Below are 72,089 nucleotides of genomic sequence, written 5' to 3' on the forward strand. Positions count from 1 at the left end.
GCCAAAATGCTGCAATTCACAACCCGGACTCACCACACGAGGCCCAAGCATAAAACCACACCGTCTAAGGCTCATAAGACACTGAATGCTCTCTCAAATATCCCCAAAAGCACCATATTCAAAATACTTACCCTGAAGAGACTTCCTACGACCCTAAATCCATTACCTTCACCTTCCTGATGCTGATATGTAGAATCCATAATATAGAAATGCCACAAGTCCTGACACCCTGCAATGTAAACCTCAGTTTCTAGCCAAATACACATCCTGAAGATCCCCCAATTGTTACATATACATTTTGAGTCCATTAGAACCATTCTCGGGAGTCATCCACTCTGCTCAGGTCTCAATTTGAATGATCAAACGGTCCAAGCGACTTGTGCTCCATTAGCACTCCAATACCCTAGGAAGTAACTCATCCTTCTAAGCAGCCGAGTGATATCCCACTCCATACCCATTACATTCCTTATAACAATAACTAATTTATCCAATGTCTTTCATATGCACATACAGCATAACAAAATCCTTATCCAAAATTCCCTTACTCGAGCCATCCTCGATCTCAACCTTGGCAAGTCATAATCGATCCACAAGTATACCTCAAACTGAAACCCATACAACACATAACCGTGCAATCAACTGATCAGTAACAAACTCCCCCACTTGGCTCAAAGCCGTAGGTCAAAACACACAATAACTCACGATACCCATGTTCTATTACTGCCATACTGCCATAGTGAGTTAAACTAAATCTTTGATAAGCTCGTGTAACATAAACCATCTAGTATTTCAAATCATCTGCAAATCTCGCATTCACCCTTGTAACAGTCAAGCCCACAATCATACGCGATCCAACCCCAAATTGCAACACACATATTTCACTGGTAAAAGAGGACTTACCACAAACAACATAGGGATCACACGCCCTCAGGACACCCCGCAGGAAATAACCCTGCCTGCTTAGCCTCAAACCAGTACCTCTCTATTCCTTTACTATAGCCATAGCTATTACGCAATCACTTTACCCTTCGGCATTTAAACCCAACCAACGCCTACCCTCGAGGCATCACAATACGCAGTACAAGAACCGGAAGTTGGTAGCAGAACTGACATTGAAGCTATGTGTCAAAGAAATCTTAAGCTTCTAAAAGCTCTCTCCACACTCGTCTGGCCACCTGGATACCCTCAGTGGACACCGTGTTCCCCAAGAAAGCTATTGAACTGAGCCAAAATTCGCACTTGGAGAACTTTGCATAAAGCTTCTCCTCTATCGATCTCTGCAATACAACTCTCAAATGCTGAGCATGCTCCTCTTGGCTACGAGAGTACACCAGGATGTCATCAATGAACACAATAACAAAGGAATCCAAATATGGCTGAAATACACTGTTAATCAAATACATGAACGCTACTGGGGCATTGATCAGCCCAAAAGACATCACTAGGAACTCATAACACAACAAGAAGGTCCACTTCACTTCTCAACTAAGCTACATGAGAGGTCCTTCAATACACTCACAACTCGAGGCCATATGCCAACTTAAGACAGAAGTCAAATACTCAATAGTTCGTGCTACATCTCCAGCCAATTCTTTCTGTCACAGTCAAACAATCTGAACACATCTCACCGATACAGCACACTCACCACATAGTCATACAGTCACAAAATCCCACCAATAAGGACACAAACGGACATATAAGTCCCAAATGCTCATGCTCACACAATCGAAATCTCAGCATTCCAGCCATAGACCAAACCCGACCTCAAGTCCTCCAGACTGACCCATTATATATCAACATGCTAAAATCACATCTCGCACCTCACCCATGGAAATCACAAGCCATCGATGCACAGCCGATACCGAGCGCTCAAGGGCGTATTCAAATACATGAAAGGGATTCAAAGAGTTACGCTTTTGGATGAATAAATGGATTCACACAATAAGAATTCAAGAATGTGAGATTTTTCCTAAAGGTTCTGTAGCCTCCCGATGATAAGTACAGACGTCTCCGTACCGATCCGCGAGGCTCTACTAAACCGGCTCATGACCTGTGAGACCTATGTAACCTAGGCTCTGATACCAACTTGTCACAACCCTAAACCACCCCGGTCATGATGGCACCTATCACAGTACTAGGCAAGCTGATTCAACACTAATAACATAAAGGTCTTTTGTAAATTCATTTCCAAATCAATTATGATCACGGATCTTTCATTTTAGTATAACAAATATGCGGACAAACAATTACGCAAATACACCCACACTGTCCGATCCTGGTTTCACTAGCCATGAGCCACTAAGATACTGTCCGGTACTGTCAACTCAATACAAGAAAAGACTGAAATAAATAATACTAAGGATAGGAAGGAGAAAGGCAGGGTTGTGCAGCTACCTTGCTATCACCAGAAATACTCAGAAACTGCTGAAAGCTCTCACTCTGATGCCCTGACACCTGGATCTGCACACAAGGTGCAAGGAGTAACGTGAGTACACCAACTTAGTAAGTAACCAAAGTAAATAAGGCTGAGTGTAGTGACGAGCTAATTTAAATCATATACATAGTACTAACATAGAATCTACAATACATATAACAAAGTCAACTCCGTAATTCAAATTTCCAAACATCTCGTAAAAACTCCAGTTTTCAATGAAATTTAATTAAGACATTTGTTCAACATTTTTTTTCATTAGAGGCTCAGTATAAAAGAAGAGTGAAAAACAGTAATTTCATAAACAAGCCCCTCGGGCAAAGCATCACTCATATATATAACCCCTTGGGCAAGCCTCTCAGTCACTCGTGACTCAACTCTCGTCAATCAGCACTCACACTCAGTAATTCCGCTCAATACACATCTCATAATAATAACTGCTGCGGCGCGCAGCCCGATCCGTATATATATGTATATATATATATAGTCGACTGTGCTCACTGGGGGTGTGCAGACTCCGGAGGGGCTCCTACAGCCCAAGCGCTATATCGCTGCGGCGTGCATCCCGATCCAACATCTCGCTGCGGCGTGCAGCCCGATCCATATATATATTAATATCGCTGCGGCGTGCAGCCCGATCCATATATATATTAATATCGCTGCGGCGTGCAGCCCGATCCATAAATTAATATGTAGATATCGCTACGGCGTTCAGCCCGATCCATAAATATATATATAATCCTCACCATCAGGTCCTCGACCTCTCTTAGCCATCGACCTCACAACCACTCGGGCATTTCAGTGAAAAATCAAGGAACTCAGCCCAAACAACTTTCATATTTTTAAAAATAGAGTAATGAAACTAAATCAAACAATAAACAGGTAAAAATTATGGCTAAGGATATGTTTTCGAATCAAAAAAGTGTGAGGATAGTAGTAATACCCCTGAGGGTTCAAACAGTACGGCACAAGGCCCAAAATGTGGCATTCAGTCCAAGTTAACAGAATCATTTCTAAAACACATAGATATCATATAAAGTTTATCAAAATAAGCAACTGTACAGTTGCCACGGGACGGACCAAGTCACAATCCCTACGGGTGCACGCCCACACGCCCGTCACCTAGCATGTGCGTCACCTCATTTATCCAAACAGCACGAAATTCCGAGGTTTCATACCCTCAGGACTAGATTTACAATCGTTACTTACCTCAAACCGGACGAAGATCTACTCCGCAATGCCCTTGCCTCTCGACTCGGCCTCAAATCATCCCGAATCTATATAAAATCAGAATCATAACATCAATACAAGCCAAAGGGACAAAGCCCATGCAAAAATTATCAAATTAAACTCTTAATCCCGAAATTGGTCAAACCCGACCCCCGGGCCCACGATTCGAAATCTGATAAAAATTACATCACTAGAAACCTTATCCTCCCACAAGTCTACACATACCAAGAACATCAAAATTAGACCTCAAATGGTCCCTCAAATTCCTAATTTAAACTCTCCAAGTACAAGCCCTAATTCTCCAATTTTAACCCTTAAATTCCACTAATTTCATGCCTAATCATTTAGAAATCACCATAGAATCGAGTATTGAGTTCAAAAACCTTACCTCCAAGTGTTACCCCTCGAATCCCTCTTTAATTCCTCTCAAAAAGCTCCATGTCCGAACACAAATGGTGGAAAACTGACCAAATTTCGCGAAGGCAAGAATTTATATGTTCTGCCCAGGGGTTCCGCATCTGCGGTCCAATTAAGCACCTGCGCTACCGCATCCACGGTCAATCAAGCGCACATGCGGATTTCACTTATCCGCCAAATTACGCATCTGCGACTATCACCTCGCACCTGCGGCCCCGCAGGTGCGATAGAACCTCCGCACCTGCGATCAAGCTTCAACTGGCCAAAAACCGCATCTGCGACCTCCCTTACGCATCTGCCACCACGCACCTGCGGTCCCCAATCAACAGGTGCGGCTATGAAAGAAAACAGCAACTAAAGTTGCTCAATTACAATTCCAATCTTTCCAATAACCTTCCGAGTTCATCCCGAGGCCCTCCGGGACCTCAACCAAAAATATTAACAAGTCCCATATCATCATTCAAACTCTTACCAACCCTCAGAACACTCAAAACAACGTCGAAATGCCAAATCGCCCTCGAATTCAAGCATAATGATTTCCAAACTTCCGAATTCCGCAACAGATCAAAAAACCTATCAAACCTCATCCGAATGACCTGAAATTTTGCACACACGTCACAAATGACACAACGGACCTACTTTAATTTTCGGAATTTTATTCCGACCCCGATATCAAAATTTCTACTGCCGACCGGGAAATGCCAAATTTTCAATTTCGCCAATTCAAGCCTAATTTAATCACGGACCTCCAAATCACATTCCGAACGCGCTCCCAATCCAAAATCAACTAATGGAGCTAACCAAATCATAAAAATCCAAATCCGAGATCAAATACTAAAAAGTCAAAACTTGGTCAAACCTTTCAAATTTAAAGCTTCAAGCTGAACATCATTCTTCCATATTTTTTCCGATTATCTTGAAAACCAAAGTCGACGATTTACATAAGTCATAATACATCATACGGAGCTAGTCATGCCTGAGAACTGGCGAGCAAAGTGCAAATGCTCAAAACGACCGGTCGTGTCGTTACAATTTGGTAAGCTTTCTATCGAAGGCTATGTACAATATTTAGAATTGCATGCAATAAAAATATTTAGATAATATTTATGACATTACTGATAATAGGTGAATTTGACTATAATCACGCACCAAATAATCACCTTCTTGTGAACTTTTAATGTGGAAAAATGACAACAAAATGCTCTTATTAGTGCTTTTCATGATTTGCAGGTGATATAGGTGTAAGGAAAGCTAAGGAGCGGTTTTGGAGTCAACTATTGATGAAAAAAGGCCAATTGTTGAATTTCCCAAGTATCCCATTCAAAACAGGCCAAAATTTTCGGGTACAAGTTCCACCGCGGTTCTACCGCGACCGCGGTGAAACCGCGGTGGAAGACAGTTTCTGAAAGTTGAAGATTCCGCGAGGGCGTTTGGCCGCGGTTCTACCGCGACCGCGGTAGAACCGCGGTGGGCACAGTAAACTTCAGGGACTTAAGTGTAAAACACGGGATTTTTAGACCTAAACCCTATTTAAAACACTAGACTTCGCCCAAGAGAGGCATGTATTGATTTTTTAGGTTTCTTAGCAAGGAATACAATTGGGAGCAAGTACTCTAAACATCTTTCTTCCTTTCTTTTGATTTTTATGATGAATTCAAGTGTAGTTTATTCTCCCATATCTATGAGTAGCTAAATTCCTTGTCTAAGGCTTTGATGGAACCTATTGGGTGATGAACTTCTTGTTTATGTGAATACAAATTGCTAGTTTAATCTTTATTTGTTCAACTTCGTGTTCGTTGTAGTTAATTGACAGGATCCTCAATTAGCTGTACCTATTTAGTGTGCATAACTTGGAAAAGAGTACATATTTAGGGTATTGTTGAACAACACCACTCCTAGATTATTAGAGGAATCTATAATTGCGGGTTTAAAGGCGGGATTAGGAATAACGAAGTCTTGGGTGCAATCTAAATTGAATTGTGATTAAATAAAGCAAGTTAGTGTATCTCGGGAGAGTGCAATAGTAGATTACTGTGATTACTCGGGAGAGATTTGCGGTAAGATTAGCGTTCATGATTGATAGAGATGTGTGGGTAAATTTGTATGAGCATAAACAGAAGGGATTCCATCAATAGGGGAAATCATTGCCTTAGCTTTTCCTCATAATTGTTTACAACCTTATTAATTTAGTTACAGCCGTTTAGTTACTTGCAAGCTAGTGGTTAGAGAACACTCAACTGAGAATTTGAATGTTTGAGAAGCTGGTGCTGAATACTTGGTGGGTTTGAAGATAGCGGTTGATAGGTTAACTCTCTGTGGATTCGACCCTGGGCGTATACTCGGGTTATATTTGCAACGTCCGCAGAGTTCTTTTCTAGAAGGCATAGTTGGGCGTGATCAATTACCGTTAAAAAAAGGAGTTGTTGCTTTGTCTACCATACACTAAAAAAGCTTTTAAAAGCCAGCGCATGACTTACGTAATTTATTTGGTTCAATAAAACTATGAAAAGATTATGAGGAGAAAGTTGGAGAATAAGAGAAAAGTATCGAAAGAGGAAAAGAATGAAAAGGAAATATTTTTCATTTAATTACTGTATAGCATCGTAAGATTCCTTATATGCTTTTGAACCCACCAAGTCACTAAATAACAACGACCTTTATCATTTTTTTGGGAACTTGAATGATTTCTTTATTAGTTTATAATTCAAATATATTTGTTAATAATATTTATTAATTTTCTACAAAATATTTGTTACTCGCTAGCATACATGCGCAATATGCATACTAAAAGATCTCTATCTCTCTGTGTATATATATATATATATAATACGCAAATGGTTTCATTTATATAGACACAAGAACTTCATTTTTGTAGCTATATATATAAACTAGTAAATTTGTCCGCGCTTCGCGCGGTCGTAAAAAGAAATTTTTTTTCTCTATAATATCTGAGTATTTAAAAAAACTTAGTCCTTAAGTCCAAATATGGAATATATTTCAAGTTTAAATTCTTTTTATAACTTGTTTCTCTAATTTTAATCACTTGAGAATATTTTGCTTTTTCCAAATGTTCCTTTTCTTTCTTCCTCTGTAACTTCCCAGTAATGAAAGTAACTAAAGAGACTTAAAAGCACAAAAATAGTATGCAAGTAAAGAGACTCAAAGCACTAATGAATACAGGGAATTGATTGGCGATATAATTTAATTTATTCATTTTCCAATGCAAAAGAATTTGAATGAATCGTCTTGTCATGTATGCAGGATTGCATTATATATCATGTGCTGAAGAAATGTTCAGATGCAAAAACTTAATCACCTTTTCTCTCAACACCCAACTAATATATGTATTCCAGCAATTACCATAAATTGGAGGATCAACACAGGCATGAGAAGTTAATGTGCCAGAAGAATAAGTCTTTGATAGCTTGCTTCCCAGTTATAGTGGATACAAGACAATTTCATAAAGATAACTGTTGAAGATGAATACACTCGGCGAACATGTAGTATCTCTCTTCGTTCAATTATCTGATCATGAACGAAAAAGAAATGGAATTCTTATAACGTAAAATATACCTTAACTCTTAATTCTGATCAACTTAAGACTTTGTCACACTCCACATGAGACCCATAAGTCTCGCAAAGCAGGCTAAAAGTTGTATGATTAATTCATTCCATACGAAAAAAATTTAGATCAAATATAATTCTCGCAAAGTAGGCCAAAAGTTAAGCTACTGTCGTTCCTGAATATCCCAATAGATGTGTTCAATCTCGCAGGAGAACAACAAAAACTTTTGGATTTTTGGCTCACCATAACTGATACATTACTAAGTATTATTTTGTACTTGAAAATAAAAAATATTAAACGGTTAAATAATGAGTAGAAAGATGAACAAGGTTAACAATTATTCAATTCACATTGAAAAAAAGAAGAAAATTTTACTGAAGCAAAAAGAATTTCACCAACATATCTCATATTCCGAGTTCTCCAACTGCCACTCTGCCAGTCACTGTGTGAATACATCAATGACAAAAGAGCAAACTCAGTTTGCTATAACCCTTACCCAGGAAACAGCAAAACAAGAGAGAGAGAGAGAGAGAGAGAGAGAGAGAGAGAGAGAGAGAGAGAAGATTCCTTTTTGAATCCTATTGCCAAGTGAATTTCATATCTGCATATATATCATTAACTTTACAATTTTTTTACTTCAACTTCTAATACTTCCTTTAATCAATTTTCCAGACAAGAAGAAGCGGCACAATTAATCATTCTGGATAACTTATCTAGCCTTTTTAAAAACAGAATTTTTCTCCAAACAACACTTTCAAATTTTATAATATTTTTTTAAGGCAACATGAATTCTCAAGTGGGAGAATACGCATACATGATTGTTGTATCCATAAATAGACGTCAAAACAGTATCATGGGCATCCGAAACCTGAGGGGGCATCTGCCACGAAATTTATGTCCGGTGGTGGTCAAATCTCTTCATTTCTTCAAAAGTAAAACTGCGCAACAAAGAATAATAGCAATATACTTATATAAATTTAACCAATCATATCATTGTTAATAATTGTAGGAAATGAAGAAGAAGGATATTGCAAGACACAATAAGCTGGAGGCATATCCATAGTGCGGTCTGTTTAGAATATAATTGTTGCACTTTGCATGGGTAGATATTAGAGGAGGACAAAAGACAGTGAAAGATCGGGGGGCCATTAATTATCTTTTGGAAACAGAAGCGTAAATGGAATTGATTACAAATGCGACTTTTCAGAAGCAAATGGTTAGTGTTTTACGTTACCAATGCGACTCTTCAGAAGCAAAACTATAGTCTTTTCCCGAATCGGTTTGTTTGTTATATGTGGTAGAATGAATAAGAAATTGTAGAAAAAGGGAGAAAATAGATAAATACCAATGCTGGTCATAGGAAGCGCCACATCACCTTTCTCATTCCCAACTTTACATATATATATATATATATAGATAGATAGATCTAGTAATTAAGCATAATGCTTATATGCTTATAATATTACGGCACATATTATATTTGTGACACATGTCTTAATTTTTTTATTATTATTGAATTATAGTTAATTAATACATTGTTTTACTTGAGCATATCATTTAATCATAATAAATTAGTATAGTCTAGTCTTTGTATATTAAATGAATTATTTTTTCAATATATTGATCATGATTGAGGATTTTTTTTGTGGCCGTTTCCCCCCTTATTGAGTTGTTTATATAGAATCAATGTTCTTTATTTTCAGAACTCATATTTTACTTTTATAACTCAAATATAATTTTAAACAAAATATTTATATCTATATCTATATCTATTTTTTATACTATACTAAAAGCACAAAGACTCTTAGCGAAATATCGTTCGCCTTTTTTACCCTTTAAAATCTAATTTTACACTAGACAAAATAGTCATTTAAGTATTTCTCTAATATTTAGAAATAGATATTGAATTATTTTTTTAATATTTAGGACTTCAAAACAACTAAATTTTGCATATTAAATCCTTCCTTGTATAAACTATATAATAAAAATAATTTTAAAAAGAAAAAACTCACATTAATTTGGTAAAGCCTCTTTTTCTGTTGGATCCCACAATAAGGGACTTTGTATATGAACTGCTAAATTTACCAATTTGAGATATAATTGTAACATAAATATTTTATCAAAATTTAATATTTATTTAAATTAAGGATCAACTAAATGAGTTAAAAAAAAAAAAGTTCAGCCAAATAACAATACTTTTTAGACTCTTTATATGTATTTATTTGAAGAATTGTTAACGTAAGTATAAATAAGACAAAGGAGCTTAAAAATATAAATTTTAGTTAAAGTATACTTTGAAGTGCAATGTGATATTTTGTAATATATTTGGAAATTATAACTAAATCGTTATAGTCGGTCACATTACTTTGATTTTCATATTCATAATTAGATTTATAACCAATCATAAAATTAAGATCGATTAATTTATCCAATGTAATAATCTTAGTAAAAATAAAAAAGAAAAATAAAGAAAGACATTTTCTGAAAAGTTATATTTGATTCTCCAGGTATACATTACTATTTTATTACCCTTTACTCAAATACTCTTTCTATAAGATTTATGTACCAAAAAAAATAAAAAATACACATTCTAAGAAATACTATAATTAGATATAATCTATTTCAATATCCAAAATTATTATACTTTTTAGCTCAATAAATTCTAAAAATACTTTTGAAATGACACTTAACAATTGCACGTCAGGTATATATATGATTCAATAATATTATTTTTATAATTTTTAAAATTTAATACTTATTAAAGTGGATTGCACGCGCAAAGCGCGTACCCTGAGACTAGTTATTTAAATATGTAGCTCATTGATAATACATATGTACTCTTATTTTAAATTCTATCACATATAAAATAATACGTCGTATAATTTAATCAAGTATTAAGCATAACATAATCAATACGGCTCCAACGTAAGTACAGGATACCATGTGAGAAATCGAAAAGAAAGTTAAGCTTCATATAACTAATTAAACACTGTGTAATTATACATAGAATTCTTTTCATACTTTAGTACATTGAATTTATATGAAATAACATAATTAATGAGGATTTATATAGCCGGCCCTAATTTGTTTCTAACCCGAAGATCAACTATTATTGCTACTTGTTATACGATCAACCAAACATTATACGTATTGGTTTTCTTGAGGGATCATATGTTAGAATTCTTATGCTAATACAACCAACCAAACAGCCCCTAACTGCAAATTTAATTTTGCCCTATTAAATCAGCTTATTACATCCTCAAATTTCAACTTGTTATTTGACTAGTCACAGACTTAAACGTCAAAATTAAAATTAACTCTAGCATCACAAGAGGGAAGTTGAATAAAAAATTTCTCTAAGCTTGTCCTGTTAATGATGCATTTCAAAGTTGTGAGAGAAATCGTTGAGAAAAGTATTTACTGATATAATACTTTGCTTATTTGCAAACCCAAGAGAAATTCAGTTGACAATCATCTTTCAAGTTAGCAGATTCAAGTGTTGAACACAAATAATAATTTAACAATAGTAGTATAACTAATTAGATGTTCCATAAAAATAAAAACAAAAACTAAGGGTCCATTTCTAGATGAAACCAAACTAAAGTATACTTGAATATGCATTTCTTCTTTCACGTAAATTAGAAACCAAAGGTACAGAGAAAGAACAAAGCTGGAAAAGAATGATATCAAATGTGAAGGATACTCCTAAATTGAAAATAAAATTCAGAAACACAACTCTCCAAATAATAAGAACAAAAAAGTAAAGATGATAGAGAAAGTCCTTTGTTCTTATTTGAAATATGAACAAATAAGAAAACAGAAGCTAAAAAATTTAAGCAAACATATTGCAGTCTAAATGTTTACTCTTTACTAATATACCTCTCTGCATCGTCAGGCACAAAGCAGCTGATAATTTAGCTGTTACTTCTGGCTGCTGCTGCTTTTCTTCTTGAGTAGGCTTCCAAATTTATGAAACAAAGGTTTCTTCTTCTTCTTCTTCTGACATTGCTGCTTAGTAGGAGATGTGCCACCATTCTCATGGTTTTCCTTTGAAGATAACCTGTTTATCTGGTCACAGCTCTCTCCACCATTATTAGCCTTTAATTCTGATTCTTGAGACAAGTCTTTGTCCCCAATCTTGTAGCTTTCCGACATTTTACACTCACTTTCTGCTACATTATCATTTTTCTTTTCTTTGCTCACAAGCCCATTTGAATTCTGTACTACTATAGAGGCCTTAAGAGATTCATCATGTGAGGTGGTGTTGATATCTTCAGGTTTTTCTTCAACATGTTGCTCAGATTGGTAAGGTGGAAGTTCCATCTTAGCCTTCTCTACTCTTCCCCCTCCATTTTGTTCAGAGAATGTCACTACTCTTGGGAGCATGTCGTAGTCTTTTTCGCTATCAGAAAGCTCTCCACTTGCTTCAGGTTGCATTTTTGCTAATGATCCTTCAAGCAACACGGACAAATCCTCAACTTTCTTCAAAGATGCAGCTTCTCTACTTCGAAGCTCCTCATTTTCGCGAACAATATTCTGCATTTCATCTTCTTTGTCCATTAAACATTCCTTCAACCTCATGCTCTCATCCTGTGCTTCGCCAAGAACCTCCTTTAAATAGGTTACCTCAGATTCAGCTTCCTTTAGGGAATTCTTCAAATGAGCTTCTTCATCTTTTTTGGCAGAAGCTTCTTCCTCAGCATCTTTTAGCAGATTTACTAGTCGGCTTATTTCTTTTTCCATTGAAGAATTTTCTTCTTCGGTTTTCTTCATGCAACTCATCAAATGAAGCTCCTTTTCCTCCCACTCAGCCTTCAATTTCAGGTGCTCATCCTTAGATTGTTCAATCGAAATGGTGAGAAAATCAAATTTCTCTTTTGCTTCGTCAAGCATGCCTTCATACTTCTCCTCTGTTGCTTTCAGTACCAACCTCAAATCTTCAAGTTGTGTTTCACAATGTTGATGTTCAGCTTGGCTAGACAACAGCCTTTCTTTGGCTTCTCTTGCCTCTGAAGAAACCTCATGCAAAGCTGACACCATACTTACCATTGCCTTCTTACTTTTTTCATCCTCCTCCTTGGAGCTTTCCAAATCGTTTATAAGTCTGCTTTTTTCTTCTAATAGGATTTGAACACTGGCTGCTGCTTTTTTCTCATTCTCCATAGCCTGAATCTTCTCCTCCTTCACTATTTCAAGATCAGATATAAGAGAATCAACCTTCTTCCTCATCTCAGAAGCCTCTTCCTTGGCCATTTGAGCACGATGTTCTGATTCCTCAAGATCGCCTTTCTGCCTTGCCATTGACATCTCCGCTATGCCCAAATTCTCCTTGAGACACGCAATTTCAGATTCCGCATCATTCAATGAATCTTTGCTTGCTTCCAGTTGTTTCATGACCGACTCCAGAGTTACTGATGCAGATCTCTCCAAATGACGCGCTTCTTCAGCCTGAACCTCTAAATCTTCAACTTTCTTCTTCCACTCCTCTATCAGATTGTGTGTGTAAGATTCAGCCATCTTAGCAGCCTCTAAATCGACATTAAGTTGCTTCAGCATAGCTTCTTTTTCCACCACTTTAGCTTCATAAGTTTTTGCTTTCTCTAGTTCTTCTTTCAGCATCTCCACCTCATGTTTGAGATTTTCCACCAGCTTATTCTTCTCGCGAATCTCTGTTTCATTCCAGGAGTTCCCGGAATCAAGTAAAGATCTCATTCTCACTAACTCGGTGGATAGGATTTCCACCTTCTCTGCATGCATATCAGCAATATTTGTGGCATCCTCAGCACTGCTAAGCGCCTGATTTTTGACATCACAAGCCATGGCCAATTCACGCTTTGCCCGTTGAAGTTCCTGTGTGGCAGAGAGGAGAGCAGCCACATCCACAGCATGTTGGTTCCTAATAGCTTCGATCTCCTTCTGCCATTCCTCTTCTTTCTTTTGAGCAGCTTCAATCCCAACCTGTTCCATCTCAACAGCACGAAATGTCTCAACTTCAGAGTTCTCTTCAGCTTGCTTTCGAGCTACCAAAGCTTCTCTCAGCTTCTCATTAGATTCCTCAGCGAATTTCTGAGCTTCCTTCATTTCTTCAAGAACTTGGACTTTTTCCTTTTCAACCAAAGCCAACTTCTCCTTGGCCTTCTTAAGATCTTCTTGAGCAACATTTAATTCAGCTTGCAGTTCTGATGGTTTCAGTATCCGTTTAGGCTTTTTCTGATAATAATCAAAGTCAAACAGTAATCCAAATCAGAATGCATAAGTTCCAGAAGATAAAAGTTTCATCGAGACACAAAAACCATTTCAAATTTCGTAGATAACATTCTTTATTACGACGAAGACTAGCTTTGCTGCAGGAATCACTGTTGGAAAACTATCTAATCACAATAACAAGTCCATATTGTAATCCAACAGAATATCAGAATCTGTGCCTTAGTAGAAATATGTCACAACATGGCCAAGGCAACGCACCTCAAGTCACATCTCCTCAGTTTCATTATAAAAGAAAAGGGCTGGACAAACAAGTAATGAAATGCAGTTAATAGAAGTACATACATAGTATATAGTGGAGTTTGTGAAACTCACATCAGGTAGTGCACTGAGCTTAGAGGACTGCCGTTCCACAGCAAGCTTAGAAATAGCAGATCTAGCAGAGTTATCCACAGACCGACATGAATTTTGCAAGGAAGAGAGTGAATGAGCATCAGATTTAGCTAATCCCCTGCTCACTCTACTGATCCGAGGAGTTGATGGTGTTGAATTACTAGGAGTTCCATTTGGAGTTGATCTGGTGCTAGTTCAAATATGCAACAATTAGGTAAACCAGATACTCGAAGCAATTCAAAAAACGCAAGATCACAATATCAACCCGCCACCCTCCTCCAAGCATCCAGTTATTGAAATGCAAACAAATTTAGATGGATCCAAGCCAAAGTTGGAAACTTTCTGTCAAAATACACCATCCGAGCTATCTCTTTCTCCTTTTTCTTTTCTTCTTTTTACTTTTTGGAAGCATTAGCAAGAAAGAAGCGGATGCACCAGAAATTAGGCCAAGTTGAGTGCAACTTTAGATCCTTAGATCAAACCAGATACCACAACAATCTCACGAAATATGATCCAGCACGCAAGAAGGCAATCAAGCATATCAAGGCACTACTCAAGTACAAGGTGCATAATACGGACAAGGGAATCAGAAAGGAAGCTATTTTCTGGAAAGAGGGCAGGTTACATTCCTAGGGTACCTCTTCCTCTAGTGTAAGACGATTCATTAGACATTTGTATTATTAGTGGCAGTTCCATAGAGTCTCAGTTTTCAGCGCATTGGGATGCTTGGAAGGCCGTCATTTCATGACATTGGGTACTTACTGGCAGACCTAATGGGAGGGAGAAATGTTTCTTGTGAAGTTGGACGTATGAAATTTTCTCAAAAGAGAAATGCAGGCTCATGCGCCAAATTTAGAGGCGAATTCAGGATTTTAAGTCTTTCTATAGAGTACTAGTTTGTGGTAACGTAATATAAATAAATATAAAGTACACTTACGAAGAAGATAAGGGAATATATTATACATGTAGTATAATTTTTCTGTGAAGGGGAGTCCCCATGGCAAAAGGTGGCTTCGCCTCTGGTTACATATACTTCAAAAGCAGTTAAAAATGCAGAACAACCCACAGTTTAGGATCAAAGATCAAGAACCCATGTCACATCCATTAGAACTTACTTGGATTAGGTGGAAATATTGGTAGTTGAAGGCGGAATTTTCCAGGACACGAGAAAGAAGTACTACCAATTACAACTTAAACAAGAATGCTACTTTATCAACAAAAGGAAACAAAAAGCTTATAATACAATATCAAGATATCACAATATTGGTACTATTAGCAGTAGTAGAATAACATTAGATGGTTAGAACGGATTGAATTAAGGGATGAATTTACAGAGAAAATCATTTGGGTTGGTGATCTTCTGCCTCCAGAGTGGGCATACTAAAGCAATTAGCACTTCCTCTATAGCTTTCTAATTGCAAGGAGGAATTTACATTTGAGTTTTCACTTAAATAATAAGTAGAGGAAAGTACCTATTACGTGAATTATGAAAAGGAGAGGGTGAATGAGCATCAGATTTAGCTATTCCCCTGCTCACTCTACTCATCCGAGGAGTTGATGGTGTTGAATTGCTCGGAGTTCCATTTGGAGTTGATCTGTAGCAAGTTCAAATATGCAACAATTAGCTAAACCAGATACTCGAAGCTATTCAAAAATGCAAGATCACAATATCAATGCAAAGAAATTTACAAGGATCCAAGCCCAAGTTGGAAACCTTTTATCAAAATACAGTTAGCCAATCTATCTTCTTTATTTTTGAGTGCAATTTTTAGATGATCCAGAATGCAAGAAGGCATTAAAGCACGAAATCACGGACAAGGCAATTTAAAAAGCAGTTACACGATTTAAGATCAACAAAAATAACCCATATCAGATTCATGTGAACTTACTTGGATTTGGCAGACATGTTGGCTGATTTTTCCAGCAGATAAAGAAACAAGAATGCTACTTTATCTAAAGAGAACACACGCTGCTAAATTGCTGAAATTGTCCTCGTGGCTTGTAAGATATCACAGCAGCAGTAGTAGACACATGGGTACAACTGATGAAATATTTACAGAGAAAATCATCTGGGTTGGTCATCTTCTTTCTCCAGAGTTCTATATCAGTTAGCAGCTTTTGAATCGCAAGGAGGAATTTACAAGGCTATCCATGCTGCTGAATGAGAGAAAAGAGGTGTTTTGCTTTGGCAGCAGGGGTAGTAGTGTCAAAATAAGACCTTGTGAATCCATCTATAATCTATCTGCTTTTTTCCAGCTGAATAAAGATGGAGAATGGGTCAGGCAGGTTTGCTGTTGTTTTCAGACATCTATTTCTATATTATGCTTACTTTTCTTTTACAGAAAGCTAAGGCAAACATAGTCTTACAGATCGTTAACCAACTTAATTTATTAATTGATCATCACCTCTCTCTATCTTCATGATTATTAATTCTTAACTCTGGACTCTTTTTAGTTTAAACTCATGTAAATGTGTTAATACGATGGGACAGTAATCCTTCATGTCCCTACAGCAAAGCAGATAAAAGTCAGGAAGATTAGAAGCTTCATGTTTACGTTTCATACATTTTCGCCTAAAAAATAGTTTTAAGGATAATTGAGATTTTTTTTTTCTACATAAGAATTGAGATTGATAACCAGAAAAATAAGGTAAATAAACTGTTACTATATAGTATTTAAGTTAATTTAAAACTTATTTACTCTAAATATTGAAGTTTTAACTTAATTACAAGTTGATATACAATTTATCAACTATATACAAAATAATGTATTAAAATCGAATTTTCCCTATTGTCTCTTCTCTTCTTCCTCACCCAAACTCAAACAATCAAACATCTTCAAACTTTGTCAGTCAGCATCCATTCAATCATTTCCTCCCCAAATCAGTGGCATAGATCACCTAATGCACAATTGCATTACTCTCACTACAAGAAAGTAGGCCTACAATGACACTTAATTAATGACATGTATAATAAGTGTCGTAAAATTAATGACATTTTAGTAAAAATGTCAATACTATTAATGCAATATCGAAATATTAGTCATTATTTTGTGACGTTTAAAAACAAATGAAGGAAATTTTAACTATAAAATTTTACTAATTGAAAGTAAAAAAATTTAAGAGCCCCCTAGCGTTCTCCTTTCAGAAAGAAAAAAAATTCTAGGTTCTTCTCTGAGAAACCCTAGCAATTTCTCCCCTTTCCCCAACCCCCAAGACACTGTATATGATACTTGTGCAGCAAGACGCAAGCTTTGCATAATTTTTCGCGAAATTCTCAAGCATTTAACTGTTGTAGCAGCAAGACGCAAGCTTTGCACCAGCCTACAGGGAATTTGCTTTTGGACTTGATTCATGTAATTTTCAGCACTCCGATCTATTTATCAAGAGTTCTCTTTTAAAGTTTTATATTTGCTACTAATGATTATTCATGTTCATGGTGTTGGAAGGTAAGTAATGGAGTACGTCAATTGGTTGCCTCTACTGCATAAAGAAGTTGTACTGTTAGTAATATTCACTATATGAAAATGTGAACGTTTGTAAACTAAGAGGTTTACTACTAATTTTAACTTCTTTCTAATTAATTTGTTGTGCATTTATAAAAATACAGGCTGCAACATCAATCATTTCTTATCCCATTCAAGAAGCTAGCAATAGACAAATACATAATTGAATGGGAGAGAAAGCTACTGAAGGAAGTGCATAAAGAGTGGCAGATGAATTGAAGAAGTGAAGAATTCCATTGTTGTTCAAAATTAGTTAGATTTTGCTTGAATATTGAAAATAAAATTATCATGACATTATTTTATTGTAAAGACTACAGATTTTATACTTGAAATTAGTATATAGAGAGCTTTTGTTTTCATTACATATGATTCCAGTTTATGTTTTTTATAGGATGCGTTAAAAATAGTCTAAAGAATTTAACAATGTTTGCGCAAATGTCGATAATAATTAAAAAAAAATTGACACTTTCAAATATGACGCAAACAATAATCTAAAAACTACAATGCTGACATTTGATAAATAGTCTCAAACAAATGTCACTATTTGTTTGCCGACTTTACTCTATATGTTGGAAATTTCAAAGTGACATTTTCACAAATGTTAGTGAATAAATGTCGTAAATCTTTTACCGATATTTAATTAAATGTCGTAAATCTTTTACCGCCATTTACTTAAATGTCGAAAAATTACCGACATTGAAATTTTCGACATTTACGCTAAATGTAAAATAAATGTCGGTTAATGATTTTGTGACATTCATCCAACTTAATGCGACATTTATAAAATGTATGTCTACTTTCTTGTAGTGTTTATAGGGTAAAATCGGTTCACATTAAATACTCGAATAACAGGATGACATGTGGAACAGGGGAAGAGCAGAAGACGAAGCAAATGGAAGTCAAGACCGAAGGCAACAACTTCGATTAACATCGGGTAGACCCCGATGGGAACATTACCAACGGGGCAAACAAATATTTGCCACCAGATGGCATTCAATGAAGAATACTCCTTAGTATTAAATACACATCCGTTACAGAGAATTTTGATATTCATAGCCTGCCGTTGCATATTCATCAATGGCCATCATTATTGTCATTTAAGAGGGGCTTGATTCTAGGACCTTGTTCCCTAGGTTTAGCCGATAAATAGTGACGTCAATAGAATGTAAGACATGAAATTTCGGGGAAGCTTATGCTACACATTATTCCAAGCTAAATAATACTTTATTTTCTGTCTGTCAATATTCTTATTGCTGCCTTCGGAAGCCTTATTCCCGGAACCAAGTTGTCTGCTATATTATCTTGATTTCAACGTTAATTCTTGCATTTTATTTAATTTTTATTTATTTTTGGGATCAAATTGATTCGCTTGTTTATAAATTCAAATGTATCATTTTACGGGTAAACAGTTTAGTGCCCACCGTGGGGCCTAGACAGTCGCGCGATTGAGTTGATCCTTACATCTATTCCTAATCTGTTTGATTCATTGTTTCTTAGCAAAAATCATAAAAAGATGGCAGATAATGATGTCAACATCGCACACAACGTTGAGGCGCAGGAAAATCCGCCTCAACACGAGGATTCGATCACTGATACTCGCAATGAGGAGGACGTAGTCACGTCGGTTCATAGCGGGCGGTATCTCCGACACGTACGTGAGGCGACTCCTGGTGGCGCTAAAGACGAGCACGTTACAGAAATGGTAAGGATCTTGAGAGAACAACAAAAAGCTATCATGGGCCATCTCTCACGGCAAGACCAGGCCATGACATAAATGAGGCAAGTGCTGTAGGGTGCTTCCAACAATGCGAATGGAAGAGGTCCAGTTCCTTCCGGTGCTCCCGCAAATCAAATAACGCAAAGGGTTGATAACAACGCCCCAAGGGGTGAGGTCGACTTCAACGAGGCCAGGGGGATTTAGTAACAATAACGGTAATAATCCTTTCAAAACCAAGATCATGCGGTTTATGAGAGAAATAAACGCTCGAATGGATCAAATTTCGGGCGTGCCACCAGTGTTAGAGGGCCCGGACTCAAAGAAATACACTCAGTTGCCGTTCAAACCGAGCGCAATACCAGAGTTAATTTCGTAGCGTTTCAAAATGTCATATGTATCAAAATATGATGGGACCTCGGATCCTCAGAAGCACATCACCACCTATACAACGGCGGTGAAAGAAAATGATTTAGCTCCACACGAGATTGAGTCGGTCCTGCTGAAGAAGTTCGGAGAAATCCTCACGAAGGGAGCCCTGACATGGTATTTACTTTTACCGAAACTCTCAATAGATTCTTTTGAGATGCTCGCAGATTCTTTCATCAAGGCCCATGTTGGGTCCAGGAAGATACAGGCCCGGAAGGCCGACATATTTAGAATTTCGCAAGTAGAGTCAAAATTGTTGCGTGAGTTCGTGACCAGATTTCAGAAAGAAAGGACGTTGCTATCGGCCGTGCGGGATGAATGGGCAGCTGAGGCATTTACTAAGGGGCTGAACCCTAGGAGCTCTGACGCCTCCCATAAACTGAAAGAATAAGCCTACTCGTGTTCCAGGCGACTACATGGGCAGATGTCCATAAATATTACGAGTCAAAGATAAGAATAAATAATTATCAGCTCGGGTTCCCGGCATCGACCAAGGGTGGGGATCGAGAAAAAAATAGGGATAGATCGAAGGACGATTTCGATGCAGATCGGCGATCATCGAAGGGCTGGTTTTTGCCCTGCGAAAGAGTCGAAGGATACGGCAGAAGATTCCGGTCAGTGGATAGGTTCGCTCCCGATAGCAGAACTGACCGCGGCAGGTCATTACAATATAAAGGGATACCGAGTTCCCGAGATTCCACCTATCCCAGATTGTCCAAGTACAATTTCAATGTCAGCATAATGGAGCTGGTATAGGCGATGAGGAACATCAAGGGAACACGGTTTCGAGGTGATGAGATCTGATCCCAGCCAGAGGGATCCTAATCTTTGGTGTGAGTATCATGGGACTAACGGCCACCAGACTAGGGACTGCCGACATCTATGCGAGGAGGTGGCGACGTTGCTGAAAAATGTCCATCTCAGAGAGTTCTTAAGCGATCGGGCTAGAATAACTACGGCCTCAACTGAGACAACACAGAGCCCTCGAAGATAGGAGAAGATCCTCCTCGACTAACGATCAACATGATTTTCGGGGGGAATGAGATTAACGATGTACCTTTTCGGCAGCAAAAAAGACAAAGGTATCGGTGACTCATATCAAGAGACTTCGGGAAGTTGTCGAGGATGATATCACCTTCACAGAGGAGGAGACCGATGGACTTCTACTACCGCACAATGATGCCCTGGTAATTTCTCTTAACGTTCTAGATTTTAAAATTAAACATGTTTTGGTGGACCCAGGAAATTCAACCAATATCATTCAATGGAGAGTGCTGGAGCAAGCCAAGTTAACCGGAAGCATCGTTCCGGCCACAAAGATCCTCGCCATCTTCAAATTAGCAAGTGTGACAACCCGAGGGGAGATCTTTCTGCCCAGAATCGCAGAAGGGGTCATGAAAACTACCTTGTTTGAAGTAGTAGATGGCGACATGGGCTATAACATAATTCTTGGCAGACCATGGCTACACGAGATGAAGGTCTTACCATCAACATATCACCAACTTCTAAAATTCCGAACTCCAGAAGGAATCAAAAAAATAAGAGGAGATCAACGACGACAAGGGAGATGAATGCAATCTCAGTTTCTAGCAGTAAAAGGAAATAACATGTGGCATAGCAATTACAGGAACCGACGCCCGCTCTCGAACCAAATGAAGTCGAAAACGAGAGGAGCTGTCAGGTACCATAAAAAACGGACGCAACCAAATCCAACGATAGAAGAACTCGAACAAGTGGCATTGTTCGAAAAATTCTAAAAAGGAAGTTCCACTTGGGGACGGGATTAAACCTCGAGCTCAGGTCAGGATTCATATAATTTCTTAAAACTAACGTTGATTGTTTTACATGGTCGCACACAGATATGACAGGTATCCCACTAGAGGTGGCCGTGCATAAGCTAAGCTTGGAACCCAGCATCCTGCCAGTAAGGCAAAAGAAGCGCCCAATTTTCGAGGTCAGAAACATGTGTGTTAAAGAAGAGGTAACTTGATTGCTCTATATCGGTCAAATATGGGAGGTAAAATATCCCCACTGGCTAGCTAACGTAGTTTTAGTTCCGAAAAAGAATAATAAAATTTTCATGTGCGTAGATTATAAGGATCTGAATAAGGTGTGTCCGAAAGACTCATTTTCATTGCCAAACATTGATCAAATGATTGATGCAACGGCCGGGCACGAGTTGATGAGTTTCCTTTATGCCTATTCTGGGTACAACCAAATCAAAATGAACTCGGAGGATCAGGAAAAAACTTCGTGCATAACGAACTTTGGCACATATTGCTACAATGTGATGCCCTTCGGGCTCCAAAATGCCGGAGCCACATATAAGAGACTCGTGAACAAAATATTCAAAAAACAAATAGGGAAAATAATTGAAGTTTACATAGATGACATGCTGGTTAAGTTTTTGAACACAGTTGACCATTTGAAACACCTTCAAGAGATTGACATCTTAAGGAAATACAACATGAAGCTTAACCCCGAAAAATATGTGTTCGGAGTTAGCTCCGGCAAACTTTTGGGTTTCTTGGTGTCACAGAAGGGGATCGATGTCAATCCTGACAAGATTAAAGCCATCGAGGACATTTCAGACTAGCTGACAAATGTGAAAGAAGTCCAAAGACTAACGGGAAGGTTGTCCGCTCTAAGCAGGTTCATTTCTCGGTCCTTAGCAAAATGCCATCACTTCTTCTCACTTCTAAAGAATACGAACAACTTCGAGTGGACCCCAGAATTCCAACAGGCCCTAAAGGACCTAAAACGGTATCTATGAAGCCCTCCATTACTATCCAAATCAGAGGAAGGTGAACGATTGCTAATTTACTTAGCGGTCTCGGAGGTAGCTGTAAGGTCGTTCTAGTCCGAGAAAATGAAGGTGTGTAATCTCCTATTTATTATGTTATCAAAATTCTAAGAGGAGCAGAAACTCGTTATCCGCACCTCAAAAAATTAGCCTTAGCTCTCGTAGTCGCTGCTCGAAAGCTTAGGCCTTACTTTTAATGCCACCTGATAGCCGTGGTGACAAGTTTTCCCTTGCGGAATGTCCTTTATAAACCTGAATTGTCAGGTCGACTGGCCAAAGGGGCAGTCGAAATGAGTGAATTTGACATCAAATATAAACCTAGGACTACGATCCAATCACAAGTTTTGGCCGATTTCGTGGTCGATTTCAGTCCCGGGTTGTTGCTTTTGGCCACTAAGGAAGCGGTGATAGTGTTGGACACGATTGCTCACCGATGGAGCTACCAACGTGCAAGGGTCCAGGCTCAGGGTAGTTCTAATCACGCCCTCAGGAGAAGTCCTGAGGCAGACCATAAAAATTGTTCCCTTGACTAACAATGAAGCCGAGTATGAGGCTTTGATTGCTGGACTTGAACTGGCTCGGGGACTAGACTCTGAGGTCATCGAAATCAAATGTGATTCCCAAATGGTGGTAAATCAAGTATATGGAATCTTCGACACCAATGAGGAACACATGCAACAATATGTGGTGAAAGTTCAAACACTACTCGCACGATTCAGGGAATGGTCAATTGCTCACATCCCAAGAGAAGAAAATGCAAATGCAAAAGCAAAAGCATTGGCCAATCTGGGCTCGCCCAAAGAAATGAAGGGATCATATTTCGGTACAGTCGTACAGCTTATGCACTCGGTACTGGATGTGGATGGTTATTATGAAGTAAATACGACCAACTTGGTCTAGGAATGGAGAAATGAAATCATCGACTACCTTGAGCATGGCAAGATGCTTGAAGACCCGAAGGCATCCCCAGCACTCCGTACCAAAGCAACCCGTTACAGCTTCTAGGGAGGACAGTTATACAGAATGTCGTTCCACGGCCCGTAGGCCCGATGCTTAGGCGCCTCCGAAGCTAATTACGTGATGAGAGAGGTTCATGAAGGAATTTGTGGAAATCATTCAGGTGCAGACTCATTGGTGTTAAAACTAGTTACGGGAGGATAACTATTGGACCCGGATGGAACAAGACGCTAAAGCATTCTTCCAGAAATGCGACAAGTGTCAACACCATGTGCCGTTAGTGCACCAACCGGCAGAGCTACTGCACTCGGTATTATCCCCATGACCATTCATGAAATGGGGGATGGACATAGTCGGGCCACTGCTACCATCTCCTGGGAAGGTAATATTTCTCTTAATTTTAATTGATTATTTCACAAAGTGGGCCGAAGCAAATCCTTACCAGAAAATCGACGAACACGAAGTGGTCGATTCGTGGGAAAACATAATTTGCCGGTTCGGAATTGATGTACATATATATATATATATATATATATAAGAATCGGATCTTAGAGGGTGTTCCAAATGTTGAAATTTGGTTCTAACCTTATGGATTAGGGTTGGAGGAAGAATCTTCATTCAAGATTGTGTTAATGGACTTATATGGGTTGAAGTGGCACATAATCACTCATGAGGTATGTATGATGCGTTTGTACAGTTAATTGACGGCTTGGATATGACTCGTGGCACGTTCGAAGATAAATGTATGTTTAAGTGGGGGAGAATATAATGACTCGATCGATCATTTTGAGCTCAAACATTCCATTTGGTGGTTTGAGGGCTTGAGTAGCTTCATATAATGCATGATGATATGCGTATATGGTTGGATTTAGGTCTCGAGAGGTTTTGGATTGATTGAAAGAGTGATTCTTAATTTGGAAGCTTTAAGTTGGAAGAGTTAACCAAGATTTGATTTTTGAGTAAATGATCTCAGAATCGGGATTTAATGATTTTAATAGGTCCGTATGGTAATTTTGGGCTTGGGTGTGTGTTCGTATTTGGAGTTTGAGGTTCCTAGAAGGTTTTGCTCTATTTGTCAAAAATTGGCAAGTTGAAGAAATGGAGAGTTCTTAAGTTTGACTGGGAGTAGACTTTTGTGTTATTGGGCTTTGATTGTGGTTTTGAGACCTTGGATTGGTTCACTTAGTTGATTGAAACTTGTGTGCAAAGTTTGGTTGTAATCCGGAATGTCTAAGCGTGATTTGGATGCGTTCGGTAAAGTTTGAAGGTTTGAAAGCTAACAAGAGAATTTTGATCTTTGATTCTAGGTTCTGATGTTATTTCTAGTGCCTCGAGCCTTTGGATACGTTTTTTCAGGTATTTGGACATGTTGGTATGATTAGATAGGGTCTCGGGGGCCTAGGTATGTTTTGGGGTAGTTTCGGACTATTTACCTTTGATTTGCAGATATTGGTTTTCTGGTGTGAGGTCATGCTTCGCGATAGCAGAGCTGAATCTCGCGATCATGGAGAAAGGAGGTTGGCAGGAAAATTTTGCTTAGCACATTTGCTATACGGGTTTTGCGTTCGCATAGTGGTATGGGTAGGAGCATCGCGATCGCGCAGATGCAACTACAAATCGCAATTGTGTGGAGTCAGGAGAGAGGTTGCCTTCACGTTCATGGAGTGTTAGAGCTTGGCTGGGGGGATTTTTTTTTTCACGTTCGTGAAGAGGAGCTCGCATTCACGAAGGTGTGACTGATATGTTTCCGTAAACGTGGGGTTTAGACGGGATCACGGTGAGTGTTTTTGGGCAGCAGAATTTTTGTGCTTCGCGATAGCATAGGTTACTTCTAGACAGACATTATAAATTGTGAATTTTGGGATTTTACCCAATTTTTCGTATTTTGAGCCTTAGACTCGATAGCAGGAGATTTTGAAGAGTAATTTTACTACTACATTAGAGGTAAGAAATTTTACTTGGATATCACTTTATATCTTGATTTGCTATGGATTTTTACACCTAAAACTTTGAGTTTAAAGTAACATTTGTGATTTTTGTCTACAATTTAAGAGGTTATATTTTGGAAATTTGAGGATCGATTTATACTCAATTTTGGAATCTAATTACATACTTGGACTCGTGGGGTATGTGTAGTCGAGATCTACCCCTTGACTTGGGTTTGGACCATGTGGGCTCAGGTTGACTTTGTTGACTTTTAGGGATTTGATTAAAGATTGAAGCTTTATTTGAATTAATTCCTATGCCTTTGTTTGACGTTATTGGTTTATATTTGACTATATTTGAGGCGTTAGGTGCTAGATTTGAATGGAAAGGTTGTTTGTTGTTGATTAAAGCTTGACGGGTGGAGGTAAGTCTCTTGTCTATTCTTATAAGAGGGAATTCTCCACATAGGTGATCTATTTTCTACATGTTACTTGATTTAGGAGTCCCGTATATTGGAGGTGACAGGCGTATATCCGTAGCTAGGTTATGACCATGTATGGTAGAACATGGCTTATGATTATGCCTTATTTGGACTATGTAAATTTGTTTATGACTATGTTTTGATTCATAATTATGGCTTAGAAGCATGCTTAAGATTATGACTCGTGAAATTGGGCATAAATGATTATCTTGTCATATTGAGCTTTCTTATTGAGTCGTAGTCATACATTTTTCTTATTTGATTTGTGATTAATGGTTACATGGTTAATTTATTCACGCTAAAGGTTATAAAAAGAATTATGAAATGCAAAAAAATGCTTGTTGAGCCGTTATGATAAATTGAATTACTTGATTTGTCATAGCCATCTTTTAGCTCTTTGAGCTTTTATTCGCATCGTTATTATTACGTCTAATGCCTCTCGATTATATTATTTTATATACATATGCTTGGTTAGAGAGTTGGATGTTGTGAAAATATTGACGAATTTAGTGCCAAGGATAATGTGAATGGACATTAGTTATCAATTATTGATGATATTATGATTGGAACGAGTTGCACGCTGCAACGATTGACTCATGATCACTATATATAAAATGATTAATCTTGGGCCCTGTAAGAAGAGGTAGTGAGATTGTGGTGCTTGGTTGGACATGTGGCACGTGTCAGGCACTTGGATTTGTGTTGTGAGGTATTGGGAAAGGGATCTTGCGCATGTATATGCACATATCATATATTCATGCAGCTGATTTATATAAATGTTGATAACATGTATCATGTCTTGATGTGAGGATTGAGTATTTGACACCTGCTTTAATTTTCTAATATCTGTGAAGCATGCCTAATTTATGTATGCACTGTGTATCTAGCTTTCATATCTTATTTGATGATATGATGTCTTATCTTGTATATTATTTAAGTGTCGGTGTTGATCCCTCGTCACTACTTCTTCGAGGTTAGACTTGATATGTATTGAGTACCGTGATTTTTACTCATACTATACTTCCTTAAATTTTGTGGAGGTTCTAAGACCAGTATCAGCGGTACCCTTGAGCTAACTAGGAGTATTATTGGAGACTTCGATGTGAGATGTACTTGATCCAATCTGCAGCACATAAGAGTCACCCTTCGCTATTTATCTATTTTTTTGGCATGTATTTCTTTTCTGGACAGATGCATTTGTTCAATTGACTCTAGTTACTTTTATTAGATGCTCGTGATATAGTTATACCGAGTTTTGGGTATTATATAACTGGAAAAGAAGACTCATATTTGTAAAAAATGATGCTGGCGGTGGGATAAAGACCTACTCGTACTGGGTGTAAAATACATACTATGATACTAAGCTCTATTGGAGTCCTACAATAAATACATACAAAAAATTAAAAAAATGAAGTAGAGTCAGTAACGTAAGGTACATTTTTTAGGGGTTGCCGTCAGTTCATCGTTCTAGCTTATGCCCATGTTTTGTGTTAGTCTTTCTTCAATCAGTGTTTCTTTAATCCCTTCGCTCTTCTTCTTCTAGCGTTCTAGTTTATAAAGGGAGGTACAATTGTGTGTCAGTCTGTGCATTCTGCAAATGTTACCTTGTTAATTTAGAACCAGTATATAGTTTGAAGCATTGACGGTATTGGAATTTTCAGATATTTATTTGATTTCAATATTTTCCATTACTTTCTAATTTTAAGTTATTTTAACATTTTAACATGGCTTCTTCACTATTATTTTTCTTTTTTAAACCTGCTTTAAAAAGCTTCTTTTTTTTTAGCCGAAAGTCTATCGAAAACAACTTCTTTGCCTCCAAAAGATAGGGGTAAGGTCTGCGTACACACTATCATCCTCGACCCCACGTGTGAGATTACACTTGATATGTTGTTGTTATTATTGTCTAATTCCAAGCCAAACATGCTGGAGAGATGGTTTCTGCGACGGGGATTAATCTAATTTTTCACTAAAAGCTAAGAAATTTATGTAAAGTATAAATAGCTAAGAAATTTATGTAAAGTGTAAATAGCTTATAGCCTGTTTGGCCAAGCTTCTTTTTGGCCAAAAGTGTTTTTTTTGGCCAAAAGTACTTTTGGCCAAAAATTGAGGTGTTTGGCCAAGCTTTTGGAAGGAAAAAAAGTGCTTTTGAGGAGAAGCAGAAGCAGTTTTAGAGAAGCAGAAAAAAGTAGCTTCTCTCCAAAAGCACTTTTTTGAGAAGCACTTTTGAGAAAAATACACTTAGAACAGTTTTTTAAAGCTTGGCCAAACACTAATTGCTGCTCAGAAGTGTTTTTCAAACTAATTAGCCAAACACAAACTGCTTCTCACCAAAAGTACTTTTGAGAAAAGCATTTTTGAAAAAAAGCACTTCTCAAAATAAGTTGATTTTTCCAGCTTGGCCAAACGGGCTATTAGTCCCCTTATCTCGCCGTGTGTGCTTCAAAGTGAAATAATTTCTCTTACTAGCAACACGCGCATAAAATCATCTTATCTCGCCACATGCACATCAATATTACCACCCTTATGCCATCGCATGCGCATCTCATCACAATACAATAATCAACTCGTACCATACGTGCCCATTTGCCACAACATTGCCAAAACAACAATACCAATATCGCAACAATGCTTAGCCCACGGTTCAACAACAATGTATACAAGAGTTTCAACAACAATAATGAAACGGAAGAATAAACTCAACAATGAATTATATTCCATGTAATAACAACTTCAATTAAATGCATATAAGTAACCAAAGAGTCTAAACCGGTCAATTTTTACATATAAGCTCGTGTACACGCTTGTCACCTCATGTACACATCTTCCACATAATTCAAATAGTGCAATCAAATCGAATCCTACGGGTTAGTTTTCCCACACAAAGTTAGGCAAGATACTTATCTTAATTAGGCCGGATCAACGCTCAAAGAGCTTTTCCTTTAAAATTTGCCTCCGCACGGCTCAAATCTAACAAAAAATGACTTAATATCATCAAACAATGCAAGAGAAAATCAATTCTGACAACTAAAGTTGAGATCTTTACACAATTTTCCAAAAGTCAACCTCGGGCCAGCCCGATCAAAACCCGAGTCTAAGGGTAGATCTCGACTACCATAACCCCACGAGTCTATATATGTGTTTTATTTTCAAATCCGAGTCCAATTCTACTTTCAAATCTCAATTTTTTATTTTTCAAAACATAGTCAAAATCCCCCAAAAATTCTCTTAGATTCTCATGATTTAGATGTTAAATCTCATAAACAATCATGTAATATAATTGAAATTAAATCAAAATCCACTTACTCAATAGTTGTGTAAGAAAGTCCCTCCTTAAAATTGCCTTCTACCGAGTCTAGGGTTCTAAAATGTGATAAATGAAGCCAAGTCCCAAAATCTCATTACTTTGTTCAGCTGCAGAAGTCGCAAATGAGACCTTGCGAAGCCTCGCAAATGGGAAAAACACATCCCAAATGCGGAGCCTGACAACTCAGGGAAATGTCGCAAATGCGAGGTCAGCCCCCTTTCGCTAATGCGGCCAAATGGTCGCAAATGTCAGATGCCCAGCCAAAAGCCAACCTTCCCAATTGTGATCAAGGTGTCGCAATTGCGATACCTGAGACCCCTTTCCAACATCGCAATTGTGATGCTAGTGCTCGCAAGTGCAACAACTGCAGCACCAGCAACCTAGAACAAGTTCAATCCAATCTGAAACACGAAAACTCACCCGAGCCCTCGGGGCTCTACACAAAAAACTACGCAAGTCTAAAAATATCATATGAACTCGCTCGCACGATCAAAATACTAAAATAATATCCGAAACCACAAATTGGGCACTAAAACACATAAAATTTCACAATGAACTCAAGAATCGGTAAAAACACAGCCAAACGTCCGATTCGTATCAAACTGTCAAATTTTGCAGACAAGTTCCAAATAACAAAATGGACCTATTTCAAGTCCCGATGCCAAAATCCAAACCCAGTAGCCATAAAGTCAACCTACGGTCAAACTTAGGATGTTTCTAAACCTTCAAATTATCAACTTTCGGAAAAACAAGCCAAATCAACCTAGGAACCTTCGGATTCAATTTGGGGCGTATGACTAAGTCCAAAATCACAATACAAACCTATTGAAACCATCAAAATACCGTTCTGGGTCATTTCAACAAAAGTCAACCTTGATCAACAGGAAAACGGGGCTCAAATACACAAAACAATCGGTCGGGTCGTTACATTTGTCTCAAAGAGATACCTTTCGAGTCTACTGTCTTCTTACCAAATACAAGGTGAAACTGTCCTCGCGGGTAATCAATTTCATGATTGAGAGTTCTGATGATCCTTTAAGTCTCCCTTATGGCATAGTAATCACACATCTTCTTGAAGCACACAATATATCCCTCTCAAACTTTCCATGTCTCACCATCTCTAAGTGTTATAACTTTAGAGCCTTTGGTAGTATGCGCTATGTTGTTGTCAACGGGTTCTTGGTAAAGAAACAGTAATGTGAACCTAAGCCTGCCCCGTCCAGTTCCAAAGTCAATCTCTGTCCCGCTCAGCCTAGTGTGCCTGACTCAAATCTCTTGGAAAAGTTGTCTAGTCCACCACTTATACCGCCGTTGGCAAAATCCATGACATTTCAAAGGAAATAGGGTCTAACGTGTCCAGTGTTCGTGTCAAGCTTCAGACGATTGCAGAGGATGCTGGGAGAGCTTTCAAAGAGGTCCACGATCGAATTGAAAATGGATTTTAAAATTCGAAAAAGTGCTTTGAACCAGTTTTTCACTTAAAATCTATAACTTGGGAACTTTTAGATTTTAAAAATTTACCCAATTTTTGATATTTGTAAAAGGACCTCGTCTACCCACTAGAATTAAATACCTAGCTAACCATTAAATACCTACTTTCCCTATTATTGCATATAGTTGAGAGGAACTATAACTAAGTTAAAATAATAAGAAGATCAAGGTAATAAGATGAAGAAACATCCACCACCAGAATCTTATATTATGATTATCAAGTTTTTTTCATTTTCGGAAAAAATCAATTTTATCGACTTTCACTATCTTTTCTACTACAAAAAATATACGAGAGCGGTTAAGCATTAATCAGGTTTAATTGTTTGTTTTAGGTTGGATAATCAAGTTGGGGTGAATTTGATAGTCTTTACAAATTGTGGTGTGTAAATCATGTTTCCATGATTTTGAAAAAAAAAATACATCCAAATACATTGCAATAGTTATAACCAAACACAACTGCATGTTCAAATCAAAATTTAGTGAAATTCCAACAACAACAACAACAGACCCAGTGTAATCCTAGAAGTGGGGTTTGGGGAGGGTAATGTGTACACAGACCTTACCCCTACCTTGTGAAGGCAGAGGGGCGAAGTGAAACAATAGTCACTTTTAAGCCCGCTATTTAAAATATATCTACAATTTATAATGTATTTAAAGATTAGCCAAATCACTCAAACTTCAGGACTAAGTATCCTGAATTTAAAAATTCAAGACATAGTGTCTTGAATTTTTGAGCTGCTAATTTGAAATTCAGGACTAAGTATCATGAATTTCTGAACTACTAATTTAAAATTCAGGACACAATATTCGAACTTCTTGATAAAATTTTCCAATTTTAGGACACGATGTCCTGAAGTTTGAATTTTGAGGAAGTAAATTTGGAAAATCAGGACTTAGTGTCCTAAATTTTTGAGCTGCTAATGTCCTGAATTTCTGAACCACTAATTTAAAATTCTAGATATAAGATTCGAACTTTTGGACACAATTTTTGAACCTTAGGACACGATGTCCTGAAGTATGAATTTTGAGGTTTAAACTCTAGGACGTCGTGTCCTAAAGTTTGAGCAAAATTGGTCAATCTTTAAATACATTGTAAACTGTGGATATATTTAAACAACATGATTAAAAGTGGCTACCTGGTCTCATTTCCACAAGGTAGAGAGGCTGTTTCCGATAGACTCTCGGCTCAAGTCATTTTAGTAAAGAGGAGCAGCCCAGTACACTAAGCTCCCGCTATGTACGGGGTCCGAGGAAGGACCGGACCACAAGGGTCTATCGTATGCAGCCTTACCCTACATTTCTGCAAGAGGCTGTTTGCACGGCTCGAACCCATGACATCCTGGTCACATAACTCTAAGGCATTTTAGTGAAATTCCAAATTCGAAAGAAAAACATGGAATTACTTTAGAGATCGTTTAGCCATGAAAAGTTTTTCACTTTTTTTTCGAATCGGTGTTTGGCATTGACGATGAATTTTAAATTTTGAAAAATTTAATAAATTCCAAAACGTTGTTTTTCAAAATTTTCACTTAGTTCAAAGTTATATTTATGCTCAAACACAACACTAATTTTCAAATATCATTTTTAATTTTTTTTTTTGAATTGTACAATTCTTTATGTCGAAACGCCTTAATTATGTACTTCGAACGGATGGAGTAACTGGGTAAGCTCCTCTTCCGTCGGTCTTTTGAGGAGATAAGGGGCAATGACGAGGGGACCCACCACCACCACTCCTTTTCCTCTCATTTTTGACCAGCAAAACTCGATACCCGTAATCTGATCTCTTTAAAATGCAATTTAGTCTCCAGATTTTGTTTCCTTATCTGAGATCACTTCAATTAACTGCTACTTTCCTTTACAAGAATCATTTGGATAACACTAACTCCAATTCCCTAATTTGTGTTCTCTTACTAAAACTTAGGGTTTAGAATTGACATTGTATTTTAGAACGAGTTGGTTAATCTTCTTTTTTTCTTGTTTAATTACTTGTTGTACTATACTTTTTCTTTATGCAATTTGAATTAGGGCGTGGTCGCTTGGTGAAAGCTTACATTGTACTGTAGCTATTCTCCAATTGAAAAAGGTAGGATTTTTAGCTTCCAACCCCTTATTTTCAAAAAATAAAGTTTCTAAATTTAGTAACTTTTTTTCTCTTCTCTTCCTGGCCACTAAGTGGGTTGTGATGTTTTTGTTGGCTTGAGGTTCGTTTTTTCTCATTCTTTTGGGTAGTATATGTTTAGAGCTATAGCTATTATCAGTGAGTAAATCTTCTTTCCCATAGTTTCAGCTTTCTTGTTTTTGTATGTCATTTTATCTGTTTTGGGAATTGAACCTCTTGGGTGGTCAGATCTGCTGTTTTGATGGATTTTATGGGTGAAGCTGGTTTTGCTGTAGGGAATATGATCCAAGATTCAACAACCAGTAGTGGTGGTTTTGGCAGTTGGGGTCCTAATTTTTCCGACCAGGCGGTTTGGGCTACTGAGGATGATTATAGAGACTGGAACAGTAATGAAACTCCTTCCAATTCCCAGAACCGGTCTGGGAGTGAGCCTCCCAACAAGAAATCTAGGAATGTGCAAGGTTTAGATCCCCGCGATATAGTTACCAGTAGCTCTAAAGCAATCGGAAAGATGTTCTATAAAACTAAATTGTGTTGTAAGTTCCGTGCGGGTGTCTGCCCGTACATTACTAATTGTAACTTCGCTCATGGAATAGAGGAGCTTCGCAAACCACCTCCTAATTGGCAAGACATAGTGGCTGCACATGAAAGTGAGCGGGGAGGAGGAGGAGGAGGAGTACTGGCTGTGGAACCAAGAGAAGAACACCAGATACCAATATTGACTTCTCCTGATTTGCGCGTGGAGTCTCAGAGGTCCGCTAAAGGGAGGCATTGCAAGAAGTTCTACACTGAAGAAGGATGTCCTTATGGAGATAGTTGTACTTTCCTTCATGATGAACAATCACGAGCTAGAGAAAGTGTTGCTATAAGTGTGACTCCTACTGTTGGTGGATTTGGTAATAATGCTACCGGAACAACCCTAAAGCCTTCAAACTGGAAGACGAGAATTTGTAATAAGTGGGAGACCACTGGTTATTGCCCATTTGGCAGCAAGTGTCATTTTGCTCATGGTGTGGCAGGTATGGATCTTAGTTTTTGCTTATTTCTAGTATAGGGGTGTTTACAATGAGAATGGTGAAGATTGATAATTTATGATTGATTTTGGCTTGCTGGGATATTGATCTGCTTGGTTAAATTTCATTTAGGTGAAAATGCTAGTTCATAAGTGTATTAAGGTTCCCTTTATCTTCTACAGCGGAAAGCAAGTTATCTTATCATCTTATCTCAAAAGTCTAAAAGGGAATTTGAAAAGCTGAAAGTACTCAGGAAAGAGACTGAATTTCCTGTGTTCATTATTGGATGACTTTAATACTTATGAAAGTAGCTGAATTTATCAATAGTTTAAGGATTTCATATACCATTTTAGTAGATGGGACTAGACTTACTTCCACCAGTTTGGTTCAGGTAAACCAGTCTCTTCGTACTCTGTGATGCCACATGCTATAACACAACTATCAATATTAGGATTGGTATAACTGAGAAGATTGATCAAATTTCTCTCGAGTCTCTGACCTTTTTTTTTTCAGGGATAAGCTCGAGTCTTTGACCTTTGCCCCTGTATTAAAGGGAGAACTAACTTTATGTGACATGCTTATTAGCTTTTTCTTGTAGCATTCTGTTTGTGTAAATGATGAGGTGGCATCAAATACATTGGAAGTAATTTATTTTGAAATAACTCCAAGGCAGCACCCTGAAAGAAGATTACAAGTAGAGTACTTCATATAAAAATAAAATAAATAAAAAGGTTGAACTTAGAAGAAGAGTACAATTATGAAGAGATTTATAGTATGTTCACTTTGGAAGATTTTGTCAATTTCTATGTTCATTTTCATGGAAAATGGGAATTTTATATTTGCCCTTCTGTAGTTAATATCTAGGAAATGCTCCCAAATTGAGTATCTGGCGAGGAACTTTAACAACACATTTTTTGTGAAGGCACAGTAGTAGTCCCTAGGGCTTTGATTTAGTGGTAAGAGTGCAACATGTTGATGTGCAGGTTTGGCGTACATCACGGGTTTGAACCTTGCTGTAGACAAAGCTTGCTATTTAAGTGGAGAATTGTAAGGAGCGAGCCCATTACCCATCGAATTTCAAACTGTGCGCCACTAGTCCTCAGCGATTTCTCCAGTTATCAATAAAAAAACTGTGCCCCACTAGTCCACTAGTCCTCTGATCTATCTTTCCATCTGTTCCTACGACTTTTGAATCTCTTTTTCTCTTATGTTATGCTCACCATCACTTCCCCAGCAACTCTATCTCCTCTTCTGTTGAAGCCACAAACTAGCAGACCCTTTTAAACTCTGATGACAGCAAGGGAAGAATTTACCTCTCTTGCAACCTCTCTGCTACACCTACAGGAGTTTTACAACCTATGAAGCACTAATCAGAGAATGTTGCGAATTTTGGTGGGAAAAGGAAATCAGGGAACATGCTTGTCTACAATCCAGTTGTTGGATAGATAGAAGATTAGTAATTTGATGGGTATGATTGCTGGGTGTTCCATTCTAGGTTTACTGGGTAATGTCGTCCGCGTTATGATTTTAGTTACTTCTGTATGTTATCTTACTCCTGTTTGCCATATCAATCAACCTGAATTTTCTTGTTCTCGGCTAGTCTAGTTAGTAAATAAACTCACTCTCATCGTTGTCCTTGTTTTTTATCAATATTGCTATAGATGAGGCCATCTGTTAAATGCCTTCCCTCCTAACTCATTGCATTTCTATTGATGTGGATAGACTATTGGGTAAACATGTACGACTTTACATTGACTAAGGCTTTAATAAATACCTGTGTCAAAGGGATAAAATACAACTTCTCTCAGATCAGGGCATTCCTCTTATTTTTATTAATTTTCGGTGTACCCTGGAGTTTCCTATGTGTTTAAACGATTGGTTGTCCTTCGTAGAGAAACATATCATTTTGTATGCTCTAATTTTTGGTATACTTCTTGTTTACGCCTGCTTCGCCACAACATCAATGAGATATCAAGTTATCTCAAAGAAAAAAAGAGAAATGATGGTTGAACATGTACTTATCCAAAAACAAGGGAAATGAATAGTAACTCCAAATGGTATGATATTCATTATTCTCCATTGAATTTCTTTATATATTAATTCAGGATGAAATCAAGTTTTTCTTCCTTTTGTGTAAGTTAGATGAAATTGATAAAAAGGAGCGATAACCTAGTGGAAAGAGTTCTCAACACCCAACCATGATGTTGGATACGAGTTTAGGGAGCAAAGAGGGAAAAAGGCATTGTGTGCTCCTGGGTTGGGGGATGGATCTTATTTATTATATCCAAAAAAAAAAGAAAAAGAAAGAAAGAAAGTTAATCGATGAAATTGAATTTCTAAATCTTGTTATTTGGTTGATGAGCTGCAAGGACTTGGATGAATTTCTAAGTGAAGATTTTGAAGAATATGTTCAGTAGAAGGAGTTGCCCAGAAAGGTTAATTGGAAGTTCGCAAAGAGTCATAAGACCTTGGATGTGGAAGAATCTAGAAACTTCAGCAGGAATTGTGAAATATCTTAGAAATTAGATTATTCCGGACTGCAAGTTAAGCAATATAGATTACTGTATTCCAGGTACTAAATACCAATTAATTTTTTTCCCTCAAAAAAAGGAAGAAGACAGAAATGTACTGGAACTTGATGGTGTATGTTTTATGCAATGCTTTTGTACTGACAAGTGACAACTATAGGAAGAGCTTTTTGGTATCAATGTCATAAATTTAACTAAAATGCAGACATAATCATGATGGGATTGTGCTATTAAAAGAACCTTACGAAGCGTCAGTGAAGCAGTTAAATGTTGATTTAAAGTCGGTACTATTAGAAGTATGAACTGGGTTTGGTTTTGTAGGGTAGAGACCTGAATGAAATATTATGGTTTAGGGTAAGGGATTCTGCATAATCTTAAAACCTATATGCCTGGACTTTTAAATGTCTAATTGTTTGGCCATCTTTCAGTTAATTGTTCGGAGGTCTTCTTTTACCTTAGCTAAAGCTGTTGGGTTTCATTGGACTAGACAACAACATTATGTTGGATGTTTCGTTGATCATGTGCTAACTACTAACTCTTGCTATTTTGTGACAGAACTGAACAGATTTGGTGGAGGGCCTGTTGAAACAGAAGGCAAAGATTCTCTTTCTGTTCCTCCAGATTTAAAGCAGGGAGGAAGTTCATTTAAGACAACGGAAAGTACAGTGCCCTCAACCATTTCAGCGCTCCACACAGATGTTTATCATCTAGGGCAGGGTGTTCAGGTACAAAGGCCGAGTAGCATAGTTGAGAGGCCTGGCCAAAGGCTCTTTCAAAAATGGAAAGGCCCCGATAAGATTAGTAAAATATACGGTGACTGGATTGATGACATTGAATGAAGGAGTCATCATAGTTAACTACTAATCTGTTTATCAAGATACTGAATAGCAAATGATTGCTCTCAGCCAGTAGGCATCCCGAGGAATTTGACCAAGTTTTTCTTTTCTTCCTTTGAACCTAATTTAGGACATGGCTAATCATGTTGTTTTAGAGCTACAAGCTAGATTACTGCTTGTGAGCCAATGTGTAATCTCTGCCATGTACTATAGTCAACTTGTTTGTAAGAATAAGGACTACGATCTCTATATTTTTTTTGAGATTTTCACCGCTCTACGGAACCTTGTAGAATGCAAAGTATAAACTGTAACTTCCTTTGGGGCAGATAACTTAAATGTATACAGGTTTTGCTTGTGTAGCTTGTAAAATTAGATAGACGGGACGGTTTTTAAAATGTATACAGGTAGTGCTTGTGTAGCTTCTATGGGTCGTAGTGGAGAAACAAATTTGAAGAGCTTTGAATGAAGCTGGTTGGAAATAAGGAGAGATGAATATCTGCTAAATACCTATAACGTTCGTGCTAGTAATAGAGCTCAATGCGGAATTCTTCTAAATTGAAATATATACCTCATATACTTTATTCTATATTCTAAAGATTAAATGGTTTTTCTTCAATTATAAAGTGTTCAATAATCTATTAAAAATATGGTTATAAGAGTCATATTATTATGTAGTTTTTGAAATACAAAAATTTGATATTCGTAGAGTTTAAGAATGCAAAGGAAATAATTTGATCGTCGTACTTAAGACTTCTACTCTTGTTGGAAGGGTACTCTGTTTTTCTTTTTTAAATTCTATCTGGTCAGGGTAAAGTAATTGAAAGTATCCTAATAACTTTCTTTTGCAAGGGGCAATGCTTCATGGAGTATATTATCTACAGCAAACACCAAATCAATATCTCCGAGGAAATTAGTCGGCTATTCCTCTGGGTTTTATCAAGTGGCAACTCATGCCAACAGCTCAAAGTTCGATCTGAATAGAAGCCATTGTTGCATCCAAATACTAATTTGGCCAAATAGAAACATACTCAGAACTACTCCGTCCCATTTATATTTCAAAATATTGTCCCGATTTCACTAATATTTTTTCAAGATTCAAATTCATTAACTTTTCAAGTTTTCACTTTTATGTAAAAATTTTATCAATATTTTGTTATCACTATTCACTAATATAATGTACAAAGTCAAATTAACATAGAAGTCAATGGACATTATCACATCAAGTATATGAAACAAGTACAAAGAACATATATACAGTATCTGCTTTACACTATCTCCTATCTCAATAAACACAGACACATCCTAAAGTATATGAGGCACAAAATAATTTTTTTTTATTAAGGATGATGCACAAAAATCTTCACTACATCTTTCTGACTCGCCTGGAGGCTTGAGAAGGGAGCGGATGGTGAAGAAGGTCCCTTAGATCTTCATCTGTTCTCACCATCAGGAAAATAATTGGAGATGCAAGTTTCCTTTCATTTTATGTACAGTTCATTTGTAGTTTGGTCTTCAGCATGCGTACTCAATGTTCAACCAACATTGCGTCTAATCGTCTTCTCCTGGCAGCATGTTTTAATTTCTCAAGTGCAACTAATCCAACCTGCCTGACCCTTTCTCTGGACAAACCTATCCTGTAAAGAACGAAAAATAGCATTTAGAACAACTGTTCAACATATAGATATATCAGTCAACATACGAAAGATGAAAATGTCTACATAATAAGAAACTTCAATGCTATAAATTTTCAGATCATGTTTAAATTGATGATTGTTACGAATTTAGACATGTACATTTTTTCTTTATCCTTAGCTAACTACTGACTAAATTCATTCTCAGAATTAACATGGTTGATTATGCCAATCCAATGATATTCATTTTTTTTTATCTTCCAGGAGATAAAAGAAGAATGAAGCAACACACTTCCAAAATACAGATACCCCACGAAAACGAGCTACCAAGAATATGTGCGATAAGCATTCTAAAGAATCGTGTTAACTAGAACTTTGTTCAAAAATAGGTTCTCGATCAGCATAACCTGCTGTATGATGCCATAGTCTTGATGGGAAAAGTAATATCCACTGACAAGTAGTAAGCAACCAATGTTCTTAGGACTCTTACCTTCTACTAATATCCTCCCAGGTAAGACACTCATTGTCTAGACCATAATACAGTCGGATAATCTCTCTCTCGCGTTCTCTAAGAGTTGAAGAGATGAGGTTGTTTACTTCATCCTGTAAAAGATATAAAATCAGTAATGATTTCTTCACCAGCAGTCTATGAATTCAGGAAGAAGCCAGAAGTTATACACAAATGAACCTCAGAAGTGTTCTCTTGCATTACAAGAGTATATAGAAGCACATGATGAATATATTCCAGAAGGTACAATTTTGTCCTCTGAACCAATTTCGACACCAGTCGAAACATATTCATTGCCATTAATTCATAGTTACACTCATGCTTTGCATAACTTATAGAGAACTCAGACACATTAAGTCGTTTACTCTCTGAGTCAAGTTTACATCTTGATAATAATAAGAGAAGAAAACAATGCAGCATAGAAGAAGGTAAGACCAGCAGACACCCATTCAATGGAAAGCATAGGTAGGTAGGTAGGTAGAAGCAAGATAGACAGTCACATGTATCCTCTTACCCTTTGACCCAAATTAACCTATAAGTCGGTGTGTTATCCTTACTACCAATGTGTAGTAATGTACATGCCTTGCGAATTTAATAGAGCATTAAAATACATCAAGCCTTCCTTCCCTGAGATAAGAATAGAAAAACCAGGAAAAACATGGAAGGAAGTTGTCTAGAAAGACCTACACTCTCTTGGAATCATGCAAAGTTAGCACAAAACGATGCACAATAGAAGAAAAAGATCCATATAAACTTTACATTTAGTTTTGATTCAGGTTTAGTGTACTAGGATTCCGTTAGTCATGTTAGAGATTTGTATGAGAGTAGAAAATTAGAGAACTTCTGGTGCTAGAGAACCTAAATCTTCAAATATTGGATTACTATGGGTCTAAATGAAGTGATAGGGTTAACGATGATTCATAAACATGACCCTAACTAATTTGGGATTGAACCGCAGTTATAATTGTTAGAAAAAACACAGCAACACAGAAAGAAGGGACTTCAAGAGAACAAGATTTCATGGTAGCGCCACTATCAAATATAATGATCTAAAGGTACAAGGAATATATGCCAAGATCATACTTCCTGCACGAAATTATGATTCGTAAATTAACCATCATTCTGAGTTGATGTATTGATATTGAACCTTATTTTGACTCAAGGAGGAAAGACTCATCTCAGGGAGATAATGCTACAATAGTAGAACTAATTGCCACTACTAATCTTTCAGGCATGCATCTACCAGGGTGCAACCAATACTAATTCATCCGTAATTTGAGGGAGGGGATAACAGAAAACAGATACCTCAGAAGTTTGATTTTGTTAAAATTCATAGATTTATGATCACAAGTATCTTACTAAATACCATTCATATATTCAATATTTAATAATAAATTGTGAGGATTGTCATGATAAATTTTACCTTGAGCATCCATTCATCAACTCCATGCCACGGGATGTTCTCCAGGCGATTATCAGCAATGTACTGCAGAAGAAAGAAGGCTATGAAACATTAGTCAGTGGTGAAGAAATGGCTAAAAAAAGGCCTAAAACCTTAAGATATTGGGTTCAAATATCTCCAGTAGATTGATAGTAGTTAAGTCTTCCCCTACTCTGGGTGATAATACACAATATACTTTTAGTGTTGTCAACATTGTATCTCTCTCTGATAACGAGTAACTAATAGTTTTACTGTAATAGTTTATCTCAATCTATGGAAGTTGAATCTTAAATTTGTAATAGCCAATGTCCTTAGTTATCAAATCAAAATATCTGTCAGAAAGTTAATATGTACAATTTGGGATGCCAGCAGTCATGGATTATTTAGTAAATCCAGAAGCTGTCAAACTCAAATCTAGACATTTTCGCAAGGATTTGGGTTTGGACTTACGCTGTGAAGTGTTTCTCCAGGAAGGCCATTTAAAGAGGGAAATGCTTCCCTATCAAGTGAAAACACCTTGCTGCATGCCTAGAAGAAGAAATATTTTAAAAGCAATTTTATACAATATGAACTGGAAATGCTAAAAGCTATAAGATAATCATACCTCAGTTGCATTCCTGATTTTCTTCTGGGACATGTTAAGGCATTCAGCTATTTTCTGATAGTTCCAGAGAAGCACAAGCAAATTAGAAGAAAGTGTAATATTTTACAATTAACTTTGTAAGCAACATTCAGAATATGCTGATCAATTCATTTTGACACGACTTACCTCGATTGATGGAGTTATTCCATTCTCTTTAAGCTTGATTTTTGCATTACGGATCAAACTCAGTCTTTCATGTAGATGTATCGGCAATCTTAAGGTTCGTGAGTTCTCAACTAATGCTCTGGAGACGCCCTGTGAATTGCGGAAAAAGGTAATGAATGGTCATGATGATATTACAAACTTGTGTTGTCCTAGAAAAAAACAAAAACTAAATGGTGATCTCATTGTCACCTGGCGAATCCACCAATAAACATAAGTTGAGATTTTGAATCCTCTTGAGTGATCAAATTTCTCTATTCCACGAAGTAGTCCAATAAGGCCCCCCTACATGCAAATGAAAGAATTTTCCTCAAGAAGTGGCAATTTTCATTTTACAGTATATTGACCAATGCACAAGTGCAAGAAGTTCTGCACCTGTAACTTTTGTTCATACAGTAAAAACTTACCTGAATGAGGTCAGACATTTCGGTACCGGTGGTATCATATCTTTGTGCAATTGACATGACAAGACGAACATTGCTCATCGCAAGCTTTTCTCTAGCCAAGGAACACTCTATTAATGTAGATCGTAAATCAGCACGAGATATTTTCAAGGAAACCGCGAGTTGATCGTCAGAAGGTTCACATCCCAATCTTTCCTTCAGCCTAAAATTTTCCATGTAGTAAACAAGCTGGGTAAGTCTTCTCTAGAACATGTCGATGGAAGTCATTGGACAAAAAAACCAGAAGAAACTTTCAAATTGTAGCTGAAAATCCCAGTCCAACACATCAACTCCAATTTTATTAACATTTTCCCTTTGAGAGTGTAAGCTGTCATTAAGGTTGAAACCACAGCCTTCAAGAAAGCACAGCTACATTTTGACCATTATAGAGGGAGACATGCTAAGGAGTAAGGAATTCTCTAGAATATCTAAACACAGAGGTGTACATAATGAAGTAAAGTACCATTTCTTCTCCAGCATTCCGCCTCCAATTTTTTTAATTACCTCTTACTCCATTTTTTATTAGATAAGGAAGCTAGTAAACACTGGCAACATAACACCGGCTTAAATGTGGTTCAATCTGACAACATTCACAAGGGCATGACAACTTCTTATATTGGGTTTCAAGCTTTACAATAACATTCGTAGCAATTTGACCTCCAAATTTGTGAAAGAGATGTATTTAGAAAAATGTATAAAGCATAGTTGGAGAATCTCGGGAACAAAACGTTTGGCGGGTATTTGAGAAGAGGGATTAACCTGTGTGTTTCTCGTGGGTCAAACATAAGAGGGTAATTCATACAGTTCTCTTTCATAGTTCATTTCACTCTTTCTACAAATTTTCTTAAGTTCTTTATAGTCATTTTCACTATGAAAGTCTCATACAATGTTTGAGAAAGTAGGGGTGGTAGAGTTGGATCATGGATGGAGTTGAGAGCGCGGTACCTGGATTTCTGCTCTTCTAAATAAAGACCAAATTTGATTTTTTTGGATAGTTGCACCACTTCCGTGTGTGTCAGCAATTCTTGGCCTACTACACCATTTATGTAACCTTTTGAACGGTTTTGTAGTAGCTCTGGACCGATAACAGGTCTCAGTCGCTTGCTTGAACTATTTGATATGGCTGAATTTTTCGGAAGTAGATCTCTTTTGCGCGTATCCATTCTCCTCCGCCTAGCAGACGTCCCTGAACAAGTGATCTGCATCTTCTTCTTAGAGTTCTTTTCATTTTGCAGAGAATCTGTCATTGCCTTCTCAGCGGAAAGATTCCATTGCTTTTCAAGCATAGATTTCTGCAGCAGAAGAAGAACCTCCACCGAATCTTCTTCGCTACAGCTGCCATTCTGCAACTGTTTGAACATTTGAACCCATGGCTCCGTATCGGAATCACGATTAGATGCAATGTCTACATGCTCTTTAAGAGCCTTAACGGACTGCTTTTTCCGATTGGAAACATAACTAGGGCTATAATTAGATGACTTCTTAGCATTGATCACATTCTTAGTAGAAGGAAACTGATGGCAAGGATCACTAGCACAAGATAACTTTTCAGTAAGATCAGAATAACTGAAGGAAGAGCTTAGGATTCTGTTTCCAGCACTGAGTCCAATAATGGCCATCATGAGGTGAGGGCTATAACTTTCTAAAAGCCAAGACTATTAACAAGATAGCTGAATTACAACCATAGCAGCTGATGACCAGGCTGTTTCTTGAATTTATCTCCCACTTGTCAAGCTATAACAAAAGAGAGGATTAGTTTCTAAAATATGGATAGTAAGCAGAGAATTCGGACAATCAAGTTATCTGACTAATCCACTTGTTTAATTTTCTTAATTTTTGATGAGAAAAGAAAACCAGTGAGGTGCAGGAAGCAGGAAATACACCTATAAAAAGAAGGAAATCTCTGCTCATTTTTATTCCTAAACCTCAATGAAGTCGTGCTAAGAATTCTTAATCATCTATATTCACTAAGTGGAATTCACAATACACAAACAGGTAAGACACGAACAAATTGCTAAAACACATCGTCATGATTCATGAATAGAATTAACGTAAAAATATATAAGCTGTTACTGTTACAAGTTTGAATAAAGTTGAATGCCAATAATTTATGAACTTGTGCGATCCAATGCAACAGCTAGAAAACACAAGAGAGAATGCAACAACGAGGAAACGTGCAAGGCGATCATTACGAGAGAAACTGCAGATTTGCAGTAATTTAGAGCAACTAAGAATAATCAAATCAAATATATATCAAACATGAGTAGTACGAAGATCTCGGGTGAGTTGTTCAGCTTATTGTACCTGAATTTAGCAGTTGCACCAAACAGTGTGAGTGTGTGTGTGTGTGTGAAAGTGAAAATATTTGTAACTTGGTTGCTAACCGAGATGATACTGTATTTCGTTGTTTTTGGTTTGTAATTTGTTGAATTATTAGAAAGATCGAAAAATGAGAAAGTACTGGTGGAAAATAAGGGGACGAGGCGGTGATTCTGGATATCGGGGACAGGAGAGAAGTTAACAGCCATTGGCTGGAGAGATATTTGGTGCTGGGTTCGTGTGGCGTTGGCCCTCTTCTCTGGTTTCCCAGCGTTACACGTACTCTTTTCTTTTCATTTTTGTCCTCTTATCTTTATCTTTGGAAATCGACACTTTCTTCTTCTTCTTTTTCTCCTTTTTTTTTCATCTTGAATATGTACAAAATGTATACTGAAAATGTGTAGGATGACGCGCAGAAATTGACGACTATAAATTGATCACGTTTCCGTATTTATCGTAAGTATCAAAACGAATTAACGACTATTAATTTGATGATTTGAAAGCACTATAAAGATGTCTTTGATTATGGACTTGATTGAAATTTTAGCTATTTACCACCAACGGAAATTAACTCTTGACAATGTAAGTCATATTGTACACAATCAGTAGAAGTGGTAACTACCTAGGACAAGTCTGGAATACGTGACTGATTTTGTGCAAACACTATGGAAGAGCGAAGAAAAACAGGAAATTTGGAATAAGTCCATCGACTAGTTTGAGATAAAAAAAAAAAAATCAGGATTTGATTGAAACTCTTAACAATTCAAGGCTCTTAGCAAGACAATCCAATTTTTATATGGGAATTGCAATTAGTGTGTTCTAGCTTGATACCAAAATCGAGGTACCAAGCCAATGGAACAGTGCAAATAAAGGAATAACATAAGAATGGGGAGAAGAAAGAGGCAGAATTGAGAGAAGAGAGAGCTTAGATCCAATACAATATTCTCGATGGTTTACATTTTGAATACTTGCTATTTATAAGACTAAAACATGCTAAAGAAATGCAAAAACTAAATGCAAAAATGTAAAAAGTGTGACTCAAGTGATAACCACTTTTCCCCCGCAATGTGTATCAATACCCCCCGGTTGAAGAACACCCTAGTCCTCGAGGGTGAAGGAAGGAAAGCGAGCCTTAAGAGCAGACGCGAGCTCCCAAATGGCATAGAATGCATCCAAACCTGTCCATTTCACAAGTCACTGGGCAACAACCTCATTGCCTTGCTTGATCAACCCTCTCTGAAGTACTAGCTTAGGAGTGGGGCAAAAACGACTGGCCAAATCAACCACGGGAGGATGCACTATCTCAGCAGGTATCTCATGACAGAACTTGAGCTGGGAGATGTGAAAAGTAGGATGGATCAGAACTTCAGGATGTAGCAACAACTTGTAGGCAACAACACTAATCTTCTCAACAATAGGATAGGGGCCAAAGTAGCAAGATGTTAGTTTATGATAAGGGGAGGCGGATAAGGAAGATTATCTATAGGGATGAAGCTTCACATAGACCCGGTCACCCATTTGTAAATGTCTGTCAGACCTATGAGCATTAGCCTGAGGCTGCATTCTTTGCTGAGCTCGAGTGAGGCGAAACTTTGCCAGTTGGAGTTTGAATTCACGCAACAAGAAGATATCTTCAATAGATGCAACATCAGAATCTCCTGGCAAATATGGCAAATTCAAAGGTGGAGGATAACCATAGAGAAGTTCAAAAGGAGAGGTTTGTATAGCAGAATGTGGACTAGTATTGTACCACCATTCAGCAAGGGAAAGAAAGAGGGACCAATTTGTGGGTGAGTCAGTGCGAAAACATCATAGGTAGGTTTCTAAGCATCTGTTGAGAACCTCATTTTGGCCATCAGTTTGTGGGTGGTAAGCAGTAGAAATATTCAAGGTGACACCCTGAGCAGTGAGGAATTCCTTCCAAAAACAGCTAATAAAAATGGGATCACTATCACCAGTAATAGAAGCAGGGAATCCATGGAGCTTAAAAATGTTTTCCAGAAAGATGGGAACAAGTGACTGTGCAGTGTAGGGATGAGACAAGGCAATAAAATGAGCATGCGTAGTTAGTCGATCAACTATGACCCATATGACGGTTTTACCTTTAGATTTAGGTAGACCTTCAATGAAATCCATGGTGATGTCAGTCCAAGGAAGAACATGTATGGGCAGGGGTTGTAGAAGACAAGGAGAAGCCCCAGTGTCATATTTGTTTCTTTGGCATATAGAGCATTTATGAATAAAGCTGATGATATCATTTCTGATCCCCTTCCAATAAAAATAAGTGAGCACCTTCCTAGCGGCAGCATCAAGCCCAGAGTGACCACTAGAGAGAGAGGAATGCCAAAGAGTAAGGATTTTGGATCTCAATGAAGGATCATCGCCTACCAGTAATTTCCCTTTCCTTCTAAGTTGGTCATTCAGCCAGGTGAAATTTTCCGAGGCTGCGATTGTAGGGAAGTAATAAGAGCCTGCAGCTCTGAAGATACCATCATCACCATGAGTGTTACACCTTGAACTCTAGATAAAGGATTTATAACCATATTTTCTTTACCTTATTTGTATTGAACTTCAAAATCAAAGGGCAGAAGTTTGGCTAACCATCCGATTTGAGAATCAATGTGTTACTTTTTCTCTAACAAATACTTCAATGGCTTCTGGTCAGTTTTGAAAATAAAATATTGGCTGAGAAGATAATGTGGCCATTTGGTCACAACAAATGCCAAATCTAGGAGTTCCCTTTCATAAACAGACAAAGCAGCATGCATAGGTGGGAGGCCCTTGCTGATGAAAGCTATGGGGTGGTTATTTTGCATAAGGACTGCTCCAATGCTAGTGCCATTGGCATCAGTTTCCATAACAAAAGGTAAGGAATAATCATGCAAAACTAGCACAAGTGCAGTAGTTAAGGCTAGTTTAAGTGCAGAGAAGGACTGTGAAGCAACATCGGTCAACAAGAAGTTGTCTTTCTTCAGTAGGTCTGTCAAGGCTCGACTGATAAGTCCACATCCTTTAATGAATTTTCTGTAGTAACCAACCAAACCAAGGAATCCCCTCTATTGTTTAACATTGACAAGAGTAGGCCATTGCTGGAATGCTGCTATTTTCCTTGGATCAGTAGCAACACCATGAGCTGAAATGAAGTGACCTAAGTACTCCACACTTGGCACCCCAAATACACACTTAGAATGTTTGTCAAAGAGGTTGTTCTGCACCATCACCTTGAAGACTTTTTGTAAGTGAAGAACATGATCTTGCAAAGTCCTACTGTATACTAGGATATCATCAAAGAAAACAAGTATAAACATCCTCAAGAACTCCTGAAAAACATGATTCATCAAGTATTGAAAAGTGGATGGGGGCATTGGTGAGTCCAAAAGGCATAACCAAGTACTCATAATGTCCCATGTGAGTTTTAAAAGCAGTTTTTGAAACATCCTCAGGAACCGTTCTAATTTGGTGGTATCCGGATCTAAGATCAACCTTAGAAAATATAGAAGCACCTGTTAATTCATCCAGCAGGCCATCAATGGTAGGAATAGGGAACTTATCCTTAATAGTGCATTGATTCAATTATTTGTAATCAAAACATAGCCTCCAGGTTTCATCATTTTGCCTACTGCCACTACAAGTGAAGAGAAAGGGCTGTTGCTATATTGAATAATCCCTTGCTGCAAAATGTCTTTGACTAGTTTTTCAATTATATCCTTCTTCATGGAAGAATACCTGTAAGGCCTAATGTTGACTGGTTTAGTTCCTGGTAAAGGGATTCTGTGATCAAATGCACCCCTTTGTGGTAGCAGTGTAGTAGGTTCTGAGAACAATTGTTTGGTGCTAGCAAGGAGTTCACTGAGTGGTTGAGGTAGTGTTGCATCATCAGACAGATGCAAGAATGCAGAAGCCCTTCATCTTCAGCATCAGAAGAGGAAATATCAATTATGACTTGCAGCATAAACAATTGAGCCTCGTCACCTTGGTACTCGTTAACAGCCTTAGGAAAGTCTGCAATCTTCTGATACACCCTTCAAATTGTGTTGCTTACCCTGATAATTAAAGGTCATAGTAAGGGCAGAGTAGTCCATTGTAACTGGACCCAGTGTCTTCATCCATAGTGCTCCTAATACTAGGTCATATCGACCAACTGGAAACATAATAAGATCTGACACATAGGTAGTGCCTTCCAACATCCATTGGAAATTCTGTACCACCCCAGATGTTGCTTCTAATGTGTTGTTCCACAAACTAATATAACTTAGCCTAGTAGGAATAATAGTACATCCTAGCTTCTTTGCTGATGCTAAATCTATGAAATTATGCGTACTACCCCCATCCAAGAGAATTTGAATGGGTCATTTGTTACTATAACCTGTGACATGTATAGTTTGAGCTCCTTGAATACTAGCTAAAGCACACAATGAGATGTGTAGGTGATCACCCTCAGCAGTAGTCCATTCTTCAGGAGGTAATTCAACATCATGCTAAATATTTCCCTCTTCCTCAGAAGAGACCTCTGATGATTCAAGCTCCAAGACAAACATCTGTTTAGGAAGATTACATTTGTGGACAACATAGTATTTTTCATCACAGAAATAACATGGTCCCTGTGCCCTTTTTGCTTGCATCTCAGCTGGAGATATGGTCCTTCTGTTCCTTGGTACTACAACATTGGTAGCAGCAGGTAAAGTCAGTCGTGGTGCAGGTACCACTGCTTGGTATGATGTATTACAAACAACTGGACTCCCATAAGAGTTTCTCCTAGCAGTAACATAACCAGTAGAGTATTTTGAACGCTAGCATTTGCAGTTGGAGTAGCTTCAGCTAGTCTAGCCAACCTGCAGGTCTTTGCTAGTGTCTTAGGCTCGTGCATCATGATAGGATTTACTAATTCCTCCTTCAAACCACCAAGGAAACAATAGATAGCATGCTCAACAGTTAAATTGCACTGAGCCACTAATCTATCTAAGGTAAATTGAAACTCTCTTACAGACCCCATTTGTTTCAATTGTTTCAATTCTTGAATAGGATCAGAAAAGTCACCACTAAAGGCTTTAATGAGCACAACTATATATTCATCCTACACCGGTAACACAGCTAAATTCTTACACTTAAGGTAGGACTGATGCCAAGCTAATGCCTCATCATCGAGGTTCAGAGCCACTAATCTCACTCTCTAATTAAGAGGAGTTTCATCCTCTGAAAAATATTATTCAATTCTATACAACCATTTCATCAAATTCTCTCCATTAAAACGAGAAAAAATCAAGTTATGATTTCGAGTAGCATTAACACAGTAAGGGTTGGGACCTAGAATACCCTGACCTGATTGGAGCACCTTGTCCCTAGCAATCGTGGTAGAGGCTTTATCCTTTGATTGTTGACTCAGTTACAAACCATCAAAGGAGTTTTTGAGAGCACTCACCATCTACAGAAGTTCAATATGACATTTGTCCAAATCATCTCTTAATTCCTGTTGTTTTTGTGTCATTTCTGTTCGCAGATCTAGCTGCTGAGCTGCTAGATCCTCGTACTGCTCCTGCAAATATATGGGTTGATTACCCGTCACTAGATCTACAACTCTGCGTGGGCCCATCATCTACCGAGCTCTGATATCAATTGATACCAAAATCGAGGTACCAAGCTAATAAAACAATGCAAATAAAGGAAGAACAGAATAATAGGGATAAGACAACGACAGAATTGAGAGAGAATTGGGAGAAGAGAGAACTCAGATCCACTACAACATTCTCGATGGTTTACATTTTGAATACTTTCTATTTATATGACTAAAACATGTCAAAGAAATGCACAAAGTAAATGCTGAAATGTAAAAAGTGTGACTCAAGTGATAACCACTTTTCCCACCAAAATATTAACTAACTTTAAAAATCTTAATTGCCAATATATGAATCAGAGCTGCATAAGCATTTTGAGAAGGATAGTCTTTTCAGATGTTTGAACTTAAATAAGTGTTCTCTAAATTTTGCAGCTAGGGTGGCTGAGGCTACGAAAGGAGGAGATTATATTTGCAAAACTTTTTTAAGAAAATACCAAAATTTAATAAGTGACCTAAAAGAAGACTATTCGTGCAGTTCTACCATTTACTTGTACCTTTTTCATTACATTAGGAGATAATATTGATACCAGAAACTACTTGTATCTTATTCATCATAATAAAACTATTTTTACGTCTTGCCATATCGTCATTATATGTCAGTCCTTCACTTTGTGGACAATGTGAAACAACAGAAGTATATAGTAAAGTTTTGGAAAAATCACATTATATATATATATATATATATATATATATATATATATATATATATATATATATATATATATATGATTGTATCTAGCGTAACTGTATGTGTTGATACAACTAAATTGAGTGAACGCATACAACCTATCGTGACTATATCTATCACGACTGTATGCATTGGTACAACAAAATCGAGCGAACGCATACAAGTAATACAAAATACAAAACTGACTAAAACAAATTTTAGCTACAAATAGTAATTAGGTAAATTGTAGTTACGTATGCTAATTTGTAACAACCCGACCGGTTGTTTTGAGCATTTACATTCCGATCGATGGTTTGAGGGTATGATTAGCTTTGTGTGTTGTATTATGACTTGTGTGTATCATCGTTTTTGGTTTTTGGGTGATTCAGAATTAATTTGGAAGAATGATTATCATTTTAAAATTTTTAAGTTGGAAGAGTTGACCAAGTTTGACTTTTGTGTGTTTGTCCTCAGATCGGAGTTTTGAATGTTCCGTTAGATCCGGATGGTAATTTTGGACTTGGGCATATGCCCAGATTTGCATTTGGAGACTTCTAGAGGGTTTTGGCGAAAATTGGCAATTTGAAGGTTTGGAAGTTCATAAGTTTGATCTGGAATTGACTTTTATGATATCGGGTTTGGATTACTGTTTCGAGAGTTTTAATATAGTTTTTACGTCATTTGGAACTTGTGTGCAAAATTTGAGGTCATTCCGAGTTGATTTGATATGGTTTGGAATGAGTTTTAGAAGTTGAAAGTTCAAAGTTAATTAAGTTTGATTTGAGGTGAGATCCGTGATTTGATATTATTATGTGTGATTTGAAGCTTCGAGTAGGTGCACGTTATGTTTTGGAACTTGTTGGTAAGGTTGAACAGGGTCCCGAGGGGCTCGGATGTATTTCGGATTGGCTCCGAATTATTTTGGGCTATGATGCCTTTGCTGAAGGTTCTGGCTCTAGTGTGTCTGCATCTGCGGAGTGTTGGTCACAGATGCGAGCCCACAGATGCAGATATGTTGTCACAAAGGAGAATTTGGATGGGGAAGGATGGAACCAGAGATGCGGTGGGATGAGCGCAGAAGCGAGAGCGCATCTGCGGATTAGGGTCGCAGATGCAGGTGCACAGGTGCACTTCTGTGACCACAAATGCGGAAGGGCGACTGTGGTGCTGGTATCGCAGATGCGGAGCTATCCTCGCGCATGCGATGAGCAAAACTGGAGGATATTACGCAGGTGCGAGAGGTTGGGATTTTATGCGTTACTCGCAGAAGCGAGGTTCTTGTCGCAAAAGCGACGCCGCAGGTGCGGCATTTTGTCCGTAAATGTGGAGATGACTGGGCAGATCCAATTTATTCCAAGGGTTGAGTTAGTTATCAAATTTGGAGCTTTGGAGCTTCGTTTCGGGTGATTTTGGAAGGAAATTTTATGACATGGATTGGGGTAAGTATTTTTTACTCAGTTTTGATTATTTTCCATGATTCCATCTTCGATTTTGGCATTTGATTGATGATTCTAAAAGAGAAATTGGGGATTTTTGTCTAAACTTTTTAAAGATAAATTACTGAGTTTTGAACATCAAGGCGGAGTCCGATTTGAGTGAAATTGGTATGGTTGGACTCATATTTGAATGGGTTGTCAGAATTTATGAGTTTTGTCAGGTTTCGGCATGCAGGCATGGGGTTGACTTTGAGTATTTTGATTAAAGATTCGATCTTTATCATTTGGGTTTGTTTCCTAAGGCATTATTTGGCGTTTTGAGTTGCTTTTTGCTAGTTTCGAGTCGTTCGGAGGTTGATTCGCACGGGATGGCATTCTAGAGTGTTGTTTAGCTTGCTCGGTATTTGATTTAACTTGCTTGAGGTAAGTATCTTACCTAAACTTGATCGAGTCACTAGCTGCCTGAGTTATTTGTGATAGCTACTGGGTACGCATATATGTGGGGTTTGAGCCCATCTGCGAGCACCGGGGTATTTGTCCATGCTCGGAGTAGTGCTTAAGCTATGATATGCCTTGAATTGACCGTTAAACAGTGATTCTTCTCATATTTGTAATCGTGTTGTGAATCATTTGGTTCATGTTTGAGGTACATAGAGGCTAATTCCCTAAATGAACTTTATAATTGCTATTTCCGTGATGAAATTTCTGATTTCGAGCTATGATTGCACACTTTGCACATGCCTATACTTTAACATGTCATATATAGTAGTCTAGGAGCATGGGATCTGATATTTACTCATCATATACATGTATTCTTGTATATTTGCTTCTGTGTGATATGATTTGGATTGGATGCATGTGAACACGCCGGGAAAATTATGTTGTTATGCCTGTGACCATGGCGGGCGGATGGTAATGTTATGCCTGCGACCACACCGGGCGGATTGTGTTGTTATGCCTATGACCATGCCGGGCGGATTGTGTTGTTATGCTTGTGACCACGTCGGGCGAGTTGTATTGTTATGCTTGTGACCACGCCAGGCGGATTATGATATTGTGCCTGTGAACACACTGGACTAATAACACATTGAATTGGCCGTGTATGCTTGTGGATATGGATCCATCTTCCCAGGGGCACCCTCTCATGTGCCTTATTGATGGTGTACTTACGAATTATGAGAAACTGATGGGTTTCTGGTTGATCTGAGCTCTAGGAGAGCTGGTTATTGGTTTGGTTCGGTTACCAAGATTATGATATGGGCCTAAGAGTTGTGATGTGATTTTATTTGGATCGGGTTGCACGTTGTAACAGGTTGATATTTGGTTATTGCATTTTTTCTTTACTTGCAATTTCCTTAGCTGTTTACCTGATTTATTTGCATATCTTCTTTATATGCTGGATTGTTGACTGAGCTGAAAACGTTAAGAAAAATATGTGAGCACCAAGGTGGTTTTATCTGTGATTTCATGATTTGATCATATTTCTTGTAACGACCCGACCGGTCGTTTTGATCATTTGTAACCCGTTCGGTGGTTCGAGGTCATGAGTAGCTTCATATGATGTATTATGACTTGGTTGAATCATCGGTTTTAATTTTCGAGTGATTTAGAATTGATTTGGAAGAATGATTCTCATTTTAGAAGCTTGAAGTTTGAAAAGTTGACCAAGTTTGACTTTATATATTTGACACCGGATCGGAGTGTTGATGGTTCCATTAGGTCAGTATGGTAATTTTGAATTTGGGCATATGCTTGAAGTTATATTTGGGTATTTCTCGAAGATTTTGGCTCTAATTGGGGAAAGTTGACAATTTGAAGGTTTGGAAAGTTCATAGGTTTGACCGGGAGTTGACTTCGATGTTCTAGGAGATGGAATAGGTCCATTATGTCATTTTGAACTTGTGCGCAAAATTTGAGGTGATTCTCGCGACGTTCTTCTTGTCTTTTCATGGGGTCAGTATCTAACCTCAATTTTGTTTTTAACATGATTGTAGTAGTTCATTTGTGAATTAATCCATGTTTTGATTGGAGAATATGGGGGTTTTATAAAAAAACTTTTCTAAAGTGAATAATTGAGTTTTGAACATCGATTTGGAGACAGAATTGGATAAAGTTAGTACGGTTGGACTCGCATACGAATGAGTTTTCAGAATTTGAGTTTTGTCGAATTCCGAGGTGCGGGCCCGAGTTTGACTTTTTGGTAGACTTTGGGTATTTGATTAAAGATTTGACCTTTATCGTTTAGGTTGGTTTCCTTTGTCATTTTTGATGTTTTAGAGTTGTATTTGGCTAGTTTCGAGCCATTCACAGGTTGATACGCGGGGGACGACATTTCTAGAGTATTTTTTGGCTTGCTCGGTATCTATTTTGGCTTGTTCGAGGTAAGTAATATATCTAAACTTGGATTTGCAGGTATTTAACCCTGCGAACTGTGCTATATGAGATGTATTGGGTGACACACATGCTAGGTGACAGGTGTGTGGGCGTGCACTGGCATAATCATGATTCAACTTGACTTTACAATATTACCGAACTTGTTTGGCTATTATATCTTGTTGTATCCGTGTTCTCCCTACTTGTTTGATTATCTGAGCTGTGATTCATGTTAGAAGTCATGTTTAGGCTTTGTGATTATTTGGTTGAGACCTATTGAGACTATTTCTTTTGTTTTGGACTATTTGATTTGACTATAATTATTCACTCAGTCATGATTCTTTATTTGCATATCATATCTTAGTCTCTGTTCATTATACGTTGTTACATCACACGTTGTTGTTGTTGTTGTTGTTGTTGTTATTTTCCCTATGTGGTACCGATTGGGCTGAGTGATATAGTATTTTGAGCCCGTGAGATTTGAGAGATTGATGACTGAGGTGAGCCTAGGAGCCATGTTGAGAGAGTGTTATGTGGATCAGGTTGCACACCATAGCATGCCATGGTGGCTTTATTATTATTATATGGATTGTGTTGCACGCGAAAACACACATTATTGGCTTCTTATTGTTATTATTATTATTATTATGTGGATTGGCTGCATGTCGCATCAGACCATTTTGGATTTGATTAGCTCTTGGGCAGGATCCGTCCCTCTAGAGTCTAACATACCAGCAGTGAGCTCATGCACATTGATATATATACGTGCTTTGGTGTGGGGATTTTGAGCCAAGCACCTGTGCTGAGTGATTTTGTGTGTGTGTGTGTGATGAAGTGGTGGCATTGAGCCATGCTTCTTGAGTGGGCTGAGAGTGAGGGTACTTGATGATATCACTATGACACTATTTATTTGGCATGTATATTTGACATATATGGATGTAGATGTATTTTCCTCATGCTAGATGGTATATGACATTTGATGACTTGATATGTAGGCATTGACATATACTTCCCTCATGCTATTTGGTAAACAAAAATTCTTATCTGATGTTGCAATTTGGAAAACACAGTTCTTTTTGATAAACACATATGTAATCGATTTCTGTTGTAAGGTTTGGTCTTGACTGTTATACTTAAAAAGCATGTCTACTTTTTGTAGCTGTGAAAAAGCTGAGCATGATAATTTCCCTTGAGCTATTTGCAGTTACTATCATTATTATATCGTGTGTTGTTATTGTTATTGGCCATTTGTATTGAACTATGACAGTCTTCCGAGCTCGTCACTACTTTCAACCTAAGGTTAAGTTTCTTACTTACTGAGTACATGGGATCAGTTGTACTTATACTATACTTCTGCACCTTGTGTGTAGATCTTGGGGATGATGTTGTTGTGTATGACGGGAGCTAGCATTGAAGATGTACCTGCATTTTGGTTGTAGTTGCCACTTGTCCTTGGTAGCTTTAGATTTGTAATATGTTTATATATATATTTCGAACAGATGATGTATTTATTTCGTACCAGATTTGTAAATTTTAAGTCTCTGAAGCTTATGATTTATACTACCAATCCTCGGGAGTTTGTATAGAAGTTCAGTTATTTTACTCATTGATTCTTATTACTCTCCTTTGAGTTGTGTTGAATATTATTTGGCCTACCTAGCGAGTCGGGTTAGGTTCCATCACATCAAGTTGGTTTCAGAGCTCTAGGTTCATAGGTTCTACAAGTAATGATCAAGTTTCTAGTAGAGTCTTACGGTTCTTTTCAACTATTTTCTTGAGGTATTAAGCTCGGAAAAAAATAAAAAAAACTAAAAAATAAATAAAAAATGTCTTTTACTTTTTTGTTTTAGTTTTTTTAGGTAGTGTAACAATTCCCCCGTGGGTTTTCTTTATGCCGCGGTTCTTTTCCAAGGGTTTTTACTTGAACCGGGTGTAGTTAGTTTTTTTTCTTCTTATTTTCTTAGGAGTAGAAAATCTTGCGTCGTTGTGCTGGTTAAAAGCAATCTTTCTTAACTTCGTTGGGCCTTGAGAGCAGTGAGTGCCTTAGTTGTGACACCTAGGCTCAATTCTTGACTCTTAGATAAGTGTCTTAAATTGGTTGATTGTGACTTTGCTTAACTGTTTTGACTAGAGAGTCGGGAAAGATCCGATCCTAAGTGAGCTATGGCTAACGTGTGGCTAAGGTTTTTGTTGATATTCTGTGCATGTCAGTGTTGTCTAGAACTTGCCCCGTGTGTTTGCAGCGAGAAATAGCAGTCTTGTTTAGTCTGGGAAGTGACATAGACATTTCTTTGTTGAGCCAATTATAAGTTTATGACCTGCCTAATTTGTTGTATATCTGTAACGACCCGGCCGGTTATTTGGAGAGTTGTAGCCCTGTTCCCCCATTTTTCTGCTCCTTATGTGCTTTATAGTTGTTATATGACTTACCGGGTTAGTCGGTTCGGGTTCGGAGGATTTTGGAATGATTTGAGACACTTAGTCTCATAATTGAAAGCTTAAATTGGAAAAGTTGATCGGATGTTGAATTATGTGTAAACGACCCTGGATTTGAATTTTGATGGTTCCGTTAACTCCGTTGGGTGATTTTGGACTTAGGAGCGTGTCCGCATTGTGATTTGGAGGTCCGTAGCGGAATTAGGCTTGAAATGGCAAAAGTTGAATCTTTGGGAAGTTTGACCGGGAGTGGACTTTTTGATATTGGGGTCGGATTGGGATTCCGTAAATTAGAGTAGGTTCATGGTGTCATTTGTGACTTGTATGTAAAATTTGTGGTCAATCGGATGTGATTTGATAGGTTCCGGCATCATTTGTAGAATTTGGAAATTTCAAAGTTCATTAGGCTTGAATTGGGGTGCGATTCGTGTTTTGATGTTGTTTGAGGTGATTTGAAGGCTCGACTAGGTCCGTATGGTGTTTAAAGACTTTTCAGTATGTTTGGTTGAGGTCCCGGGGGGCTCGGGTTGATTTCGGGGTGGTTAATGGATCAAGGTTTGAAGTTGAAGAGTTGGTGAAGATTTGCAACTGTTGGTGTAATCGCACTTACGGAGTAGGCACCGCAGGTGTGAGCCCACAGAAGCAGGAAGGTAGCCGCAAAAGCGGGCAAGGAGGAGGTGAGTAGAGGTCGCAGGTGCGAAGATTCTCCCGCACCTGCGTGGTCGCAGAAACGGGGTGATGGGCGTAGAAGCGGATGAGTGCGCAGGTGCGATGGGCTGTTCAGCACTCGCGATTGCGCAGATGCGGTTCAAGGCTTGCAGAAGTGGAGGCCTGCTGGGTAAGTGAATCCTGCAGAAGCGGAGGTTTAACCACAGAAGCAGGTCCGCTGGTGCGGGTAAGTTGGTCGCAGGTGCGAAAAAGCTAGAATATAAATGTTGGATTCCGAGGGTTTTATCATTTCTTGACTTTGCAAACTCGGAATTGGGCGACTTATGAGAGGGATTTCGAAGGGATTCTTGAGTTAAGTCACTTGTGGTTAAATGTATTCAATAATTATGTTTCCCCATTGATTTTCCCACCTAGTTGGTGTGTTTTTGAGGTGTAATTTGGGGGTTTGAGGCTAGGTATTTGGAGAGTTGATTTTGGGGATTTGAGTAGATATTTGGTGTCAGATTTTGATAAATTTTATATGGCTAGATTCGTGGTAAAATGGGCTTTCGGGTTTTGTTACTTTTGTTGGATTTCGAGATGTGGGCCCAGGGGCCGGCTTGAAGCCGATTTTGGATTTTGATTCATAATTTTGTATTTTCTTGTAGAATTGATTCCTTTAGCACGTATTGATCGTATTGTACTGCTTGTGGCTAGAATCAGGGCATTTGGAGGCAGATTTGCGAGGCAAAGGCATATTGGAGTAGAGTTTTTGCTCGGAGTGAGGTAAGTAACAGTTCTAAATCTAGTTCTGAGGGTATAAAACCTCGAATTTTGTGTTATGTGATTGGTTTGGAGGTGACGCACATGCTAGGTGACGGGCGTGTGGACGTGCACCGTAGGAATTGTGACTTGGTCCATTTCATGGAACTGTAGAGATTAATAACTTGCTGTTAGCTATATGCTCTCCATCTGTCATAGAAATTTGATAGTAAATCATGTTAGAAATCATGTTTAGGCTATGTGCTGGTACTGTTGGGACCCACAAGGGCCGTGTCACATGTTAAATTTACCTGCTATTTTCTATTTTACTCAGTCTCAGTCTTGCTCGCATATCATATCTCAGTCTCTATTATTCCTTGTTGATACATCATGTCATTGCTGTTTGGGCTGATTTTCTTGATTTCTGTGAGCTCGAGAGACTGGAGAGGTTGATGACTGAGTGATGTCGAGGGCCTGATTGTGAGGATATTTATGGGATCGAGCTGCACGCCACAACATGTTTTATTGATTTATTCCATGATTGTCTTGATATAACGCTTATGTTGAAGGAATGCCTCCGGAGTCTGTACACACCCCCAGTGAGCATAGGTACCTACTGAGTGCGAGTGCCGAGTTCAGAGTGTCGAGTGACTGTGAGGAATGAGTGACTGTGAGGAAATGAGTGATTGTGAGGTTGGAGTGAATGGGAGGATTGAGTGATTGTTCCTCTGAGAGGATGCATTTGATTTCCTTATTGTTGCACTTAGCTGCAATATGTTAGTGCTTTGAAATTTCTAAGAGCTATTATATCCGATTTTACTTGAACTTGACATGTATAAACTGATTTGACTTAATTTGCCGGATTTGAAAGTATGCCTACTTTCTTTTGTTGAAACTACATAAATTGAAATGTAACTGTGTAGCTCGTCACTATCTTCAGCTCTTTATTTAGTCTTGTTACTTACTGAGTTGGTTGTACACGCGACACCCTGCACTTCGTGTGTAGATCCAGGTCTTTCCGGACATGGTGGGTGTTGATACCTTGTACATCTGACTTTGGAGACTTCGAGGTAGCTGCCCGGCGTTCGCAATCCTTGATTCTCCTTCCTTATCTTTCCTTTTATTGTATTTAGGTTCAGACTTTCATAGACATTAATTTTCTAGACTGGTGATGTATAGATGCTCATGAACTTAGTGACACCCCGATTTGGGAGTTTTCCGCATTTGTGTTTTGGGTTTTACCCCGTTTATGAAAACTTTTGTATTTAAAACTATTTTTATTCATTTTCTATTAAATGTTGGGAATATTTTGGAAATATCGGCTTGCCTAGTACCACGATAGGCTCCATCACGACAGGTTAGGATTTCGGTCGTGACAATATCCTAGTTAGCCCATTTGAGCTTGTAATCCTATTTCTTCGACAACCACACTACAAGCTTGATCCATTTTATTTGAATTGACTATTGGTTTGAACATTTTACCTCTTTTGAGAACTTGACATTATTATGAGCTTGTGAAAGGCTAAGTGGAGGTACGGCTTGGTTTTCGAGAGGAACTAAGAAATATGAAGATAGGTGCATTATTTGAAAATTTAGGAGAGTCACTTGTAAGGAATTCAAAGAAGAAAAAATTAAGTTGCTTGAAGAAAAAAAATCAGAACTTAAAAAGAAAAGAAAGAGTTTGTAGATGCATTAGAAAAAAAATGATTCCTTGCTAGTGGTATATTCTCATTGTGCATGTGCTTAAAGAAATTGGGAGCTTGATGTTATTAAGTGTGAAGGCTGGGGTTGGTTCAACATAGGTTTGGGGTTTGAATTGTTAATGTATATGTATTAAAGTGCTCAGGGAGGTGTAGTCACTATATCCAAATGTATCCTACCCGTTCAGCGGCCTACATTACAACCAAATAAAGTCCTACTTGATCTTTTACTGAATAAGCTCGAATTAGTAGAGTATTACACTATGAGCAAGCCTATGGTACGTCTTCTGTGGCACATGAATCTTAATTCTGAGAGTGAGTGAATTCTTTCTATCTTGAGTTCCTAATTGTTCTTGAAATTTATCGTGTGCGGAACTATTCTCTATTGTGTATGTGACGGCACATAATTTGCGAAGGTAAGGTAAAGTCTTTGACCTCTATTTAGAGTAAGTGAGCAAGTTGAGAAAAATGCGTGGTGCTTTTGAGTCGAGTCTTGAGGCTAGTATGTTATGATAGGGTGCTTAGTCTATTTTAAATATTCTTGGCATAATGTGTTAGGGAAGTTGTTTGATGAAAAGGTCATCCCTATGTGAAGTGTAGTTTGATTGCTCGAGGACGAGCAATGGTCTAAGTGTGATGTGTTGATGGCAGGCTAGGAATACGAATTTCTGGCTACTTTTCACCTATTATTTGATACACTTTAATTATGTTAAGCTAAAATATAGATAATTTATACTCATTACGTGTTTTCTGTTGTGTAGGTTGAGATTTCGGGCTAAGCTGAGTTTTTGGAACTGAAATAAATAAAAGAGAACTTTAAAGTCTGCGTAAAAGTTTGAGAGTTAAGCTGAGATCGAGTTCGGGATGCATAAAAAAATGAGAAAAAATTGTCAAGGGAATATAACCAAGAAGCCATGTCATAATTGGCATGCAAATATTTGGCAGAAGCAAAGAATTAAACATGCATATTCATAATTGGACATGTCTGCCTACATGGGGGACAAAGATTTTGTCTCTTGATTCATCAAGCAACGTAATTGAAAGCTCTCAGAGAAATTCCATTTGCGCGACGAACAGTGCGGCGCGCATGTGCAATTTTTTGCCCAGTTAATTCTATTTCAGCTCAGAGAGGGTATTATAGTCCAGGTCCACGCATACTTAGTATAAATACACTGTAAATACAATTTCTGAAGGGGAATTCGACCTAGGAGAGTTTTGGGGAGCTACTACGGCTTGAAGACACAAGATTTCATCAATTCTCTTGCACTGTAAACACAATTTCTGAAGGGGAATTCGACCTAGGAGAGTTTTGGGAAGCTACTACGGCTTGAAGACGCAAGATTTCATCAATTCTCTTGCCAACAATTGGTGCAATACGGGAGTTTGTATCGTAAGCTTATCTTTGATATTTTCTACGTTCTTAAACTTATTTGTGATGACTATTTCCATATCTATGGAGTAGTTCTTCCCTTATGTATATGGTGTTTTGAGTGTTATTTGTAGATTTAACTCTAGTTTATTTGTTTGAATACGTTTATGGAGCTTTGAATTGATTGCGAAATTATTCACTCGTTTATTTAATTGAAAGAGGAATATTTTGGTGATTATCTTTGCATTATTTGGTTTGGTTTAATTTAGTGATTCTTCTAAGTAATCAAGAGAGCTTCTTGAATTATTGATTAAACCAAGTTAGGAATATATTCGAGAGACGTTTTCCTAAAGACTATTCCATTAACGTATTCTTGCATATCTTCACAGTGCTTCATATTAGTTTATTTTGTAGAGTTAAAATTTAATCGAGAGGAATCTTAATCTTACGTTTAAGCTAATCATCGAGTGAATTCGTGAGTATCACTAGAATATTAGAAGTGAATTTAAACAGCGTTAGATCCCGAATAGCTATCTTACACCTATCTTGCTGCAACCTTAATCCTCATATTGCTTACAATCCGTTAGTTCAACTCTCCTTCTCCGTAATTGTTACATCTTCTTTTTTACACACCACCCCGAAGGGTAGTATATAAGGGAGTTTTTCCAATTTAAGTGACATTATTCGAAATGGGATTATTTATTTATCAGAGTCGCCACTTGGAATAGGTTGTTTCTGGGCTCCCAAGTCACCTGTTTATTTTAAATCCCAAATTGAGGAAGATTTTGACTTTCCATTTGAAGTCTGCGAATCAGAAATTCTGAATAAGGAATTCTGTTAACCCGAGGGAAGGTGTTAGGCACCCCCGGATTCCGTGGTTCTAGCACGGTCGCTTAAACTATTACAATTAGCCTATTATCTGATTTTAATACATGTTCAAACCTATAGTGCAATTTTAAATTATTTACCGCTTTTATTTAATTTTAAAGAAGATTGAACGTCGCCTAAAATATGTCTTTGGATCGCGTCACATGAAATGCACCCGCAATCCGAAACACATTTTATTCAACGTTTTAGGATTTGGATTTGTGTCACATGAAATGCACACCCGAGTTTAAGAAGGTAATATTATTAAAATACGCGCCTAAAGCAACTAACGCATTGTTAACTTTGCGAGTGCCATGAAAATTCGCTAAATGGCATGCCTCGAATTCTAAGTGCTTTAAAAGGAAATAATTAAAAGAGGGCCACGCATTTGTGATTTTATTTGGCGCGGCGCACCTCAACTTCATTTTTTAAAGGATGTCCTAACTAAAATTCGGGAGAGCCACGAACTATTATTATCTATTATGGCCCGCCTCCATTCTAATTAAGGGACTTAAGTAATTAACACTAAATATGATTGAAGTTCTAATCAATTAACTAAAGGTTTACATGGGAAAAACTAATTATTTTAACAAAAGGGGCTAGGCCTAGCACCAATAAACTAGCAGCCCAATAAGAAAGAAACAACATTTAAAAGGGACGGCAGGTTTGGGCCCCAAGATCAAGCCCAGATTCGAACAAGGACCATTTCAATTTGAAGAGATCCTTAGCTCGAATCTACCACTTAGCATGGGAGGCCAGCTGCTCATATTTCAATTTCAAAACCATTAGACCAAAAGAAAAACAACGACCCAGGATGTCACGACCCCAGTTCGCCCTCCGTGAACATGTCGTGAGCGCCTAGTCCCTACAACTAGGTAAGCCTAACAATGCGTAATTTACACAACTTGCGGAAAAACAAACTAAATTGCGAAAGCAAACAACTGAAAATTTTACTGTCAAAAGAAAACTGTGTATAAGTGCCACTTGGCATAATACAACCCATATCACGAAATCCAAACAAACTCCCAAAACCCGGAAACTCACAGGAAACACAGGCTATTAGAAATGAAATACACTGCTCTAACTCCAGAATGTCTATACAACCGAAAGAAAGGAAGTCATATACTAAAGCTGGAATAAGATAGAGACTTCTGGTCTGCGGACGTGGCAGATATACCTCAAAGTCTCTACTAGATCTCTCCGCCGCGAGGATAGTGCGCCTGGGTGGAGGTACCTGGAGCTGCATATGAAAAACATGCGCAGAAGAGGTATGAGTACACCGCAGCGGTACTCAGTAAGTGCCAAGCCTAACCTCGGTTGGGTAGTGACGAGGAAGGTCAGGGCCCTACTGAGATTAAATAAAATAATAAGGCTGTCAATAATATGAAATAAGAAGAAATAATGATATACAACTATGAAATAAATCGAATTAACTACGAGATAAATCGGATTACACAAAAACAATTAGCACCCAGAAAATAAGATAACACAGAGTAAACAGCTCAATTTAAATGCCAATAATGAGGATCTCCAAGGATACCGTCATGTAGTCCATTTTATCAATCTGAACAAGGAGCTCCCAGGATACCGTCCCGTAGTCCACCGTATGAATATATCTGAAGGATCTCCCGGGATACCGTCCCGTAGTCCAATTATCAATGTGCAGGGGGATCTCCGGGAATCTAACCCGTAGTCCCAAAGTAAATGTGCAGGGGGATCTCCCGGGAATCTAACCCGTAGTCCCAAAGTAAATGTGCAGGGGGATCTCCCGGGAATCTAACCCGTAGTCCCAAATATAAATGTACAGGGGGATCTCCCGAAAATCGAACCCGTAGTCCCAAAGTAAACAAACAAGGGGGGGAGCTACCGGAATCCCACATCCGTAGTCCCAATGTAAATGCGCAACCAAAATCAGAGAAATATTCAGAAATTGAAGTACAACAATACAAGGCAACAAATAATTCTGGCCTAACATGCTCCACGTAATTACAATTAAGGCAATTTAAGCAAATAGGCAATTTGGATCAATTAAACATGCTTTTCCATACTAGCACAGGCTATAATAGCAAGTAGAATAAAGCAAATACGAAAGAAATTCAGTTCAAGTATTTTAAGTAAAAATTCGGGTTTTCAACAATTAGCTCAAGTACGCGCTCGTCACCTCACGCACAAGGCATTCAATTACCAAATATCACATCCTAAGGGACAAAGTCCCCCACACAAGGTTAGACAAGCCACTTACCTCGAACCGGCTCAAAATTCAATCCAAAATCACGTTCTTGCCACGAATATTTGACTCCAAATTGCTCAAATCTATTCAATTAAATTGCATAATGTAAATAATAATTCAAGTAATTGATTCTACAATTAAATTCTAAGCTAATACGCGAAATTTTGTAAAATGACCAAAATGCCCCTCGGGCCCACATCTCGGAATCGGATAATTTTTACATTTTCAGAACCCTCGTACTCTCACGAGTCTACCCATATAAAAATCTCTCAAATCGGAGGTCAAATACCCACTCAAAACTCAACAATTTAGTCTAAGGATTTTGACCCATTTTTCATTCAAAAATCCGAAAATACGAATGAAATCATGATTAGATTAGTAAGTATTAAGCATAAGAGAGTAGAGAATCGTTACCCAATTATTGCTCGCGAAAAACCCCTCGAAAGTTCTCCCAAAACCGAGCTCTAGAAGTCAAAAATGAAAGAAAATGGGAACAAAGTCCCATTTTCGGAACTTAAGATCTCTGCCCAGGCCTATTTTCCGCTTCTGCGGAAAATTTTCCGCTTCCGCAGAAATTTCGCTTACGCGGATATTTTTCGCTTCTGCGGTACCGCTTCCGCGGCACTATTTCCGCTATTGCGGTACCGCTTCCGCGGTCAATTTCCGCTTTTGCGGTTATGACAGCAACCAGCACTTTCTCGACACGGAAATGAGCATAACTCCCTCATACGATGTCCAAATTCGACGATTCTTTTTGCTATGGCTCCGAAATTACGATACGGATCTAATGGTTCAATAAAAACTTAATTTGGAGCTCATTTACTCATTGTGGTACCCCTTTATGTCCAAAGATACGGCGTTGAAACATCAAATAAGAGCGCGATACAACCCGAAACACACCCGAGGCCCTCGGGACCTCAACCAAAAGCACCAAGGCATCTTAATACATTATTCAAACTTGTTCCAATCCTCAAAACACCTCAAGCAAAACCAAAATCATCAAATTACATCGAATTCTTCTAAAAACTTTCAAAACACGCATTCGATCAAAAACCCAATCAAACCATGTCCGAATGACCTGAAATTTTGCACACATATCCCAAATCACCTAACGAAGCTACAGCAACTCTCAGAATTCTATTCTGACTCCCGGATAAAAATCTCACCTATCAACCGGAAATCGCCAAAATACTAACTTCGCCAATTCAAGCCTAAATTAGCTACGGACATCCAAAATACATTCCGAACACGCTCCCAATCCCGAAATCACCTAACGGAGCTAACGGAACCATCAGATTTCCATTCCGAGGCCGTCTTCACACTGTTCCAACTACGGACCATTTTCCAACACTTAAGCTCTCATTTAGGGACTAAGTGTCCGAAAATTCTCCGAAATCCAACACCGGACGTCCCGGCAAACTAAAATAGCAGAAAGGAACTTAGGGGAAATAGTTAATAGGGGATCGGGGCGTAAATTCTAAAAACGACCGGCCGGGTCGTTACATAAATAATTTTAAAAAAAAATTGCACTATAGGATGAACATGTTTTAATATCAGATATTAGGCCAATTATAATAGTTTAAGCGACCGTGCTAGAACCACGAGATCCGGGGGTGCCTAACACCTTCCCTCGGGTCAACAGAATTCCTTACTTAGAATTTCTGGTTCGCTGACTCCAATTGGGAAGTCGAAATTTCCTCGATTTAGGATTCAAGATAAACCGGTGACTTGGGACACCAAAAGTCAAACCTATCCCAAGTGGCGACTCTAAATAAATAAATTATCCCATTTCGAATAATGTCATTTTAAATGAAAAAACTCTCTTATACATTATCCTTCGGGGTAGGTGTGTAAAAAAGGAGGTGTGACATTTGTTATCATAACTCTTTATTATCTCTTAATTGGTTAATAATATATGTAACATGTATTGAAATGCTTTATCAGTCCGGTTACTTCTGCTATCTCTAATGGCAAGTTTGGCGACACACCGTTTATATGATAGCCGAAAGTCGATGCCTCTATGACATTTGTTGTCTTGGTCATTCAGTTAAATATCTTCTTCTTTTTCGGCTTCTATTTTACGGAGTATATATAATATTGACTTAAGCCACAAAGATTTCATACCCATGACAGTACATTGAAATGTCACAGCTTTCTTATACAGATTATTTAGGTCATTGAAAATCTCAGAATGTGCTTCATTGTAGTAATACATTATCATTACTATTTAATTTTTAAAAACAAGAAGACAACGTGTTTTCCCTATTTTTGCATTTACCTTATTATTTAACAAGCGCAAACGTCTCTAAATATGATTACTCAACTTTCCTCTAACAATATAATTGTTATTTATCATGTATTAATAAAACATTCATTTATGAGGTCTTTTATGGTCCAAATTTTTTTATCCGATACTTTTACTTTAGTACTTGTAACATGGCACTCTCCTACATGAATACCTATTTATTCTTTTGACATTTTTGTACTTTCTTATTTTTAAAATCTCAAAAGCCTCTAAATACAATGAGTGGAGGGCTTATGAGTATAGTTTATAATACAATTCTTCAGAGTATAATTTATGAAAATATCTAAATAGGCATGGAGGGCTTCTCTTCTAGTCAAGAAGATTGCTCCCCAACACACTGTTATCGTAGAACTACAAAAAGTGCGATGCTTTCTTTATATTTATTTTTCTATTTTATTTTTCATATGTTACTTTTCCTTAGTGATTTTTTATTTATTTCTTGCCCGTATGTATGTCTTTTGGTATATCTATAAATTTTATCTTTGTGGTATTTGAATTTTTTTAACTCTTTTTGTTAACTAAATTTATAAAAAAAAAAAGTTATTTGGTTGATTCATTTTTAACCGCGGGAAGCAAATGTTCTTGGTGAGGCACACCATAAAATCACTCGATGAGGATGCATGTGTCAAGGAGAAGAATGAGAAGTTTTATTTTGTGTCTCATACAACTGACACTAGTTGTATGAGGCTTCTTTTTGTCTCACAAACTTGTGGACCCCAATCTTACACTTCTGGGTCCAAAAAAATCTGGATCAACAAAACTGTGAGACAAAAAAGTTACCTCATACAACTAGTGTCAGTTGTATGAGAGACAAAATAAAATTTTCCGAGAAGAACTAGTAGATTTCTGCTAGCACATAAAAAGTGTAATTGTTGTCCTTAATTGGTGACTTGACTTTGTACTATTATCTATTGTATAATTGGAAACTCAAGTGAAGAGCTTCATCTTGGGTAGAATATTACTTTAGACATCTTCGAAGCTGGAGCTTTCGAAGAAGAAGTGCACTAAGACATTTTAGGCAAATCCCTAATTTCTTATAGTGAGATCTCTGTGACTTAATACGAACGACATTTATAAAATGTTGTCACATGCTTAATTTCTTGTAGTAGTTGAGTGTTATATTAAACAAAGTGAAGTTCACATAATATGCGCTTTGATGATGATTTTGTTCTTCACGTGTAAAATGTTGCAGAATGAACTGCCTAGCTAGAAATGATAAAAATCACAACATTTGATACAAATATCGCAAGGTTTAGGATCATGAAGCTGTAGTAAAAGTAATCATGAACAGAATAGTCGGTCAAACTCCATGACAAAAATGGGGCAATACATATATCATGTATGACGGGAGCAATTTTGAGAGAACGTAGGGCCTTTGGTATCCTCGATTGAGAATGTACTTTCCGTCAGCATATTTGAGACCAGACATGTGATTCATTGAAATGAGACATTTCTTTAAACTACAGCATCAATTGTTACTATATGACCCAAAACCATGGATGGATATTAAAACTACCACGTTATCTAAATAGCTACACAATAATGAAGCTCTTTATTAGGCTAATTAAGGGATTTTTAAAAAAATATAAAAATAAAAGCCGATGATCTACTTGGAGTAATGGGCTTTTTAATATCTCTATGTGGGAGGTCCGAAGTATTTTATTATCTTGAATTGCCCATTTGTATTTGACATGATCTATTACTTCTTAAGAAAGAGCTACCATAATTTATCTCCAATTAGGGACATATAATTTTCGGCGATTATTTTTCGACCTCTCTTCTATAATAGTTACTCCTTCCGTCTACATGACATTCTTTCGTTTTTAGTTCATTTCAAATATGTTGACATGCACCTTTCTATATATGAGAATTCTTGAGTTCTAGCATTCTCAAGCTTATGTATTACTTTATCTTTACTAAACTCCGTATACCAATCCAACACCGTTTTATACATAAAATGAAAAGAAGGAAGGAGTATATATGTTTCCCCAACACAAGGACAAAATGGTCTTATTTGACATATGACACTGTCTGGCGTCGTCCTTTGACTAACAATCAGAGATTATAAATCTTCCATATAAAATCAAATATTTCGTTCAGTAAATCGCAATACTCATAGTCATTGACAAAGAGGCCTATGTTGGCCTGATTAAAAGTAGATCCTCCTCTACGAAGTCATAGTATTACCTTCTTTTTCTTCTTCTTTTTTATTTTTCGATTTTGATGTCCATTTACTGTAGCCGATGTTTAAATTTGACATTTAAAGGTACAAAGGCAAACATGATTATGTCTGTCGAAACGTATAGCGTGGAAGTGCATTAATCTTTTACTTTGCTGAAATTATCTTTGACATTCATTTTATTGATAAATCTAACAGGAGTACGCTTTAATTTGGTGAGTTTCTTTAGATTTTTCCGATTTTAAATCAAACCCATATTTAATAGATCCCTTACTTGTAGGAAAAAGGTTGTGGATAAGTAAATTGGGAATCCCTCCTTCCCACCACATCAATAGCATCCACAATATAGTCATTAAGAGAGTCTTGTTTAAGAAAAAAATTTATTCTCTCATAAGTTTTTTTATTTTATAAATATTACAATAGTAGATTTATGTAGGTCACTTGACCAAACCATATTAATATAATATGCTTTTTTAGTATATTTTTTTATCTAATTTATCGTTACCTAGGTGACTTTGTTAGCTTTGCATGACGCCTTGTTATTTTCAATCTCTACAAGTGGTATCAGAGATGATTCAACGAGGTTGGATACTTGTCACGACCCGGATTTCCCACCCTCGGGGGTCGTGATGGCGCCTACTCGTAAAAGCTAGGCAAGCCACACATCTAGAATCCATAAATGCTTTTGATTAAAATCCATTTTTACCAATTTAATTAATAGGAAATAAATAATTAAACAACAGCGGAATTTGTAATTTAACGGAAGACTTAAACGATGTAAACCAAATAATAAGGGAAAAATCCACATGTGCCTCTACCCAGAACTGGTGTCACAACATTCACCGACTACTAAGATTCACTACATACAACCGTTTGAAAGAAAGTAACACTGTCTGTCTCGAATATAAGAGATAACAGATCATAAATAAAAATAGAGGAGACGCCGGGCCTGCGGACGCCTGCAAGGCTACCTCGGTGTCTCAGTGAACAGAAGGCTGCCTCCCGAGCTACTGCTGTTGTCCGGGACCTGGGTCTGTGCAAAAGAGCACAGAGTGTAGTATCAGCACAACCGTCCCCATGTGCTGGTAAGTGCCTAGCCTAACCTCGGCGAAGTAGTGACGAGGCTAGACAGGACTACCACGAAAACCTGTACAGTTATATATATATCTACAACGGGAAAATAACAAGAACAAACATTTTAAATGGGAGGGAAACATACTTCGGGGGTAGCAGATAATACAGACTTTGAAGAAAATAATAAAGGACATCAATAATTTAACTTTAACACGGATAAGGGAAATAAAAGTAAATTTCACTATCAGTACATATCTCGTTGCAGGCGTGCAACCCGATCCCATTTCTCAATAATCAAATCTCGTAGTAGGCGTACCACCCGCTCCCATTTTATTAAATCTCGTGGTAGGCGTACCACCCGCTCCCATTTCATTAAATCTCGTGGTAGGCGTACCACCCGCTCCCATTTCATTAAATCTCGTGGTAGGCGTACCACCCGCTCCCATTTCATTAAATCTCGTGGTAGGCGTACCACCCGCTCCCATTTCATCAAATCTCGTGGTAGGCGTACCACCCGCTCCCATTTTATTAAATCTCGTGGTAGACGTACCACCCGCTCTCATTTCATTAACTCTCGTGGTAGGCGTACCCACTCCCATTTCATTAAGTTAACAATTCTTCCAAATGCCATTTACTCCAACAAACACAACAATTAATACAAATTCATAAGACAACAAGTACACAATAATTATGACTCACTGAGGAAAATAAGAAATGACAAGTAACAATTAGTTATGGACTTTAAGGAGCAAATAGGCAATTTAATATTTAGTATGCTAGATGTCAAGTAGCAATTATGTCACATAAACATGTAGCAATTATAGCATAAATTCGAAGCATAATGTTGCGCAAGGATACCTCGAGCCAATAATAACAAGTAACACAATAAAGAAAAATGCCAACATAAAGACTCACAGTAATAGTGGAATAAGACAATTAATGCACTTGTACCGATAACAACAAGAAGATCAGTAAATAGAAGTAAAAGACATCATAACTCAATTATAAGCAAAATTAGGAAAATCAAAGACAAGTGCACGGCATCACCCTTCGTGCTTTAACGCTCTTCCTCACCCAAACAACAATCACAAACAAGGGCAAGGGAAATAAACAAGAACATATAGGATTCCCGGTAAGGGAACAACAATTAAACAATTAAATCCCGGTGAGGGAACATTTTAATAACTCTTTCTCTATGTTTCACTTGTACTTCATAACTCACTTTACCACTTGAGCCAATTCTCCAAAGGGTTTAATCATTTCATATACTTTCATAATTCATTATATTACTCGAGCCAATGCTCCAAAGGGTTTAATCATTTCATATACTTTTACAATTCATAATATAACTCGAGCCAATGCTCCAAAATGTTCAAAGGTCTTAATTCCTTCCACAAACTTTTCACAACAACTAGAAATCATCGCCAAAGCATGAAGAATACAACGAAATCATGAAAATCACAATATAAGACTCACAGTCATACTTGACACCAACGTATAGATACTCGCCACCATGTCTATACGTCGTACTCAGCAATTATCACATTGCAAATAGGACTCAACTCCTAATCCCTCAAGCTAAGGTTAGACCAAACACTTACCTCAATGCTTTGAATTTAACTCAAGTCTCAATTATGGCTTTACCCCTCGATTCCACCACCAATCCGCTCGAATCTAGTCACAAGTTACTTAATTACATCAATAAACGCTAAATGAATCAATTTGAATGCATAAAAAATGAATTTCCCAAAGTTTTTCCCAAAATTTCCAAAATCGCCCCCGGGCCCACGTGGTCATAACCCGAGTTTCGAACCAAAACCCGGGTACCCATTCCCCCACGAACCCAAATATATGATTTGTTTTGAAATCGAACCTCAAATTGAGGTCCAAATCCCCAATTTTTAGAAAAACCTAAGTTCTACCCAAAACCCCCAA

General features: G+C 37.7%; 3 protein-coding genes across 6 annotated transcripts; 1 reads left to right on the forward strand and 2 right to left on the reverse strand.

The window, feature by feature from the left end:
* Positions 1–11,257: 11,257 nt before the first annotated feature.
* Positions 11,258–16,582, reverse strand: LOC109240995 (WEB family protein At3g02930, chloroplastic-like). 3 transcript variants are annotated; one of them, XM_019407700.1, is made up of 4 exons: positions 16,130–16,582; positions 15,713–15,835; positions 14,193–14,430; positions 11,258–13,853 (listed from the first exon to the last, which is right to left on the reverse strand). In XM_019407700.1, exons 1-4 carry the CDS (start codon positions 16,144–16,146, stop codon positions 11,565–11,567), a joined length of 2,667 nt encoding a protein of 888 aa, XP_019263245.1. In that variant the 5' UTR covers positions 16,147–16,582; the 3' UTR covers positions 11,258–11,564. The 3 variants fall into 3 exon arrangements, with proteins under 3 accessions (XP_019263245.1, XP_019263246.1, XP_019263247.1); XM_019407701.1 differs by having other exon boundaries at positions 14,193–14,424; positions 16,130–16,581; XM_019407702.1 differs by having other exon boundaries at positions 14,223–14,430; positions 16,130–16,581.
* Positions 16,583–32,497: 15,915 nt separating this feature from the next.
* LOC109240996 (zinc finger CCCH domain-containing protein 12-like) lies at positions 32,498–37,702 on the forward strand. The gene is made up of 2 exons (XM_019407703.1): positions 32,498–33,989; positions 37,067–37,702. Exons 1-2 carry the CDS (start codon positions 33,212–33,214, stop codon positions 37,348–37,350), a joined length of 1,062 nt encoding a protein of 353 aa, XP_019263248.1. The 5' UTR covers positions 32,498–33,211; the 3' UTR covers positions 37,351–37,702.
* Positions 37,703–38,519: 817 nt separating this feature from the next.
* On the reverse strand, positions 38,520–44,766 carry LOC109240997 (RNA polymerase sigma factor sigA-like). Of its 2 annotated transcripts, XM_019407704.1 has the most exons (10): positions 44,480–44,762; positions 43,121–43,909; positions 42,140–42,338; positions 41,925–42,017; positions 41,697–41,825; positions 41,532–41,585; positions 41,378–41,455; positions 40,910–40,972; positions 39,469–39,581; positions 38,520–38,981 (listed from the first exon to the last, which is right to left on the reverse strand). In XM_019407704.1, the coding sequence occupies exons 2-10, from the start codon at positions 43,795–43,797 to the stop codon at positions 38,873–38,875; spliced, it is 1,515 nt and encodes a 504-aa protein (XP_019263249.1). In that variant the 5' UTR covers positions 43,798–43,909; positions 44,480–44,762; the 3' UTR covers positions 38,520–38,872. The 2 variants fall into 2 exon arrangements, with proteins under 2 accessions (XP_019263249.1, XP_019263250.1); XM_019407705.1 differs by lacking the exon at positions 39,469–39,581 and having other exon boundaries at positions 44,480–44,766.
* Between the last annotated feature and the right edge of the window lie 27,323 nt (positions 44,767–72,089).

Source organism: Nicotiana attenuata, unplaced genomic scaffold, assembly GCF_001879085.1.
Source record: "Nicotiana attenuata strain UT unplaced genomic scaffold, NIATTr2, whole genome shotgun sequence".
NCBI classification, from domain to species: Eukaryota; Viridiplantae; Streptophyta; class Magnoliopsida; order Solanales; family Solanaceae; genus Nicotiana; species Nicotiana attenuata.

Excerpts from the sequence above, each read along its gene's own strand:
- LOC109240997 (XM_019407704.1), bottom strand. The coding sequence starts at position 43,797 with ATGATGGCCATTATTGGACTCAGTGCTGGAAACAGAATCCTAAGCTCT. Across the intron at positions 41,586-41,696 it reads GAATAACTCCATCAATCGAG|AAAATAGCTGAATGCCTTAA; the intron begins GTAAGTCGTGTC and ends TGGAACTATCAG. Across the intron at positions 40,973-41,377 it reads CTGGAGAAACACTTCACAGC|TACATTGCTGATAATCGCCT; the intron begins GTAAGTCCAAAC and ends TTTCTTCTGCAG.
- LOC109240996 (XM_019407703.1), top strand. The coding sequence starts at position 33,212 with ATGGATTTTATGGGTGAAGCTGGTTTTGCTGTAGGGAATATGATCCAA. Across the intron at positions 33,990-37,066 it reads TTTTGCTCATGGTGTGGCAG|AACTGAACAGATTTGGTGGA; the intron begins GTATGGATCTTA and ends ATTTTGTGACAG.
- LOC109240995 (XM_019407700.1), bottom strand. Across the intron at positions 14,431-15,712 it reads TTTCATAATTCACGTAATAG|CACCAGATCAACTCCAAATG; the intron begins GTACTTTCCTCT and ends TATTTGAACTAG. Across the intron at positions 13,854-14,192 it reads CAAACTCCACTATATACTAT|AAAAAGCCTAAACGGATACT; the intron begins GTATGTACTTCT and ends GATTATTATCAG.